Raw genomic sequence first — 67,119 nt, forward strand, 5'->3', positions numbered from 1 at the left:
TTGAATATCTGACGAGGTACGTTAACGGAATCTCTCGAATCTCTGCCGCTCACGTCTAAAGCACATGTATAGTGATGGGATCATTTTTCCTCCGTCGAATAGGCGCTTGTTCGCAGCCGGCCACTGGGATGATGAGCCGGTGTTTGTAGCGCCCATGATGTCGCTACGTGGAAGAGGACTCGAGCTGAGTCACTCGCGACTTCCGTGAATGTCCCTAACGATACGACCCGTCGTTAGCTGAGCATACTACAATACTTTCGAAACCATTCACCACAACGCTGCTGCGTTCCGTGACCCCATACGACATTACACACTCAACGCCTTGCATTACTCAGAGGGAATTAGACAAACGTGACACTCCGCGGACTCGGTCCGAGAGCCCCGGCAGCTCTGTCAGCGATCGTCGGCATGGCCTCGATAGAGCAACAAGCCCACGGTCGGCCCAGCATGAGGCTTTCGACACCGATAGCAATATTCGTAGCGATCAACGAAATGAGAACCCTTACGCGTGACACATCAAGGAGGCCGATCAATCCAGGAGTACCTGTGGTACGTTTAGGCTATGCGGCAATCCGACAGTATCAGATTTCACGACGGCCGAGTCTCGTGTGACGCTGTCATCGATTGTCTAACGACCCCCGTTACCGCCTCCCTCATCTGTAAGCTCTCTGCACGAAATATGTACATGAGGACTTCCATCACCGAGCGTGGGGACGAGGAAACATGTCTGCTGCGATGTAGGTCATGTAGGGAGCGATGCCGAAAATTGAGTGTCGGGAGTCGTTCCAAATCTTCACAGGGAACAATGGTCGAGGCCCATCACGAAGGGAAAGACAATCGTGTTCGATATATAAGGGATATTTCGCGTGTGACGCATTCGTTTTCTGGGTATCATTCTCGATCGTTGCCGGTCGTTCCGCTTCCTCGTGGAGCGAAACCGAAATTCGAATTATTGAGTAGGTTGTACCCTGCTGCTGGACCTTGTTCAACGACTGCCGTAGAGACTATACCTGCTATGTAGCTCCCTTTCGGATGGCTACTGGCGAGGGAGGACCCATCGTGAGTAAGTCGAGTTATCGATCGATCGCCTGTTCGTTGGAACGGACAAGAGAACGAGCTAACGATCGATGACTTGATTCTGTCGCGCGGGATCTCGCAAGCGACTGAAGAGAAATACAGCTATCCCTCCGTATTGCAGGCCGTAGCAGCAGCAGACGACCGCGAATGATGCCACCCGCTCGGAACGGACGACAGGACTTCCACAAAAGACGAGAAGCCAATAACTCTGATCCGTGCGGTGCGGCGATGCGGAGCGGCGCGGTAATACGAACGTGGACGATAACACGTCCTATAACGCGTTGTTTGTTGCTCCTTTGTTTCCTCATGCGCATGACCGACCTCCGCTCAATATGATAGCAGGTAATTTCGTTGATTCTCCGCTGTCTCTGTCCCCATTCGCCCATTCGTCCATCGCCATCGACTCGATCGGAGGATCCAATAAGCAAACCTGTGACATGCCCGAGCGGAACAGCTGCCGAAATTGAGAAGTTCCCCGTGGTAGAGCTTGCATCAGAATCTCATCCAATCAATGAGAATCCGGCGATCGGTCGTCGGCGGTCAATCAGTGTCTCGCGGTCAATGCGCTCCGAGACCTCGAGGACGAAGGCGCATCTTGTGGAACAATGGCGGAATCGGCTGGAGCACGTATGATCAGACCTCCGACGGCAGATGCGGCCGGCGGAAACGAAACAAGAGTCGAACAGCCGGCAAGACAACGAAGGACTTGGCGAGACATTGGAGGATCCTCGTCGAGTTTCTGAATCATCGGATTTCGCTATCCGCCTCGTAAACTTCTTCTCCCGCCCTCATCCCGACCATATTCTTCCGTTCGGAGACCAAGCGGTGCAATGGAAGGAGCGAGGAATGTGTCAAGGAACCTTACGAGAGAATTCGAAGATGGCTCCGGCTCCGGAGGCTTCTTCGAGCACGAGGATCTCGGGGAAAAATACTAGTGTACACGTAATGGCCTCCGAGAAAAGTGGAGAAGGTACCAGCATACAACGCTGGGCCCGCTAACAGTAGTGCGGGGAAGAGTCAGCAGACCGCGGTCGAAGAAAGTGCCCATTCCTTCAGACCGCTTATTCCTATGAGCTGAGACTCGCCGGTGGTTGAGCGGTCAGACGCGGAGTTGAGCGGGCGGGCGGGCAGGCAAGCCTTGCCCACCACTCGATGGTCAACGAGTCTTTGCACGCCATAACTCACTCGCCCGTTCGAATGGCTGGCGAGTTTGATGGCACGTTGTTTGTATAGTGATGGAAGCAGACGAGGCAGAGGAATAAAAGGGGAGGAGGTAAGGCGAATCCAGTCGGGGCGAACGCTCAGGTCGTTCGTTTCTCGAGGCGCGCAGATAAAAATAACCAAGTTCAATTTGCACGTCGCTCGTCGTTGCACTTCGAATCAAGAAGTGCAACTCGCACGTCTGCCAGGCACGATTTCAAACGCCGTTCGGCCCGCGATTCATCCTGCCAACTCAGCTACTTCTCAGCATATCCCCCGCAGCGGGCGCCTCCTCCACCAGCGCCTCTGTCCCGGCCGTTGATTGATTCAAGCAAAAACGTTCTTATCCATAAAGAATGAAGCGGTGCTACATCATTGAATATGAGTCTCCAGAAATAACATCTCCCGCCGACAGCTACCTATGCTTCTCCCTCATAATCAGTCGAAGGGATAAAAGTTCCACAAGATCGCGGTCATTACTCAAGGTCTCGAGTTCACGTCGACAGGGTCTCGTTCGACAGGAACGAACGGAGACGGCGAAGTTGATCCTGGAATTGGAATTATTCCTACGACGTCGTTCCTCCGTGGCCCCGTTTTCGAATATAAGCTCCACGATACGGCCAACGTCAGCAGATTCGCGACGTAGACGAGTACGAAATGAAAAGCGCTTCGGGGGTACGAACGACGACTTCTCTCCTCTATCGTTGAAAGTGCTGCTGCGTAAGCCAGACAAGTCCGTTCTTCCGTCGGCTCCTCGGCGCTCAGGAGTGCTCGCTGCCGAGTGGAGCTCGCTAGCTCCTCCTCTCTCTTAGTGGGGGTCTGATGGCGACGATGGCCCTTGAAACCAGTTGGTTTCTAGCAGGCGACGGCGGGCGGCGGCGCTGAGCGAGCCGCTGATTCGACGGGAGGAAAATAAAACAGTCTGCGTCCGAATAGTTGGACTCTTTTGCTCAAGAGAAAAGGCATGACACAGCCAACTGGGAGAACTGCGTTTGTAAGTTGGTCCGCTCACTGGCCGATCCTAGTTGGTAAGAGGGAGCGAGCGAATGGTCGAGACCTCACTCCACTCAGCCGAGAGGGGTAAACCAAGGAAAAGCACACATTACCTCCAGCTGGCGACACGGGTGGAACCGCTGGCTTGCGATGGAGCAATGTCGTCTTTCCTCCACTTTGCTCGCTCGCTCGGTTCCGTCCCAGTGGTGTTTTTTTTGGCGGTGGCGACACTCTGTTCCGGGTCCAGTCGCCGACTGTGCTTCCGTCGCACCAAATCGAAGAGTCTGCTTGTTGAAGATCGCTTCCGAAAAGTGAACACGCCCTCATGCGTTATCTTTCGCGAATGTTATTCTGGGGCTCTGCGTCTAAGGAGCTGATCGCGCACTCGGCTGGTCGGAACACGCTCTGCAAAGGTACGCCAGCTTTTCGGATCGGAAAGCTCCGAAATTTTCCACCAGATTACCATTTCCCTCTGGATTTTCGCTCGCTTTCCGCTCTCGTGCATGGCGTTCGGCAGCGGTGCGGGAGGAAAGGGAATGCGATCGCAAATGTCGAGAGTAATCGAGTGTTTTGGATTGAACCATAGATGTTGACCTTTCAAACGCGATTCGAAGTTTCACTCTCGATCGCTCGTATCGGACAGCGTCTCAATTTCCTCTTCCGACTGTGCCCAGCTTGCGGAGCCTGGCGCGCTTCGATTCATAGACCAGAAGGAGGGGGCATTGAAGAGCAAACACTTCGGCGGCTGTATTTATCCTTTCTGGAACTTAATCTCCGAACTGGAGCCACCGGTGAACTCGTTCGCAAAGACCTTTAATTGCCTGACCATGATCAGTCTCCTAGATCGGTGAGCGAGACAACCACTGACCTCATGGAGCTCACGCTCAAGGGGACGGAAGCTTCTGACCCCCGGGAGAGGAGGACCTTTTTCATCGAAAAATCGCAACCCACGCTTTTCCGTCAGTCGATGAAAGTTTCCTGTGAAACTTCGAGTTGAGTCGTGGTGAGTTCGAACCGCGGAATGCCCCGCGTCGGGCAAACCGTCAAAATATTGAGCAAATTGAATTCGGAGGGCTCGGGCGGCCGGGCAATTCTTGATTTGCGGCGACTCGAGCGAGCTAGCTTTCATTCGCATGGAGAGAATTCGAATACGGCTCCACGTTCCTCCCTCTCGCGTTTTGTGCGCCATCAATATTCTCCAAGGGGGCCGGGCGAGTTGCCGACCCGTTTTGTCCGTTGAGTCGGGATCCACTATGCTGAAAGCCCATTTTCGCTTTCCCGCCGCCTGTTGATGTATGATTGACTATAAATTACCGCCAATAAGCGAAATTGAATCCGCGAACAAGTGGAATGAGTCGAGGAGGGGGAGAGGGGCGTAATCGATGTAGGCCGAGGGGGAACCATGGAAGCCAAGGAAGAGCATCGAGTTGTCTATTCAACGAACCTCATGAGAATGAGAACTTACGACCAGGTTGGAGGTCTCGGTCGCGCATTGACTTCATTTCTACGACTGCTCTTGCTCTCGCCGGAATAGGCTTTGCTGTGCAGACTTCATCCCTCGGCGATCAAAGATTCAGACGGATCTAGCCGAGTTTCATGGTCGATATCCGAGGACTCGTTGGATTCACTCAAGTTGTTCGCTCGAGCTCATCGACAGCGCAGCGGTGCGAGGACTCGATCCCGGAGGAAGTTCGCACCGAGCGAAAAAACGAACTCCGGAAATTAATGGTTCAGCTCGAGGAGTCAGCAGAAGCGCACCATGTTGTTCCTGGACGCTCTTAGCCCTTATTGAGGGAATTTGTCCTGACAATTGTCCCCTCTCACCACCTCGATAGCGCAATACTCCTTAATGCCGACGCGAGCTCCAGAACACACGCTTCTTCGAGAGAGCCAACCCCGGTCGGCATCAGGGTCGTTGAAGGAAGCGACTAGGGTGGAATGAGGGGCAAGACAAACGAGCGAAGGACCGTCTGAGCGGACGAGCGGCCGAGCGACCGACTGGAGAAGCCGGAGCCGTACAATTTTTATGGCCGGCATGATGATTCTAAAACTTAAACCTAATTTAGTGAATTTCAGCCCTGAGAGGCATAACGCATGGCCTCATGGCGGCGTTCCTCATCAGCTGAGCGACGCAACCAGCCAGGCAAGCAAACGCGTGAGCGCCCAGAGAGAATATGTTGTCCCTCCGAAACTCCTCGGACAATCCCCCTCTCTGCACTCGTCATGTCCATATTGCGCTCGCTGTGTATGGGCCTCGGGGCATGTGAGCCATTAGCGAACGAATAAGCACACGGCCATCCGTGCCGCCGACCCACGCGGACAGCTCCGACAAAACCCACCGGCCGACCGGGGACCAGACACAACGTCATTTCCTAGAAGCCCCCTCTGTAATTTTCTCGATATCACGATCTGTTTGACGCTTCTCCTTCTCCGGAACGGATTCCCTCGAGCTCGCTCCAGACTCCGGGAGCTCAACGCGCTCCGATGTCGTCGCAAAAGGCAACTGGCGGCCGTAGAGTTCGACGCGACGCCCACTTTCCCGATGGAACTTTTAAGCTGGCTTCCCGTCATGGCCTTTCCTCCCAAGCAGCTCACCGGCTTTTCGGCTCCGACTTCAGCTGCGGCTCTCCCGCTTCCCTCTGGGTTCTCCCCTCCTGTTTTGGAATGATGGCGGGGGGGGGGAAACTTCCACCGTCTGGATTCAGAAGGCAGAAGAGAAGGAATGGTTGCATTTCTTATTGATGAGAAGATGATTGACGAGAATCGGGAGCATGAGTTGTCCGGAGGAGCCTTTCTCGACCCTGGGGACACTCGCGATTCGTGATCCCATCAGGTGGATGTGGATCGCGTCGAGCTTTCCAATCCAATTGATAGTTCAGGACCCGCAGCTCAAGAGGGAAACTCGTTGGAAGAGTTGACGGCAGGAAAGTTTGACTTCTCCTCGACTGAAGACGGGCCGGGATCAGACACACGAGCGACCGAGCGACCGACCGACAGGGGGGAAGCCGAGAACCTCTGCGGGTTAATGAACGCATGAGCTCGGAAGCCGAGCTACGCGCGACCGGGATGCTTTCGATTCGCCGATTTCGTTCGATGTCGCACACATTTAAATAATCCATCCCCGGCTCCCCCGACCCGCTCGCGTCTCCGCCGGCAGCGGGCGCACTTTGAATACCGGAAGCGAAACGACCGAAATAGCGCGGCGGGTGTTTGTTCGACTTCGACAAGAGGGGCAGGGGGGAAAAGATGAGCAATCGAACTTTCAACTCTGTCCGATAAGTTAAGCAGCTCCCCTCAGCTTCATTCGAGCAATCCGAAATCGTGCCAATTGTTCGAAGAAGTATTCATTATTTATTTCCTTCTCGATCATGAGTCGATTGATTACCAGGTTGCCTTGTTTTCATCGCGTCTCGAGAAGAAGAGGAAAAAGCGGACTGCGCAGTTGTCTACGTGTTTGGATAGGTGGTCCGATTCTTGGACCGAGGCTCTTTGGGCCGAAGACTGATTCGAGCTAGGTAGGGCAAGCGGTCGGTACGGGACGAACTGAACCGATGTGGACAACTCCGATCGAACTCCGATGGATGAACCGGGCGCACAGAGCTGCGAGCGGACAACTAATCAGCATCAAAAGTATCACCGACGATAACATCGGAAAAAGAGAGCTTCGATCTCACGCTCCCGTTCGTTTGCTCCCGGAGGGGACCCGACCGGCAACAATGTATTGTCCTCGTTTCGTCTACCACTAAAATAAACACGGTTTCTTAACGAACAGATCGTACCGGTCACTTGAGACAGTTTTCGTCTCCCTGTTCCCCGAAGCTCTCGCGCGCGGATGGTGAGAATGTACCTACCGAGACGGCGGAAGCGTACTGGACGAATATACGACGCCGACGTTAGCTTCTCTTGTGCCTTGGGTTTCCTTCAAGCGTACTATTCTCGTTGTTTACTCGATCTCAGCGCATGGTGGACAGGCAAATCGCCTCCTACTGCTCGCTTCCTGGTCCGGTGTTGTCCTCATTCTCTGTAGCTGCTATTCGGCCCGAAGTTCTCTCAGGGTCCACAGAGACAGAGACCTCGCTCAGCGCACCGCCTGACGTCAGGTCGCTTCCGTCGCATAGCTGCACGAATAGGCCTTGTCTACGGGGGAACTCGGTCTGCACAACGCATTTTGTGCGTAATTTCGCGCAGCCCCGGGGCTCTATGACTATGGCAGTCATAATAACGATAATATTCGTGAAAACAGGACGCCACTGTATTCAGGTCAGAGCTTGTGATCGTAATCTCGGGGAGAGACCAAGGTCGTACGGCGAGCTAAGAGAGAATACCGAGTAATTCCTCGAGGAAATGATCACTCTCGGCAGCCCGTTAGCTGTAGATATCTCGCAGCACATCCGAATGACCCGAATTGATATTGGCCTGGATCGGTGCTAAATTTGACCGAGAGGAGAATCCTTGAAGCTCTGTGCGAATGTCCGTCATCGGTAATCGAATCAGGCCATGCATGAGGGAGGTCGGAGGGTTCTACTGTACGGGAGCCCTCCATGAGAGGGGCTCTTCCTCAGAGAGTCGCGCTCTCTACATTGTGGAGGTATAAGAGCAACATGTGTGCATAATAGTCGCAGTGACCACCTGGATGCCACCGACCACAGTTGTCCTCGTCGCTGCCGGAATGGAAACATGCCATGCACGCTATTGCGACAAGCTTAACCGTCCGAAAAGTGCACAGAGAAGAGCGACGTCTGAGATCACAATATACGCTGGTGGATCAGAGATCGCCTCTCCGTCTAGAAGCTCTCGATCCTCGAGTCTGAGAAGGTCTTGTGGATACGAAATGACGTCCATGAAGCTCTTATGCTCCGGGGCAGAGTACAGAGCATTCCTGTGTGAGCATGAACGAACGTCAGTTACTTCTTCGGAGTGTCCGGTCGTTTCCTGCCGTGCTCTGCCCGTCGCCGTGTTGAACTCGGCGAATGTCAACACCTCAACTACGGGGCAGGTCAGGAGTAACTCGAAGAAGGACGTCTTGGCCGGATCACGTCTGACGGTGGCCTTCCACTTCTTGCCGAGCTCGAATCTCGCAAATATCTCACAGAATCCTCTTCCAAATGCAGGCTCCGGTCACAGCCGATTCCCCGTCGAACGATTCCATGAGGGAACTTATTGTGCATGTGGGTGGACTCCCGAGCGAAATCCTGCGGATATCCCATTGAACTCACTTGTTAGGTTGTATTTCGACGAGCGTATGCGGTGTCGCTTAACGTTGGACGATCCACGACGACCGCCGTTCCTGGAACTCACGGAACAAGTGGATGTTTCACAGCTGAAACCGAAGTTCAGGGAGTCTATCACTAAGAGGATCCTCGGGTCGAAGTATACTCCTTCGAGGAGACACAACGCCCTGGGTGGGCCACAATGTTTATAGTTGCTTTGAGTGAATCCCGTATCCTATAGAGATGTCGTACACTTCACCCTCGACGAACTGGGCACAAGTGAGTTCTGCCATCGATTGTACTCCGAGCTGTGGACGCAAAATGGCCTCCGACTGTGGCGCCCCCGGGGCCCACAACAAGAGGCGCCCTCTCGTGGGTGACTGGGCCGACGTGGACTCCGAGCCGCGAGCCTCAAATGATCGTCTAGTCCAGAGGTTCCCAATAACGGGTCCCCCATGGACCAGATTGCGGGACATTACCCCGTCGTGGATCGCCATCAAGGAGAACCCGACTGAGGAAGCCTAAGAAGCTATTTCCTCTGACTTAATGGACACTTAATTCATTTTCAACCCCGGTTAACAAACAGAAGACTCAGCAATGACTCGTGAGGGACGTGAGCTCACGTTCTGTTGTTCGAGATGATTTCATCGAAGTCGATTTCCATCTTATTCAACTTCAATCTCAGCAAATTTGACCACTCCGAAATCCTTGGACCACCGAAAACTGGATCATGGACCACGGCTGGTCCATGGACCACCGTTTGGGAAATCGTGGTCTAGTCCATGACTCTGGATGATGAGCACATACAATTTATTCTCGATCTCTATTCCTCTCAAGGTATTCCTCCGGAGTAGAAGATGACTTTCTAGGGGAGGGGAGCGGAAAGCCTTTCTGCAGCTTTCCTCCGACCGTGAGCTCAATAAATCATCCTTTTATTCCGCGTTGTTGACTGTGGACTCAGCTCGAGCGCATTTCGATCATCTTCCAGTGGCTCATTCTCTCTGCTCTCGAAGAATCTATCGATCCTCCACTCTCTCGAGTAGGGCTCGCTCCGAACTGGTTTTATTTTTGACATTCCAGGAGAGTCGACACGATATATCTGCGAATGAAGTCGACAGCTAACGATTATCTCCGCCCGCATCCGTATGGATATGATCTTAAGATGCCTCCAAGAACCCTTCAAGCCTGGCTTTCACCCCGATACGCTCTCCGACTCTCGCACATAAGGGTCACGAAATTACAAAGCCACCGCGTTCACAGCGAGATGAAAAAGATGATGAAGGAGCAGTCGCAGTCGTGAAAGATCCGACATCATCTCGATGACATTGAGACGCAAAACACAATTATTGAGCAAAGCCCCCCAAAGTGCTCGAGAGCCGGGAGGGTGTTCACCTTGTCCTCCAGCTCAAGATCAGCTCCGGATGCGCCGTGGTCCCTACTCCACCTGTAGTCTCTGGTTATGTATGCGAGCCCAGAAGCGAAGCAAGAAAGGGTTGGTCGAAATTTACTCAGTAGTCTCCATTTGGAATCGAGTCACGCATGACGAGAAGCTCGCAAGCCTCCTCAGGTCTTGATGCTCCCGAGGAGTTTCGCTTCTTAGCATACAACTCCCTTAAAGCATCCAGGCGGCTCGGCGAAATAGATGGGTCGTGCGGAATCGCTCCCCTATGCGAATGCGAGCCCCCGTGCACACGAGAACCTCTCATCTCAGAATCCCCGGAGGAATATTCCTGAGTTGTTCGAGCGATCGGTCATCGAATCCGAGCTGACCGTGCTCCATACACGGAAAAGGCTCAAACCTACGGTGACCTTCTGAGTGATGAATTCCAGACCATTTATTAACGACCACTCATCTTGGAACCCAATGTCAGTACGGATTTTGCAGTTTTGAGCGGATTTTCCTCTTTCCGGCCCAGAAAACTATCGATTTTCTTCTTTTTCTCGTAAGCCTTCTTGCCCACCTCGATTGTTTTCGTAACTGAAAAGGTTGGGGGCACGAGATTGAAAATTCGCCCGTATACGCCCCCATTGTAGGGGTATTGAAGTGGCAAGTCTGGTGGAAATCCGTAGCCCGCTCCGTACGTGGGAATATTTCAGACGAACTCACTGTTGTTGCCGCCGACTGTTTCATGGAAGTTTTTGGCCATCTTGGCGACTTTCTTCGCTTCTTCAAAATTTTTGGCCAGATCGTCCTTACCCTCTTCGCTGGTGACAACCATGAAGCCAAGAACTACTAAGGTCAGAACCACTTTGAAAGACATTTTCGAAAGCGCCGTCTTTCGGTCGGAGCAACTCTGAAATATTCAAAGATGGACACAGCTCTATCGCGGCTACCCAAAAAAGAACATTTCAACCCCAGATCAAGAACTCAGCAGCGATGCGTATCCGAACAGAGAGATCGCTTGCAACTAACACAAATGAAGTAGAAGGTGTGTAAACTCACCCTTGGTCAGTAAGTTGAAGAATACGAAACACAGCTTATCCTTACAACGAGTGCGACTGACAGAGCCGTACAAGACAGAGACGCTTGAATAAGTTTCCCGGGCATTTGCGAGACTCACGCGACGATCGCAGCATGCAAATGGTGTTTGCCGAAAGCAAGCTTGACGCCGCAAATCGTTCCGTGTCCTCTCCTCTGTTGGGCTCGGAGGAGCCAAACTATTGATCCAACAATACCTCAGGCTTTCAGAGATTATGAATAAATTAGGATTTCAAGGTCAACTCGAGAACAGAGCGAGGGTCGAGGAGAGAGCTGTTGAGTCGGACCGTCAATCATTGAGAGTCTCTCACTATAATTATTAGTTTTCTAATTCGCTACGATTAGCTGCGCATGATGCGGCCCAATCAGCGCTCCTCCCCCGTTGACAGAATCTAGACCCCCGTACTGGGGCAAGGGAGGGTGAAGCGGAGAAGAGGATGGATCAAATTCGCCACCGAACATTTCCAGGCTCCGGGCTCGAGACCAAGAAGAGCTGAGTTCTTGCGGCGATCACGGCGCGGCTTTGTACGAACGGGATGCAACAGCTCCTCGAGAGCACGAAGCAAAACGCCGGAACGACGGCAGATAATGCTCCGTATCGTTTGTTCGTTTGCTCTTCGGTCGAAGAAGGTCGTCCTCAAATTGCCCTCCCGGGTGCACTCCGGGATGTGACAAGGAATTCCCCCTCCTTCTCGAACGGATCTTACTTTTCGTTTTTTGCTATAAATACTCCCGTCCTCTCTGCTTTATGCGTCCTGACATTCCAACTCCGACGGAGGCGCTTGTAGCGTAACGCCAAAAGTTAATGATGCCCTTCCTGAATCCCCGGAATCGGACGGTTCGCTTCAGGAGAAGCTCCCTCCTTGTTGACAGGACGAATGAGGAGAAGGCGACTGAGCGAGAACGACTAGCGAGCTCAATCGATGGCGTTGAGCGACTTCGGGTTGAATTGTTCGATAATGGCTCTTTCTTGAAAACGCCCGCTAGACGATGGATGAGGAACTTCTTTGAAGAGTGCGAAGTTTCGCGACAACGGAATACTCCCCGTCGAAGCGGAGCTGAAGTAGCCCATCGACCCTGCATTCAAAGGGTCGCGATTGCTCTTACCTAGGCTCGATGTAGCTAGTCGGGAGCCGCTATCGCCAAGCTCTGCGAGCGCAAGGAAGGCGCTCGTGAGAAAACGCGAAAGGCTGATCCGAGACTCCATCCGCCCCGTGGGAGGCAAGATTCCCCCGACGAGTTCGAGCGACGTCCATATCCTCCTATTCTTCGCCTCATTCGGAGGCCCGAGTCCCATAACGGGTTTAAGTAGAAAAATGAAGCTCATTCGTTTCTCTACTTCCGAAATCTTCGCACAGATCTCTCGGTTGAGCTTGTTCCTTATCGCTACTCGATAGATGGAGACTCGGGAATATAAACGATCGGAAACCCGATCCTCGTCGACCTTCACGCCGATCGCGGACTCCTCCGTGCGGCTCTCATCCGGGAATTTCTTGAATCACAGCGATCACCTCGTCAAAAATCGAAAATTCTCATCGATCAAAATGTGCTCCTCTCTTCCTGACTGGAGAGTATTCTACACAGCTTCAGACTCTGCCCAATACAGATGCTGGCGTCGCATGCGCAGCGACGCCGCGGACCTTCGAGATTACGGAATAAATGATGGCTCGAGAGCAAACTTTCCATCCCAAGGGTTTAAACTCGATAGCCCATTTGTCCCGTACCGGAGACAGGCAGGCACGCAGCGTCCGGGTCGAAAAAAATAAGCGAACTGGGTTCGTGTCCGCCTTGAAAATCCAAATTGATGTTCCTTCGGACTGAGCTCACTGTATACTGGGTGCGGAGACTGTACAGGACGGACGTACAGATGTATGGACGGTAGCTCGGCCTGCCGGTCGGTCGGCCCGCTGACCGGCTGGCTGGATGGATAGATGGATAGAGTGATGTATAGATGAACGTATGAGATCCCCAAGATTTATGGCGACCGCCTGCTCTTCTCTGTGGATCTCACTCATCCTTCTCTCTCCGCAAAACGGGAGAACAGGCCTGACAGTGCTAGTGACATGGAGCTCGAGTGCTCCGAGAAGGTTCCACTGCCTAGAGCGGAGAGAAGATCGGAGCACCTACCGCATCCCGAGCCGTGGAAGTTGTGTGTTAATGAATATAGACCTAGACGCATCATTGTTGCGGCTCGGTATCGAAATGTGAGGGGCAGGGACACGCATCTGATGCGGAGAGCGCTGGCACTCTCTCGTTTAGCCCTCGTTTGACCGCTCCGAGAAATCCGTTCCCACTGATCGTCATCCGAGTTTGGCCATCCTATTCCACAGGCTTCCGTCGATCATCATCAGATAGCTGTGAAACGAGAAAGCATCTTTAAGGCTGCTAATGGAGTTTCGCGGCCTAATTTGGCCAATAACAAGTTTATGACTCCGACGCGACTTATAGAATAAGATTGGACCTCCAGTGCAAGGCAACGGACTCAGCTATAAATAGATCGGAAATTAGCTCGGGAATCGGCGGGCAATGGCGCGCCACCTGTTCCTCCTGGGTGCGCTAACAAGGCTATGCTAGTCTTCGTGGCGGGATTCTGGTAGCCTTGACGAAAAACCGGAGCTCCGTAGAACAGCGTCCCCGTGATGGGCTCTGTGCCTCGGAAATCGAACGCGGAGAATGCGTGTTCAGACGATGGAGATCTGGATGTATTAATTATGTTTGAGGAGCTCATCTGCATTGCCGTAGGCTCTTGCGCAGGCGGTAGATCTCTGAAGCGATTCCGGTTGCCCGTCGGCTCTCTGGCTGCGATTTCTCGCGGAGTTTGCGCGGAGTCGCGAATCGAATCCGCATCCTCGGGGGCAGTCGAGCTTCTAGAGGAGAATACTGCTCGATACCGGACAGTTCGGCTAATGTTCGATACATTCTTCCGTTGCTCCTTAAGAGGGAGGAACGCCATCGAGAGGAGTGTTGTATCAGAGGGAATCGGTAGCTAATTAGATAAAGATATTCCCATCTCTGGAATGGACGAATTGCGCAGGGCTCGTCAGAAAACGACGAGAATTGTGGCTCCCGCGAATTCCGCGATCGCCGCGGAAAATATCCGGCGTCAGCGATAAGGCATCATGGCTTTTGACTTGGCAGCCGCCCAATCGGCTATCTCTTATTCCCTCTCCACGCACCACAAAGTAACGGCCATGTAGGTCGAGCTTAAATGCGGCGGACACTGCTGGATTTAACTCTTCTTTGGGAACCTTGCGAAGGCATGACATCGCAAAGAAGACTCATGATGAGCTGGGGCCATTTCTAGCCGGTACCATGATATCAGAAGTTCCTCACTCCGGATCTCAGTTCGCATGTCGCAAACGGGACGACGTTGGATTTCACTCTTCTCGAATTGTCTGGAAAGCCCCGACGAGAATGAGTATGAACAGGTGGAGCTGTTGCACAGTTCCCCCGAGGACACAATAGAGAAGATCTGATTTTCGAGAACTTCGCCGTCGCGTCGTCCGTATCCGTCCATGAGATTCGCTTCTGCAGATAATCTCTCCTTCAAAGGTGAGCCGCCGCATAATGTTCCATAACGTCATTGCATAAAGGGTCGCTCACCTGGCAGGTCACAGATTGTCTAACCGAGACTCCTCATCCGCATTGGATGCAGGCTGTTTTATGTATCGTGATGATGATAGGGTCCCTGGAGATATGTAAGATTCCGAACGATTAGTCATGTAGTAAGAAAAGGTTTAGGATTCCCTCGCCCCATTGCGTTACTTGAAACGCAAAGTGGCCTTCGCAGAGTATGGCGCAGTCCGAGTACGACCGGAAGACAGAGGCACGTCCTGTAAAGTATGGTCTCTGGGCTATCAAGACCAAGGGGAAGAGCAGGGGGCAGCGGCTTGGAGCAATCGCGAGCGGAGTCCGGACCATTAGGGGTTCCGTAAGATATATTCCGTAAGAGAATCCATTCACGGCTCCAGGAAGGGACTCTGTAAATTCACACCGTCGTTTCGCACGCAAGTACCCCGTGCCCCTGACATTGCCTTGTGTTCTGTATAGAGGATGGCCGGAGACTGCAAATGTCTCCCGATCGTTTCTCACACATGTATCCCGCCTGTAACGGGATCTTGCTATGTGGAAGTAGTGTAGAAAGGTCAACCTTGCTGGGTAGCGATTATGATCGAAAACCACCTCCTTATTTACTGCAACACACCCACGGATTGACTCATCCCATTCGTTAGATAGTTGCTTTGAGAATCCGGAACAATTCACGGCGACGAAATTCAAGGAATTTCGAGGAGCCCGCCGCGGTAAACGGCCACCATCGAGCTGCTCATACCGCCTATGGCGCCGTGAACAAGCAGAGGCTCCTCACGGACATCCGCCGGGTTCTCTATTGGAATACGTTAGGAAGTCTGCTCACTGTCTCCAGGGAGCCGTTCCACTATTTTCCAGAAGAGAAGCGGGACATGTGCGGGAATTTTCAATTCTGCCTGTCTTCGAGCGGAGGTCTTCCTCACCAGCGTCCGAACACAAATCAGCTGCGACCGCTTGTGGCAGATGTTCTGAATAAATACTCGAAGTGCGTTCCTCCGCGGTCCCACGGACGCCTGCTCCTCATATAGAGTTCCAGAGGAACGTCATTTGCGCGTTCGGCAGTCCTAGGGAGCTCGCAGCGAGCCAGAAACACTCCTTAGTTAGTTGAATTTCTGATTCGCGCTTGTTGAAAGAGTCAACAAACCAGCGTATTGATATTGTTGACCGTAGCTGAGCGGCCTCTCCGGAATGGTGTCGTCGCTCGGTCGCTGATTCATCTGGCCGAGAACCCGGAGTTTCCGATTTTTGTGGGAAAAGTCGCGAGTCCACTCAACAACCGGAAAGCTCGATCAGTGACCGTGGAGTCTCTTGTGGTGCCTGTTGTAGGATCGTCTCTGCGTTCCCCAAGTTGGGTCAGGTAGGTGGATCACCGGCTGAGGAAGATTAAGCAGCCTCCAGCTGAGCAAAATCAAATTTCTTCCGGAACACGTTTCGATTGCGAGACTCGCTTTCCGACGTTCCCTTCTTCGCCGCATATATGAAACAGCGACGTGATTCAACGCAAGATCGAGGAGGAGGGGGAGATGCTCGTGAAATCCGCGTTGTTCGAGGTTGAGCATCGATCGATGCTGATCTTGGCATGATTTAGTCATTGAATCACTTCGAGCGATCGGACGGGTCTTCTGATCCCGATCCGTTCCGATCTCAATTCCATGACCACGAGATCTTAGAGGGCCTAAGCCTCGCTCCATGCGTTGCGTCCGTGACTGTCAGCTGTTCGTCGGCGGACTTCTCTCGCCTCGGTCGAAAAATTTCGCTTTCGAAGAATATTTGGGGTCAGGAGGGGGGAAGGGGAGTTCCGGAGGCCAAGTCGACGCGCAAAAAATTTGCGCACGCCTTCCCTCTTCCTCCCCCATCAGGCTCGCTTTAAAGTTGTTTCTTTGATTACCGTAGACGAAGTGGTCTCGAAGTGATCACTGCTACACATCATTCTTCTTTTCTTCGCGTTTCGTGAAACAGTCGGAGGTAGCGGAGAAACGACCTTAAGAACAAGTCCAAGTAGTCCATCCGATAAAAGTCGTCTTCGTTCTCTTTGCAGTACTTTAAAATGAGTGAGACCTCTCCGCCGGAGGACAACGCAGAAACGGTGAGGTTCACGAGCTGCTCCTAGAATCGCTCAGAGCAGGCTGAGAGTCCCCCGAGACGATGGAGAACATCTCGAGGAAAATTCTACTGAGCTCAAATAATCTCCTGAGTCTTCAGTCGAGATCCCTCTAGTGATTCACGGGCTTACCCTGATTCTTTCAGAGCCCGGCCGCCGTACCCGCTGTTCCCGACGAAGGCTACGCTTTTCTGAATGAAGAAGCTGTACAGCACATGGTTGCCCGGGCGAAGGCAACCGGCAGTTTCTCGGAACTCATTCGGACGCTAGGTGAGACCTGTCTCCAATCAGAGTGCTCACCAGACTAACTAAGAAGGAATGTTAAACTCCTTCTCACTCATTTTCCATTACAGGGAAAATTTTCTCAGATTATTGTGCGCTGAAGCAATCCTTCCAGCGAGAACGCGCGCCGAGACCACCTATCCGGGATGGAGCACCTAAAGAAGAAACGCGGGCTCAGACAGAGGAGGACAAAGACATTGATTCTTCCGAGTCCAGAAGGTCAGCTGAGCATTTCTTACAGTTTGATGGTACCTTATCGCTGAGTCATTAGCAGAAGAGGATCATCGTTCCATTAGACGTGTGCAGAGCTTCGCCATTTTTTTGTGCCCTTGTGACAGTACTGACGTCGATCTCTCCGACCACAGGGAATCACTCGGATCGGTCGATTCTGAGTTGGATGACGGAATCATAGATTTGACCCCTGACATCGACGCCCTTCGGCGAAGTTACACCATCTTGTTCGAGCTCGAAGAGCAAGGTGCGTCGAGAAGTTGGGGAGGCTCTCTCCCAACACAAATGCTCGTATTCGGAGTCGAGACCCTCGAGTGTTTCTTGTATTCACATTGATCTCTTTCCCTCAGATGGCAGTAAGCCAGCCGTACGACCAGTGGTAAACACCGTGCCATCATTGTGCAGAGGTCTGGAGATGGATTTCGTTTCTAGTCGACTGAACATTAACGATCCGGGTCTGATAAACGTCATTGTATTCGTCATGGAGCTCCCCATGCTCGAAATTCCGGACCTCTCGGATGTTCTGCCTTCTTTGTGCAATCTGATTGTGAGTGTGAGGCTGTTCTCGAGCCTAACGAGGCAAAACATCAAGTCGAAAACTGGTCGTCGTCTTCAAATATTCATGCGCTCGGCAGAGGAGGACGCTTTTGCGACTCTAGACGCCGGGTGGGCCGAGAATTCTTCCGATGATAAAGTCTGTCAATTTCCGCAGACGAAATTCCCCATGTCGGCTCAAGCGAGATTTTCGCGGATTATGGCGGTCTTACTCAGAGACAATCCGGTGAGTGGTCTCCCCGAATTCTGCTCCACGAGAACGCTTCGAGAACGATGACTTCATTCAGTGCACCTGGGTAAAGCTCGATTTCGCCTCCTCTAGGCCCGCCTCCAACAGTACGTATACACTGTGCAACAGCTCATCACGACGAGACTACTCAGCGGGGTATTCCGATTGGGCTACATTGTAAATGAGGACAGTCTGGTCAGTGAAATTCCGAATCCTTCCAATACTTGAGCGTACCGATCCGGGCCCTTGCGGACAGATTGATTTACGAGGGTCTTTCGTGGAGATCAATTCCTAGAGTCATCGTGCTCTTCCCTAGGTTTGCGACGCAACACGATTTCTGAGGATTCTCTTCGCTGTTGATATCCTCGCTGGTGACATGGAGCCTCGGCTTGTATATTTTGTGGAAAATGAGGAAGATGAATCTGACGTTGTGCCGGACTTCGTGCTGAACAACGATGACGACGAGCCCCGGCTGCCACCGGGCTACAGCAAGCTCGACCCGTTGTTTGTGGAGCTCGGCATCGATACCCTCGACTGCAGGAAGCCGCTCATCGAACTCGACGAGTTCTACAACGAGCTTCTATCGGACCAATTGCTGATTGAGCATGACTACAGCAACTACCGGGAAGGTCTGTCATCGCGACGTCAATCCGACTAAATATCTCCGTGTGGAGCCGCACCATGCGAGGCTTCAGATTGACAGGTCGAATTTCTGAACCTCATCTTCCTCAGGGAATCCGAGCGAGAAGTTCTCCTTCCTGTTCTGTCCCTTCATTCTGACACCGTCAGCCCGTATTCAAGCTCTGAACTTGGATAATCGAATAAAAATGTCGAATCATAGGACACGCAGCTACCTCTCGTCCCTAATGCACGGTGAACTACTTAACCCCGTAAGTTTATTATAATGCCGCAGTTTATGCGGGTATTCGGAGCGGGAAGGCGGTCCCGGGTCGACGGAAAGTGAGCAGGCCACCGCAGGAAAGAAATTCTCATGCGGGACTTTTTCTCTGACCAGGTGCTGAAACTCCGCGTTCGGCGGGAGCATATTGTCGAAGACGCCCTTGTAAACCTCGAATGGGTTGCTCTTGAAAACCCAACCGATCTCAAGAAGCAGCTCGTCGTAGAATTCGACGGAGAACAAGGTGGGTCCCGTTCTCGAATTCAAGGCCTTGAGACCTTCCTCTCGCTGTTGACATGTAGGGACAATGAGTTCATCATGCATGGCATCCTGTCGTTACAGGTGTCGATGAAGGCGGAGTGTCGAAGGAGTTTTTCCAGCTGATAGTGGAACAGTTGTTCAACATTGATTATGGGATGTTCACGGTGGATGAAGAAACTCAGAGTTATTGGTTCAATCAGAACTCATTTGAGAACGACGCACAGTTTTCATTGATCGGTAAGCGGGCTCCGGCCGCGAGGAGCTTCACTTTAAAGACTATCAGTATAGCTCTCTGAAGTACCCATATTCAACGAATTTCACGTCATCGATTTTCTCTCTCCCCGTACTCACGAATTCAAACGGCTTCCCTCCGCAGGTATCATTTTGGGGCTGGCCATCTACAATAATGTCATCCTGGACATTCGTTTCCCTATGGTTGTTTACCGCAAGTTGTTCGGAGTGAGAGGCACCTACAGGGATCTATTAGACTACCGGCCCACCCTCGCTAGGGGATTGCACCAGCTTCTCATGTACAGTGGTAAGGTCGATCTAGCCAGCGCTCCCGATGTGCGCAGCCTGATCCTGTGTCGATAGTGATAAGAGATTCAGAAACCAAACTTTCCCCACTCTGATGGCTGGGTGGAGAGCTCTTGCTGATGCATTGGTGTTCCTCTCCAGAACCTGACATATGTGATGTTTTCGATCAAACTTTCCGAGTCAACTACATAGACGTCTTCGGAAATTATCTGAGCCATGATCTCAAAGCAGAAGGAGATGGTATTCGCGTCGATCACACCAACAAGGTCAGCTCATCATCGAAGTATATTCGAGTCGAAAATTGGCGGTATCGCTCCACGGTGGGGAGTGCTCGCGGGCCTTGCCTCTCTTGAGACGTCTTGTGTTCGCAGGTCGAATTCGTGGAGCTATACGCGGATTATTTATTGAATAAGTCGGTAGAACGACAATTCAATGCCTTCAAAAAAGGATTCGATATGGTCACCAAGGACAGCAAGCTCACCAAATGGTTCAGTCCGGAAGAGGTAATTGGTGAATATAACGAATCATCATCTTCCCATCTGGATTCCGCGCTCAATCTCTACTCCGAATCCTTCATTCGACGGCTAATTGAACTTTCCCATCCCATTCAAGTTGGAGCTTCTGGTATGTGGGCAAGAAGATTTCGATTCAAAGGGGCTGCAACAGAGCTGTGAATACGATGGGTATTCCGCTGATTGCGAGGTTTGTGTGATTCTCTGAGGATTCCTCTCCCGAAGAGCTCGATGGATTTCTTCATACGTTCTTTATTATTCATGATCGAGCTTGAGAGCCAGCCTCGGCTTCAACGATGTTTCTTTATCTTCTAGGTGATCAAATGGTTTTGGGAAGTTGTCCATGAAATGAGTGACGAGGAGAAGAAGCAGTTCCTGCAGTTCACCACTGGAAGTGACCGGTACGCTTCCGGAGCGAGAGAATATTCCATATAACGAATACAGTGGAGCAAGAATATGGAGCAAGAAGAGTATAATAGTAGTGATAGAACAATACACCTGGATCAAGAATTTACATATCGATTACGATTTTCCAGAGTTCCGGTGGGTGGGCTCGCGAAGCTGCGGATGATCATTACGAGACACGGACCGGACTCAGATCGGCTCCCGTCCTCGCATACTTGCTTCAACGTGCTCCTGCTGCCCGAGTACTCGTCTAGGGAGAAACTCAAGGAGAGATTGCTCAAAGCGATCTCTTATTCTAAGGGATTCGGCTTGATGTAAGCGAGAAACTTTGCGTGTGGGCTGATAGGAGTCACTAGGAGTCAATCCGACAGGAACGGGGTCGAATGTGTAGAGTCAAGTCCTATTCGATCGAACCGCAGTCAGACCTGCGACGGAGACTTTTGTACTTACGACTGGTGATGATTGGAGGGATAGAGGAAGATGAAACACCGAATCCAGGGACAATATCCTCTCAGGAGACCTTTCTACGAGCCGGCGCTTGAGCTCGGTACCACAACGGGATTTCATAAATAAATCTTGTATGTCTTGGAGGAGATTTTACCTCCAATATCCGCGAGACGCCAATATTATTCCGCGTTGGACTCCGATCATTTCTGCTTGCTAAGGGGCTCCTGAGGCCATATAAACTGCAAATTCGGCGATTCAACAGTCTCGCCGGGAAAAATTACGAAGGAGTGTGAACTGGGATCATTTTCCAGGAGTCGGGGTGGCTGCTGAATCCACACAGATCGGCATGGGATGGGACATCAGAATGATTTGCGAAAGCCGCATGACCGAGTAAATATTTGAATAAGTCAGGTCTATTGGGGGGAAACCTGCATCTTATTTGTTCCTCAAAAACTGTCAATTTTCCAAAATTCGTTCCTTCCTTGACGAAATTCGCAACAAAACGGATACTTTTCACCTCTTCCGTTATCGGAGGCGTTTGCGATTACCCCAAAAAGTGAGAGGCTTATGCACATCATCAAGGCCTCGTTTATTGCATGTTCTGGCATTTGCGCGTCCATGAAATCGCATCAGCGTCCGATGCTCTAGCAAAGGTCGACTTCCGGAGACTTCTCCCTACAACTCTGTGCTTGCCTGGCTCAAGCTACAACATGGGCAACTCTGTGTGCTGAAGCATCCGCGGGAAGCTTTCGAGGGCTGTATGGCACCAAATGATCACACCGAGCGGTACCGAATGCGCTACTGCGGTACTTCGATCGGTTCAGTAGCACTCGCTCATCTACAAACATAGGAAGGAAATGTTCCCTGAACGCGGTACATCCAGGGAAGAATTCGCTCGAGTATCAATCTCGGAGCTCGGGACCGTGTCGTTTTCGAGGATCCTCTATTTTGACCTGCGATTTGTCACGGATACGAGGTGTGCAGCAACCATTTCATTCTCACTCGCTCACTTAGGCATCCACATTCGGCTGCGCCATCAACGGACTGGAGAGATTGCCGCTTTACAAGAAGCGAATTCCAGATTCCACGCAGTGTAATCTCGGAGCGCGCACCCTGAGTGGCTTGGTCTAGAGAAACTTTCACCCTGCTCTTTGCATCAGAGAGCGTCGAATTAGTGGACTCCGTTTCATGCCCCTGAGCGTACTCAACGAGGAGGTATTGCTTTCGATCATCACCATTGTTTTGCATAACAGAAATATACCCCATATACAACCCTGTTCCGAATCCAACACCTTGAACCCCTCAAGTCTAGCTAGGATGGTTTCGGTTGCAATATTTGCATGAAGAGGTTGAGGTCGGCTGAGACTCGTCCCGTGCCCCGATGAATGGACATGCGATTCCGGCAAAACCTCACCAATTCACCGGCAAGGTCGCCGCATGTCCATTGTCTTTCAAGAGCTTTGGCCGCTACGTCGGTGAGCTGGAAGTCAGTTCAGATTTCATTCTATTTTCCGCTAAGGAAGAAGAGAGCCGAAGACTCCGGAGGAGTTATGCGGAAAAATTCCCTCAAGCTTTCCCCTTACGTGTTGTAATCGCGACTCTCCATGAGTGTAGATTACTAGGTGAGGCACGCTAGCACTCGAAGCCGCGAGCCACAAAGTCAGGGCTTCCAGTTGAGCGTCATGATCTGATTCAGTTCCTGGAGCCCACAGCGTGCAAGCTACCGGGAGTGTACTGCCTTCGGCGAGAGAAGGCGAGATCTAGAAGAACGAAGCGTCCTGAATCCCCCATACGAGTTCTGTACACGGTTTCCCTAACTTGGAAAAGAGAGTCCAACCCAAAACAATGCATATGAGCACAACGAGACGCAAACTCTCGATCGAGAGCTGCCGCTTGCGGAAAAAAATCATGTTCTCCACAATGGTACAAGACCATTCGCGCGTTGGCTACGTAGAACCCCGTCATGGGCAGCTAAGTTCTTCGGGAAGAACCCCGACAGATTGGGCTAACCTTCTGATTCAGCTCATTCCTTTGTAGCTCCTGAATATTTGAGGAGTCTCGACTATCCGCCAATGACGCCGGTCGATTCTCTTTCCTGGCCTGAGGGTTAGGTAAATCATGTTTCAGAGGGTTGCTTGAGGTCAGCGCATCCCCACCGTGTCACAATTCGGAGTTCCCCCGAACTTACGACTCTCTTGATGTAGTCGAAGTCTTCTTTGGTCAGTGCGTGGCGTACGATACCGTCTTCCGCGCTGGGACTCCTCCTCCTCCGTAAGCGGAACTTCGCCTGTACGAAAATGGGTTTTGATTTTTCATTAACTGTCCTTCCACTCTCGCTCATGAGATCCCCGGTCTCGCACTCACTTTGAAGGGAACAGGTAGATTGGGATTGACGCCGTCGAAGGAATACGCTTTGGGAATCCAACGACCCTCGACGGCAATGGAAAACACCGTATTGAGTTTTTCACTCAAGGACTGGAAAGTCAGAGACGTTCTTGGGAAATCGGATCGATTGAAAGCAGGAAGAATCGACTACCTCGATGCAGAACGATTCTCTCGAACCAAGGTATCTCTGAGGTGAGCGTCCAGCTTACATGGGAAATCGTCGTTGGAATTTTCAACACCGAGGGACTTCTTCTCTTTTGACTGCAGGTCAGCGTAGGCTCGGAATTGGCTCTTCTGAACAATGAGGATAAAGGTCGAAGTGGACTGATGAGCTCAGGATCCTCGACGATATCCTCCATATCGCTCCCGGAGCTTGCGTCACTGAAGACATTAGGGACAAAGCGTGAAACCTTCCGAGATCCGAGCAACAACTTTCCGTGGACGGGGACAGATGAATATTCATGCTCACCTCGAGTTGCGTGGCTCAAAAGATCGTTGGAAAGAACGTGATTTCGAGCTCCTCAAGGTCTGCTTCTGCAGACGTTTCTTAAAGCGATTGTAATTTGGCTCGGCGCTGAGGTATTGACCCCGCGAGTCTCTGTAGAGTCGTCCAGCACTTGACGCAACATCCGATTCGCTTAAACGTGAAGATCGCTCTAAAACGAAGCCTGCGCTGCCCGTGGAATCTTCTCGTTGGAAGTGTCGCGTGATGGGTCCAACTTCGAAAGAGGACTGCTTGCTCAACTCCGAGTCAAATGTGCGACTCGATCTAGACCGAGCCGATCTCCAGTGCGTTCGTCTAAAGAGGTGTGACGTTTTCGACAGCGAGGGTGGATCCTCCTCGTCGTCAGGAGACTCTTCCGCGGTGAAATAATCATCTTCAGCTGAAACTTGCCAACTACATCGTTTTGAAAGTGACCTGTGGGGAAGAAAGAGGTCACGATAGCAAGATGTTGAACTTCTCGATCATGTAGGAAGAGCTCAGGTCTCACGTTTTGAAGGAGGATCCTCTCGATGTCTTCGATAGAACACGAATCATCTCATCGGGCCGTTTTGAAGGCCGGAAAGGCAAGTTGGCCTGATCCCCGGAATCCGTGCGGAATGAGCCTCTAGAATCCTCTGATTGAAGACTGGTGGCGAATGGCGTCATTATCGATGGGGATTCGAGGTCGAGAGACATTCTAAGCCATGTCTGACTGACCGATTTCAAGGGTCGCGACTCACCTTGGAATGCGTCTGGGAGAGGAAACTGGGGGCGTAGACAGTATCTGTGTTCGCGCAATGATGTTGAGATTCGGAGGCCGCTTGTCCTGATACCCTAGAAGAGGAATTATATTCGTCTTACAGACAGTCTTGAGCTCCTCCGAGGGACCTTCGGGAACAAGAAGCTTTCATTCGAGTCACCTGGCTTCGGGGGATGAACCTCGAGGGGCCTCGGAAGAATTAGAGGTTGGCCGAGAGGCCGGCTCAATAATGTCTCGGAATCTTCCACACCCTGGAACGATATCAACATGGGGTTACTGGGAGCTCTGTCGCGATCAGCTTGGGTAGCGATTTGAGCGCCACCATAACGCGGAATGAGCTCACTCGGAGAAGGAGAAGCTACGACTTGACCGAAAAGAATTGCCACTGCGGTTTCAGTAATCTCGCCGTACCGTACTTCCGCGAGAGCCTTTGGTTGAAGTGCTAACGGCTCTCTTGCGAGGTCTAGGCGATGGATGTTTCGGCGAATTCAGTAGTTGTTGAGTTTGGAGCAGGGTTTCCGTGATCAAATGTCGAGCGACTGGTCTCTGTAGCACCTAGCAGCGAATAGCAGCGACGATGAGCGAGAGAAACAATCCAGCTAGAAGCAGGCAAGATATCGAAAGCCGTATCCATACCTCCTTCGACTCTGGATCGATTTCGTCCTCGTCTGCGTCTCTCAGGACGTTCTCTACGGAGCTCGCGTTTTGTTCGATTGACGGCCGTGTCTGATTCGATGCGATTTCTCGCCTGCGGGAAAAGGAAGATCTCGAGATCCATCGAAGGAGCCTCCACTGGAATCTTTGTCTGGCAATCTTATCGTCCCGTGTTGCAGTTACTCACAGCGGAGAGCTAGCGGAGTTTTCTCGCACAGATCTCTCAGCTTGCCTCGGGTCCGAGTCTCGACGACTATGTACATCGTGCTCTGATCGTTTCGTGCTTGATCTCCTACTGAAGTCTTCATTGATGTTCCTCTTCGCCGCCTGCGGGAGAGGTGAACCTTGCGCTCAGTATCGAAGGCACTGTTTCTCTGTGAGTTCGAGCCAATCAATCATGTGAAACGTCTACGAACCTGAGAGAATGCGTTAAGGCACTTATTAAGATTGAACAAGAGCGAGTCATCCAGGTACTGACGGTACAGAAACTCTTTACCGAACGACATTTTATCCAGCAACCCGAGCTGGCAATCACCGGCTGACTGGAACGGAGGGTGGTCGAGGGTATATCGAGAATACAGTCGTGATCGAGGAAATACGAGTCGGTCGAAGCTGAGTCACGTTCGTTGAGCGAATTCGCTCCATGGAGGTTCTCTTACATTGAGTTGGTATTCTTCGGTCGAAAGGAATCCCGAGTCAACGGGCGTCCGACCCAGAGGTTTGTACACCTTCAACGGCCTAATACCCTCCACGACGAGAACTTCATTGCTTTTGGGAACCTCTACGAACAACTGCAGAACGGACAACTCGGGCAACCCCAAGAGAAAATGATTCTCTGGAATGCGGAAATTCATGCTGGGGTTAAGGGACAGATTCAGATTGCGCAGAATGAAGGGCGAAAAAAGACGCCTCGGTGAGACTGACGGATGCGCGTTTCTCACCTGCACAGTTGGTCGTCTTCAGCACGCCCAGATCAGCGTTTATTGGAAGCACTCTATAGAGGTGAAGTTCAGCGTCTTCAAGGCGTGCGACGTGCCGTACGGTGAGGGGACACAGCTGGTGGGGTGAACATACCCATTCCGTCAACGGCGGTTCCCGCAGGAGAATTCTGAGAAACATTCAGCGGAGATGAGTGTGGAGTCCCACCACTCACTTAGTGAGCGATTGTCTATTCGTTTGCCGAAGCTGCGACGAACCTTCTCTTGACGCGGAGAACGCCGTCCATTTGGCATCGCACCTCCTTGAAGTATCGCAAGAGATTTGTCAAGCCTTGCTTGTGCTGATCCCTGCGGATTTCGAGATAAGGTTCATCCGTCAGCATTCCGCATCTTAGGTCAAAGGAATGAAGAGGAACGAGCGTGTGGCTAGATGGAGAAGAGAAAGATGAAACGACTCACAGAGTGAGAAATCGATAGGAAGAGCTCCGGTTGAAGTCCTGGAGTGTAGGATGGCTTTTGAAGGTGCGCATTGGAAACGTCGATAGAAACGAGTGTGCCATCAGGGATGCAACAAATTCACGGGACAATTCCCAGTCCCCCTCTGCGAAAGGTAGATTAGTTGTCGAGCTGTAAAATTCCTGCTCCTCGAATTGAACACACGAGGCATACATGGCCAGACCGGGTCCATCCGGCGAAGCGGCAGGGACGTGACTTTCTACTCCTGAACGCGCAGCGTATTACCTTCAGCTTGAAGTGAGTAAACGAAGGCCTTCGGTCGGAGTTCATTAATTTTCCTGGCCAGGTCCACAATCGTGGGCACTATCACATTGAGAAGGTCGGAGGACTCGTCGTAATCTTCGAGGAAGCTTTCGCACAAGTCGAATCGCATCTCATCTTCCAGTGGCCTCTCGTCCTGGTCGATGGCGGCGCTGTAATTTTTTTTCCTTTCGTCACTGATTCTTGGCCCTTTCATCCCGACGCGAAATCGCTCATGATCCCGATTTGGTGAACCGAGTGAAGACCACTCGCGGACATTGGGACCCAGCAGCCAATCTTTGAGGGGCTTCTCCGGGGAGGGGTCGTGCCCGAGCAGGGTTTCCTCGGAGAAATTGTATCCGAGTGGAGCAGACGGCAGCCCGAATGCAATGATCGGGAACCCTTAAGCCGCTGCCAGGCTCCCTGGCAGGCTACCGGCATATTTTCGAAATGAGGAGCCGAGGAATGAAATCGGAATTTCCCTCCAGGTAATATTTTTCTCACGCACGAAGAGCAACAATAGACGGACTGACCACTCCACCATCCTGTCGATCAGACTGGCAGTGTATCCGCGATTGAATCTCACATGGAAAGGGAACTTGAAATAGGCAATTCGATGATTCCGTATCCCGCGACACAAACCTGCATATCCGATAGATGTTCCTGAGGACATCCACGACTTGGGAGGCATCACGTGACTTGCGCAGAAGAGAGATTTGACTCAGAACTTCTGGCCAGAAGGGCAGCTCGCTCGGCAGCAATACGTACGCCATGGGAAATCTCTGCGGGAGACGACAGAGAAATTCTACCAGGCAGTTGACGGGTGGTGCTGCCGCAAGGGAGAGGACAAGAGGACACTTCGGTGACGGGCATCACCAGAGGCTCATTCTGGAAGCGTAATATAATCTCATTAAGAGAGTGACCGAGGGTTCGGATCCGGAAGGTCGAGAGCTTTCTTGGGGGAGAGCGGGCAACGTCGAGGCACCGCATGGGAGCAAACTTGAGGATGAGAAACAGCCCCGTTCTCAGTGATCAATTTTCGAAACGGGATAATATCTCCGAGGACTTCAGGAGAGTTTCGCTGCGAAACGCGAGAAGAGACCTCCGAGTTAGGGACTCAAGAAGTGAGGCCCGGAAATCGTCGATATGGCTCCTTAATTTATGGCTCTGCGCTCATCATATTTGGCTCCTGAGCCGGAGTCTCCATTCCGGGAAGTCTCCTTTCGATCACGTATATGAGTTCTAAGCTTCTCCGGATCCGCCGCTTGGGCTTCGAGCGCCATATCGCCCGAGCTCCGTCCTCCCTGGCTTCCACCCGGGGCTCTCGGCCACATACCGATTTTTTCGGCAACTCTCACAGGCAATTCATTCCGGAAAACCATGCTCACCTAAAAAGTGGGTTTCCACCGACGAGATGTTCGGACTGTCTGATTTGGATAACCTGAGCTCGATGAGGTTTGTTCGAACATCGTCGCACCTCGCTTGTACAACAGAGTAAAATAAGAACAAAAAGAGGAGAAATCGCGCACCACAGGCTGCGAATCCGGTTGTTTTTCCGTTAGTCTTCGAGAGGAAAACACGGACTACGAGCCTTATCCGAGCAGCAGACGAATCACCCTTCCCTCAGCTGGTCGGAACTCTACGAGAGCACTGCAGCCACTCGCAAGCGGGCCGGGTGAGAGCGCTTTCCCTACGCCCGGGAGAAGGGATCGCTCTGAGCTATGCGATCACTCTGTTCACAACACCAAGGCACGGCATTCAGAGCGAAGCAGGTAGAAAACTCAAGAATGACGGTCCCCATCCTATGTCAAGAAATCGTTTTTCTTGAATAGGAAATGTCTCTTGTCATCGGAACCGATGACTTATGACCACGGCTGGGGACTTTCCGCGGATAGCGATTTTCCCCTGAATTTTCGCGGGATGTTTTGGCTGTCTCGGATAGGCCGTGAATTTTCGCGAATTTGGCGGCGATTGCCCCCGAAAAATTCCCAGCCCAGATCATCATCTGTGACTCGATTCCTCATACAGATTGGGACAGATTCCGAAGGGCAGATCCCATATACCTCGATTCTCTGTTGTCGGCCACGCTAGACCCTGCCAAGCGACAGACGCAAGAAATTCGTAGAAGCGAGAGAGCAAAACGACGAAAAGTCCTGGAAAATCATGAATTCCTGTCGTGGGAGGGCCATTCGGTTTCTCTATCGTTGAATTCGAGATAAGATCATGTATCATTATTCACTCACGAAAATTATTGTCACCTCGCTCAAAAAGGGACCGCTGTGCCGGAAGACAGCTTTGGATGCAACAACGAGAAATTCGGAGATCGAAGATCTCCCACGTCTTCTCAGAATCATGCTGCGCCGACTGTCCGACTAGAGATGAATACATCCTGTCGCTGATCTTCGTTTGAGTTTCAGATGATTTATAGTGCCAACTTTTCAAACACTCCCATTCCTGTTGCTGAGATCTCGAGACGTTTAATAACGAGCTCACGCTTCCCTGCATCTCCTCGAGCGAGGGAACATCTTTTCGAAATACTACGGTACCGGCATCATCGTTTCCCAAGCCTTGATGCCATGAACCCATACTCAGATTCCTCGCTCAGTTCACTTCTGTAGTCGTGTTTCGGGTCGTCATTAGCGTATCCGCTGGATTGATGTGAAGAATCGTGGGGTTGTCGGACGAATGTCACTCAATCCGATGATATCTGAACCTTGAATCCAGTTTCCTTGGTTCATGACGCAGACCTCTCCTAAGCATGGACTGGGGGATATCGCCATCTTGAGGGAAGCCTCTCCAAGTCGATGAGGACAGCTTCTAGTGCAAACCTTCCGACTAGAATAGAACCCGGTCGCTTCAAGAGATCCGCCGCATCGATACATAGGCCTTGAAAGAATGAAGAAGACACATCTCGGATTATTGTGCATAGTAACTCTCTTCGCCTCCGTCGTATCCCAGAAGTCTTCGAAGAAGAAGAAGGATAACGCCAAACGAACCTGTCCCGACGGAACAACTGATTGCCTCCCTGACATTGTGGTAAGCAATGGTGTTCGAAGAGGAAGCTCAGAAAATAGTTCCCTGGAATTTCTTGGCTTCCGCACCATTCATTCGCTGACTCTCCCCCTTGCCGAGTATTAAGTTCTATTTCTCTCAGAAGCAGTACAAAAAAGTAGACGAGGCAACGCTCAACCGATTCGTGAAGAACGCAAAGCAAGTCGTCAACGAAACTTTCAGTCCAGCGAAGGAGTGCCCCCCAGCTGACGAATACGTAAGATATCAATCGGTCTTCCCTCACTCGAACGACTATTCGACGAAACAGGGTGCTGTCGATAACGGTCTCTACATGAGGCACCGTCGCGTCGCGTAGGCATGGCATGGTCAAGCTTTTCTGCTTATTCCAGCGCTTATCGAAGTTCGTGGATACGACGATGGATTGTTTCGACAATGGATTCTCGGATAAGTCTGCTACGGTGCTCGACCAATACCTCGATTATCTGAAGAAATTGAGGGAGTGCAAGAAAAAGAATCCATGCGCTCTGAAAAGCTGTGTCAGTTTTTCGAAATTTGAATCGATGAACCCCACAAGCTTCGTCAAGGAGGTAGGTCGATCCCGATTCGGAATACGCATAGGAGCATTGGAGACTGGCTGAGAACAGAGCTTGAGTCTGAATATTCATATTTCCAGGGAGATAAGACGCTCGATCAATGCTTCAGGAGAGAATGGTCAGAGAGAGAAGATTCGACTCCATTCCCCGAGGTCTCAAAAAAGAAAGGGAATGCTTCATCTAATGCTAATTCAACGGCCCAGCGGTCTTTTTTCTCGAACTTCGGCGTCGTGCTCACGCCTAGGAACGAAACACAGCACAGCACATCGACACCATTGAGTAGAAAGAACTCGACGACCACTCTGAGTCCTCGGAGGGAGACCACTGCCTCCAAGACCAAGGGAGCACAAGATGGAAAACGAGATGAGAGGCAAAACAGAATTCAAATGTCCACCAAGAGCACCATCGACGGCGATGACTCCACGGCAGATAGACTTGAAGATGACCGACGGAAGGAGAATGAAGGGAGAAACAAGAGCGGTAGGGGAGATGAGCGCTCAAAGGACGACAGGGAGAAAAACCGAGACCAGGACAGGGCTTCGGAAGGTAGGCAGGATCGGGCGAGAGAGACGCCCGCGGGACCGGATGAAGACAGAAAGGATGGTCCGGGTAGGCGGCGGAATGCGGATAGGGACGGAGACCAAGGCACGAATCGAGATAGAGACAGGGACGGAAACACAAATCGCAGAGACGATGGTGGGCAACGCGGAGAGGATATCCGAGAGGATGAGACCGGAGTCGTGAGTCAGAACTCATCCAATGACTACGACAGGGAGAACAATGGTGGAGACCGTCAGAGGGATTCCAAAAGGAATGAGTTTGACGGTCCAGCTGATGAGAGCCTCGGGGAAAACGACCAAAAGGGTCGGTACCGGGATAGACTGAGGGAAGACGACCGGATCAGGGACGAAAATTGGAGAGGAGATGGCGATCGGATGAGGGGAGGTGATAGAATGAACGACAAAGACCGGGGAAGCGATCCGGACCGAAACAGAGATTCGGGACACGGCGACGAGGATAACGGCTCGAAGAGTGGACGAGACCGGGCGAGAAATTCTGGCAGAGAACCGAACGAGAGCAGCTACGGTGGAGAGTCTCCTAGGGAACGTCACAATATGCCGAACGAAGAATTCAACGAGAAGTTCAAGAACATCAGGATCCCTGGGAACGGGAAGTATCGAATCGAAGAGCAATTTATCAACTTGAGCATCGGATTCCTGGCACTCGTGCCTAATGTTACAGATCACGACGTCACTGATAGGCAGGCTGAATCGAATATTGGTGTTAAGATAGATCTTCTCTCTGATCCTTTCGCTACGCAAACACCGGACTCGGTGAGAGTGGAAATTAACGAGTTGCCTCGGTATGTTTCTCGAGAAGATAGCTATGAGCCCAGGGACGGGGATCGGAGGCGGCCTAACGATGAAGGTGATCGTGCTAGGGAGGGGAATCGAACCGATGGAAATCGAGCCCGCGAGGAAGAGCTCGTTCAACGCGATAAAGATCCTCCGAGTGATCATCGCTCTCAAGATGTGGATACGTCCCGCACTAGCAACAAGTCTCGGGATAGAGAAGACAGAGGAAGGTCTGAAGTCGAGGGCGGTCGGGGAGGTATCGGGAATAGAGGCAAAGAGGAATCCCCGGATAGGGCCAAAGATGAATACCAGGACAGGGAAGATAGATCCCGGGTCGATGACGACAGGGATAGACCACGCTCGAATGAACCGGTTGGAAGTCTCCGCTATCCGGGGGAAGAGAGAGTCGCACCAGAGGGATCCGACAACTGGAGACGAGATCAGAAAAGGAACGATGGAGGCGGACCGAGGGCGAATGAGAGAGTCGATAGAACGACAGAAGAATCCGTTGTCGGTGACGATGATGCAGAGAAAGGAAATGATGATTTCAAGCGGAACGGGGGTGCTGATAGGGCAAGGCGAAAACCAGATCAACCCGAAGACGATGGACGAGATGACGAGACCGAGGAAGCGGAGCCCGAGAAAAAGACGAGAAAGTCCGGGACAACTGTCGAGCCTATAAGCACAAGCGATCGCTCCTATTTACGCATGCCCTCTTGGAGGATATTCGGCACTGATAAAACGACAACAGAGGAGGAGTTTCAGTAGTCGGGGCGCCAAGCGGTCACGCTGCGGATCAGATTCCCCATCCCATCACTCTCAGGGAGAGTTTTGGACGTCGAAGGACAAGGACCACATTACTTCTCTGAATATTGGTGCTATTTTCTTTTTACATTCCATGTACAGATCACCCTTAGATGATAAATTACAGATTCAATAGAGTTCCACGCTGTTTCTTCTTCTTCTCCTTCTCGGTGTCCTGCGCAATTGGGGCAAAACAAGAAGTTGATTTCGGCAAATCCCCTCGCGGAGCAATAAACGTTTGAGAAGGTCCAAACTTACCGCCTCATTAATCCGTTTCAGCATGCCTTTCCGTTTGAATTGTTTCTCGATTATTCGAGCGTTCGAAGCGTACGAGTCCGCGATTTCTCTCTGAAAATCGGAGAGTCACCGATGAGCTAGAGTTCGAGCCATCTCATAAGAATTAGGAATGGGCAATCCTCTGCTTTTAGCATTTTTTCGACAGCCTGAAAATTTGTGCTCCTCCTCTGTGAAAAGTTGTTCATGCGAGCGCAGGTTGAATACCGTTGAATGGCGCGAATATACTGACCTCTTCGATTTCATCCTCTTCGTCCTCGATCGTACTGACGGTGACAGAGCTGAACTTCCCCATATTCTTCGTATGTTTCGTGACAAGAATCCTCTTCCGTTCCACATTGAGTTGACTTTGCTCATTGACAACGGCCGACGCGTCTTTGTTTGCAGTGCGCGTCAAGACACCCTTCAAGAGACCGAGAAAAAATCGTATTGCGCTCACTCTGGAGCTGAAGGATCTTCACATTTGTGCAGGCTCTTTGCCTCGACTGATCAAAATCATTTCCGCGAGCGTCGAACCTTGAAGATGAAGATGTTGCTTGAATTGTCATGATAGTACAGCAGCGGCAGTCCACACTTGCTGCATTTTTTCCGGTGCTGCTTCTCTATCCCTTCATCCCTGGAACGGTCGGATAACAGTCACAGCGGAAATTCCAGTGGATAACGAACCCTCGGGCGACTCGGAAACGGAGAGATCATTGGACGTTGAAACAAAGGCAGTAATCAGAGGACTCTCACGGACGAACCACTCCCGCAGCAGGGGGAGAGTACTTACCATTTGAGGTGAACGGTCTCATCGGGATCACAGCTGACTTTATGGACGTGCTTAGAAGCGTCGATCACTCTCGATCCGTCCCGGGGTCTCAGTGGCAGTTTTTCCAAAGAGCAATCTGTGAGGAAAACACGGAATGGGACGCCCGACCTGCAGTGTCGTTGTCTAAGGTCAGCTGGTCAGCGAAACCACTTCAATAGACTGAATCATGCACTCACCGAGAATCACAGCAATCGTTCCACACCGACAGTAGAATACATTCAGGGGTTTTTCGATGTATTCCTCTTGATCTTTCGAATCTGTGCACACGATGGACTTCGAAACGATTTTCGGCATTCTGAGCCTACGATAGGATATGACTACTGAAAGCTCAGACTGTGGTCTATTGAATCATAGAGTTGAATTTCGAATAAGAGTACAAGAGTTGTTTTCGTTTGATATATCCCGTCGGCCGCCGGACGGGTAAGCGCAGACCTATCAGCTCGGCTGATTCTCGCACCCGTCTCCCCCTCAAGATCCGAACGCGCTCTTCCTTCAGATCTCCGAAAATAAGAATTCGACGGACAGACAAGCCATCATCGGAGCTCCATATCAATCGATAGAGAATAGAGATTCGATGTGACCGTCGCTGAGGCTCTCTGTCCTGATGTTTACGGGCGGAGCAGACGATAAGGTAAATTCCGACGGTGCGGACACCGAGAACACAAGTTGACCTTCTGCGTGCAGTGGTGTCCTGTGAGTTTTCTTCTCCTTTACAACCATTTTTCCCCCATTCCCGCTCAAATTCCTGCTCGGAGGGCTGAGGAAAAAGCCTCCCGACGTATCCATGTCTTAGCTTGCAATTTCCCATCATTGCCACGACCGTAGTTTCGGAACTTACCTAGCTGATGTCATTGGACTCCCAAAGCTCGACACTTAGTGTGAATCAAGCCTCTCAAAGCACAGAACAGAAGGCTGGAACGAGGGCACAGGAAAAAATAAGGTGTCGCCGGGTTTCAGCGAATTTTCGGCAAGCATGGCTCGTCGCGTAACCCAATCCGCCGTCAACTGGGCGAAATTCGCTGAATTGGTTCCCAAGGATCAAACTTCTCATTTCGCGGCTCTCCGCAACAAGAGCGACAACTACGTCCGAATCGTCCATGAGCTTCCCGAGGGTCTTCCCGCCATCGACTTCTCTATGTACAAGAGCAAACTGGGCAACCCCAAGCTCGCCGAGGAGTTCGAGCAGAAGTACAAGGCTGTCAAGGTGAGAAGGAGTAGAGCTGCGCGAGGCGCACGCAGATACCGGAGCGAGAGAATTCATCCGGCTAGGAGGTTTCGAGGATTGGAGGCATTCAACGTTCTATCTGTGGTATTCTTCAGATTCCCTACCCGGAGGACAAACACACCCCGACGATCCAAGCGCAGGGAGAGGAAGCGAAGAAGAGCATCGCCGAATGGATCAGAGATTCCAATATGCGAATCAAAGCATTGGAGGAGGAAAAAGGTAACGGGGGTTTCTGGTGTTTCTTCGTCTTGTTTTATGCTCGTTCTCCGACGAGGCGTGATAGCGAATCAACCAACTTCGATCTCTATTTCCAGCTCGGCTCGCGTCTATGGTACCTCTCGAGCATATGACCATGGAGGACTTCCAGGAACAGTTCCCGCACCTTGCCTGGAATCCTGACAAACCGACGTTCTGGCCCCACGACCAAGAATCTCAGCGTTTGATTCAGGAGGGTCTCGAGCTGGCTGCTTCTGGCAAAGAGGACGAGGATCATTAGAATCTTGGATGGCGAAATTTAGAATTCATAGGAAAACCGGAGGAATAAAGAACCGGAGATGAGAGTTCGCTGTAGACTATTGGTTCCTTGGAGTGGGTCTTGGTCGAAGCCTCGCTCTCACCGATATAGGAGAGGTCACTCGATGAGACGGACGCTTACGAAGTAGCGCAGACTATCGAGGCTCGTGGGGTCCTCCGGAGCGTCCTACCGCCGCCGTCGGCCGGCAGAATATATGGGAGGTATGGATCTTATCTTTTAGGACTTCCTGTTGGATTCCGCTTCTAAGCGTCCATCGAGGGCGTTCCTCTTGGTACTCTCCGATGTCCGTAGCTCCTCAAAGAAGCTTTGCGAATCGCGATGCGTATGTTCAGCGGTCCCTGAGGTTCTACACTCGATCGACATGGCATAGATTGTCGGGAGACAGAGAGAGAGTCCTCTCCGAGCTAGCAAACGATCTTCGTCACAGTTAAGAAACTCGACTCTTCCGCTCGAACTTTCCAGAATTCGCAGCCAGAGGCCCGATCCGATGTCCCCCTCGAATTCTTCCCATATTTTTTAGACGCTTCCCTCTCTTATCTACGATACCGTGGACATTCGAGATAAGTCTTGATCCAATAAGTTGAAACTTCCTGTGGCTTTGGGTGTTCCAACCCTTCTTCGGGCCAGTTTTATGCTCCAAAAAGCTCCTGTCCCGGGGCGAACCCCCTGCCCTCCGGTGCGCTACAGAGAGCTCTCAGAAGACAGAAAACGATGCGATTTGTCTCGTTGTCAGAGAGATTGGATCGTGTTTGAGTCGAGTTTTCACTCCTTATGTACACAAAACGCGGATAAGCGTAACAGTTCAGTAGGTGCTAGTCATCATCATCGGAGACGATGCCTATCCGCTTCCCGATGTTCCGGACGGTCTTCTTGACTTCTTCTTGAACCAGGTTGAAACTCATGGCTATCAAAGCCATCCCGAACAGTAGATAGATAGCACAAGATGCGAGCCTCGAGGTCTGGGTTTCCTTCTCGTTTATAGTTTGTCCAGGGACCACATCACCGAAGCCTGCAAGAATAGATCCCATCAGTTTAGACGGGAAGGAGTAGAGCCGCGGCCCTCCCCCGAACTCCGATAAGCCCGGGCTCTAATATCGAGGAGGAAATCATCTTGATTATCAATGATGAATGAACTTGCCGATCGTGGTCAATGTGACAAAGCAGAAATAAGAGCCTTCAAGATAATCCCAGTCTTCATAGTATTTGAACAGCCACGCTCCTCCCAGAATGTAAACGATCACTATGCCGCAACACATCCATAAGGGAACAGCGTCTTCCTCTCTCCGGTTGTACTCGTCGTTCGAGGACTCCGACTCTGTTGGGAAAGATTCGCTTCTAGCTCCGACACTCCAGGTCAAATATATTCCGTGTTCCGGCAAGAACCCCATCGCAAGTACTCACCGCTTTCGTATCCGAAATCGAAAACTAGAGGTTCGCTGCGCGAAGCCTGAGGTTGAACAGTGTTAGCAGCTCCAACGGTCGACGTCAACGTCATATCATCATCTTTGATGTAACGATTTACGATAATCTGTGAGCTCCACAAATCGTTCCGCGACATTGGGGCTGGCTTCGTTCGGGGAAGGCTCGCAGCTCGACGATGGGGTTGACCTAAAATCAATTGCGCAGTTCAGCATATGAAGCGAATCAATGATGAAGAGACTGAATGCTAATCGATTCGTGGTGTCAGACTCCATCGTATGCCGCAATACGCGAGAAAATGTGAAGAAGCCCGCGGGAGGGAAACTTATTCTTAAGAAGGTACCGTAATGACGTGCTGCGAGTGTTGGCGTTGCCGGGAGACTGCTGGCTTGGAGAGCACCCAAACTCATATTTCTGGAGTAGACTCTCCGCGATCGGGATCGAGTTTTGCGGGGCCGCCGGTCTTTGTGCACCATCGCACAGCAGAGATATCTGTCGATCGGGGGTGAGGTGATGAACAATGAAAATACCGGTAGTGCTGAGACATATTCAGATCAGGATAGTTTCTACTCGTCAATAAGCAGAAGCGTCAGTTGCTGTGCCGCAATCCGGAGCGATCCCCGGGGGAGCTTTCCTCATTCAACATCAAACATACTTGTAGAAAAACTTGAATGAATGAGCCATCGTGTCGCCGAGGTTCGACAAACACAGCAGCATCAACGGGATCCCTGCGATGGCGTAGAAAATCGTGACGACCCTGCCCTGCGGTGTTTTCGGAGCGACGTTTCCATAACCTGGAAGTCGAGCTCTTTCGAATTGATTCATGACCACGAAGACCTGTCGAACATCCTATGTCCCTCCGGCGAGAATTCCCCCGGCCGAAATGAAGTCCCAGACTCGATTCGGGATGTCGTCAGGCTCTATCTCTCACCGATGGTCGTGATGACGATGATTGAGTATAGCAAGGATCCCGTGAAACTCCACTGTGGGGGCTCACCGTGATCGTTGCCATCGTAACCCTCCTTTCGAACCGCCCGAACGACCTGATCTTCGAATTTCTTCAGAACTTGGAGTGCCTCCGACTTCCATTGTTTGTGTTCCAAGACACGAGAGCTGGAAGTGCAACCAGTTGGGGCAGACAGTTTCAACGACAACTCGAAGTTTTGCTTATCCGCCTGGCCAACTAACCTGTTCGTGATTTTCCAGAGATCCACACTAACATTGTCCCTTCTGTACATGACTTCCAAGCGTTTCGCTTCCTCATTCGGCGCTTCGAGGTATTCAAAGAGAAAAGCTCCGAGAACACAGTAGAATACAACTAGAGTTACCAGACCAAAATGTGACATCAACGACGCGGTACACGAGCGGCAGCATTGGCCCAGACGCTGGAATTTAGTAGGCTCTTCGTAATACACATTGCTGTAGTAGGGATTGCTCCTCGGGATTCGCGAAGACATGTCAAGTCTCCCGGAATGGACTTCAGGCTGGTCTCGATACTCTGTAGGCCATGATGATTCAAGCAGAGAACTTTCTGCCAGCCGCAGCTCAACTGATCAGAGTCTGGAAGCGGAGGGAGAGTGGGTCACGAGATTGAGGAGGTACCCGCATCACTGGTAAGAGCGTTTTGCAGAACACAGTTCAAACCCTACGCTGCGTGGCCACTCGACTAGTGGACGAGCCGCGATCGATTGGTCTACCAAACAAACACTAGAGAACTCGATTTCCTGCTGACTGTACATGGGATAATCAAGTCCTTTCTGAGCATCTTATGATATGGCCCCTCGTCGTGAATACTATTAGGAATCTCCCAATTCTCAAGATGTTCGAGAAGAAGCCGTCGGCGTTCGGACAGCGGTGGGGAGCCGATGAGGTACTGGAGGAGGTCGAAGATTCCTCCTAGAAAACTCGTTGAACGGCCTCGAGTCTTCGAAATGAATATTCAGGGAACGATTATGATCATGACCTCCGCAATTCAAGTCTTGTCAGTCGCCGGACGGCTGGAACATTTTCGGGGATATCCGGGCATTCTCGATATATTGGGGTGATCGTTGTGCACTTTAGCGAGTTCGAAGTCGAAACGCCCGGAGGTCACACGAAGTTTCAAACGTGCTCGATACGATGTGACAGCTGTCATCACGGCGGATGTTCGTTGAGGTCTTGCCGTTATGTTCTTTGATACCATTGCGATGAGAGATTCGTGGGAGAGGGTGCGGATTTCTGTTGTCTCTCACAAAGGTTGCTCTTTGGTCGTCTCGAGAGCACAATGGTCGCTCGACGATTGCGCACGTTTCTCTCGGAGGCGTTACATTGTTTCGCTTTGTTCATTTACCACACTATCAAGTTTCTTTGGCACAAGGGCAAACGCGATGGCCGGAACCGGTTACCAGCGATCCGAGATCGCATACTCACCTACTCCGGAACCCAGATCGCTGCACTCATTCGAGAGAAGAGGGTGAGTTAGGATGCGAGATCTTCGATCCCCAGAATCCGAATTATGGTCGAGCCTGAAACTCATCGAATTCCGCCACGAGATCCGTTTCTCTTCGAGAAGGAAGGTGGTATCCTGAGCGAATCCCCGTTCGCTATCGAACTTATCCTTGTCAAACCCCACGTAGGAAGACGATAGTCGCTGTCTTTCAAAGGATTCTCTTAGGTCTGGCAAAATGTCAGGTTTTCTAGATTGAGCTATTTTCAGCTACTCTATCAGTAGTCACTTCAGGAAAGATCCACCAATGCTTATGATATGGAATGGGTTGTAATGATTCCAAGCCGCGCCTTTCTTGAATTCTCGATTTCCACCTCAGCATTCCCGCCTGTGGCAAATCGATGCCCCTGTTCCACGCGACCGGCAAGGTCCACTCGATAGGCGATCGAAGTCGATCCGGCCGGTAAAATAGTCGATCGTCAAAGATGCAATCTTTCATCGTGTGTAGACGATAGTACGGTTGATCACGGCATAAAGTTGGACGGCTCCTTAAAATTATAGGACTGGGTTCAAGGACCCCTGCATTCTCTTCGGAAATTCGATTTGGAGGGTAGCGGACTCCATTTTTTCGGCAGGGAACGATTGATTCACTGATAATTCCAGATCACCTCGGAAGAAGTCGTCAAAGTCTTTATCGCCAGGATTCGTGAAGTGAATCCGATAATAAATGCCGTCGTTAGCGAGAGATTCGAGCTCGCTTTGGAGGAAGCTCGACGTGCCGACGAGCTCGTCCGCACATCCACCCCGTCACAGATCGCCAAGGAGAAACCTCTTCTCGGGGTTCCGATCACCACGAAGGAATCGAACTCTGTTGAAGGTTAGGAGCCCATGTGGCAACAGACCTAACCTGTGAGAAGAGGCCATCCGAAAAGAGATTGGGTTCCTCATCATTGAGTATCGCGTTATCCTGCTCTGAAAGCAAAATCAATTTCTCAGGGCAATGTGGAGACGTGGGCTCGATGATACACAAGGGAGAAAAATGCCCTCAAGATGCCGTTTGCATCCGGATGCTCCGCTCTGCGGGAGGGATCCCACTTTGCGCGACGAACGTGCCGGAGCTGGCTTTCTGGTTCGAAACGTCCAACCACACCCATGGACGAACAAACAACCCTTACGATGTGAATAGGACTTGCGGAGGATCGAGTGGTGATTCATTTTGTTTTTTAGCCTCGATACCATCATGAGCATTGATGCCTTGATCCTTCAGACGGCTTCCCATAATGAATTATTGCTGTTACTATTTTCTTCATCATCAGGCGGTGAGGGTGCTCTCGTCGCGGCCGCTGGTTCGGTTATCGGAATAGGAACCGACGTGTGCGGTTCTATTCGTATCCCTTCCGCTTGGTGTGGTCTGTTCGGCCACAAACCGTCACCGGAAGTCGTGGACATCCAAGGCATACGCCCCGATCCGGGTCATAAAGTGGGCCAATACGTATGCATCGGCCCCATGGTCCGCTACGCTGAAGATCTCAGTACTGTTCTCAAACATCTGTCGAAGAACCCCTCGAAGCTGCAGCTAGACATTCCGGTTCGTGGACATCGAGAGAAAAGATGGAAGAGGATCAATGTTGCCCTTTGACGAGCTCGCTGCCTTTCTTGCTTCGGGTGCGAATCGACCCTTGTCGAACAAAACCGAGAATTTCCTTGCAGGTAGACATTTCGAAGCTGAACGTTTTTTATGCCGATGAGGAGGGCGCGGCGTATATTTCTTCTGTGAGATCCGACATGCGTTATTCCGTTCGGAGAGTTGTCTCGTACCTCGCTGCGACGCATGGTTGCGACATACAAGAGATGAGCACGGAACTCTTCCGCGATGGGTTCAGCTTCTTCATGGCCTCACTCGAACGTGACGGCGTAGCGCCGATGAGATTCATGTTCAAGCTACCCCCGAAAGGAATAAACCCGAAGAGAGAACTGTCCCTGAAGGCCGCAGGGCTTTCGTACCACACTCTAGCGGCTATAAGAATGTCCTGGATTGACAAGAGATACCGCAAGAAACGCTACGAACAGAGACGTAGGGACGATCTCAGCAGACTCGATGATCTGGAGACCTATCTGAATTCTATGCTCGGCGACAACGGTGTCTTGATTTTCCCCGGAATGCTCAGCGCTGCTCCCTTCCACCATGCGGTAAGTCTCGCTCGCATCCGATTCTTTCCTCGAAGTGCGTCGTAACATAACGTATTTGCGAGCCGGAGATCACGGTACACGATTCTCTTTTCTGTCAGAGCCAAATCCATCCGAGAGGCTTCTTGGGGCTTACGGCGCCATTCAGCGTAATGAAGATGCCAGTGACGATCTGTCCCATCGGTTTGAACGACGAGGGTATTCCGCTCTCAGTCGCGATTGTCGCAAGAAGGTCAGTGAATCTCTCTGCATCGATCTGCACTTTGCATCGATCATTCTATGGGTGGCCGCTCGATGTCTTGGCTAACTTCTACCATTCATCCGTCCTAGGAGCCACGACCGGCTCACAATAGCGGTCGCTCAAGCTCTGGAAAAGGGTTTTGGAGGGTGGCGACCACCGTGTCCAATCGATATACTCGACGACGAAGATGAAGCCATGTGAGCGAGACGGATCTCCGAAATGCTCTTCAGGCAGACCAGCGCCTCCCGTGATCAAAGCGGAGCGACCTCTTCGTTCTTGGTGGTTTTCCGCATATGTTACGCTACTTTGGGCGCATTAAAGAAAACGGAGGCGAAAACATTTCTCTTGTCCTGATATCCTTCGTCAATCCTAGCTAGTACACACCCATATGGCTCGAAATTTGATCCTTCGGTCAGGTGAAACCATACAAGTTTGCCGAATTTGAGGCATACCGAGCAGAGACTGGGAGCGACCAACACCGAATAATTGAATTTTTGAGCGGAATCGGATGGGCTGGGAGCGATTGCCGCGGGGATGGAGGGGGAGGGTGGGTTGAATTTCTAACGATGGTCTGACACTTTCCTGAGCAAGTCCGAATCTGTAGGACGCGCATATGTAAATTGTGGTTCGGAGACCATCTAGAGCCCTCCGGATCATCCGCATTCGCCCGAACGGAAGCAATTGAAGTCATAGAGTGTCTGTCCCCTGCCGACTACCCCGAATTGGTTCCCAAATCCTACCAGACCTCTTTCGATCCGCCGAACATGCAGTGTCAGCTGAGGAAGCGGCGCAGACTCGAGCCATGCTATATTTTACCTCATGCCGCTGTTTCTAGTGCTCTCGCATCGATTCCTTCTTCGTCTTCGCTCTCCCCTGGCGATACTTGAGCTCGATCGGGGTATGCGGGGTAATATTTGGAATTCTGGCGTCTCTCCTAACTCGGGTTCCTTTTTCCCCTCATTACAAAGTCTTGAGGGTGCACGGCCTCAAGAGATATTGACAGAAGGTCCCGAGAATGCGCGGCTTGATCCCCATACGACAAGCTCCTCGACGCCCGCATTCTGACTGAAGCGGAGGGAGCTAGAAGGAGGGCTACGAATTCCATTCACGCGTCGTGCTCCCTCGTCGGAGTGAATACAAGGTTGGAAGACTAAATACAAGTAATATCAGTTAATTTCATTGATTGAATGATGAGGATAAGATTACTCGAGGTCGAGGTTGATTTTCGGATATCGACTCGAGTATGCCCCCCCCTCACCGCCCTGCTCCTCGTCCCGAAACCCGGGAAACGGGGAGAGAAATACTTTCGTCCCCAGCGTATCTCGCCATGTTCCGCTCAGTAGGAAAAATACCTGGGCGTCCTTGCACACCGAGTCCGATCAGCAGAGATCACGATCATCATCGGTCTCTGTCGTCTACCCGTGCCTTACGATGGTGGACGTACAGACACCCCTGTCTCACTCCGGGACGATACCTCTCAGAGCGACCCTATCGTTGGCGTACCTCTGCGTACCGAGAGCGCGTTCCTCGTCTTACGCGCGGTTTTCCTGCGAGTGAGCGAAGCACAACAGGCACGGCCAGTGTCGTCTAAGAGCTGCCCGTGCTCCTCAGCGGTGGTGGTGCTGGTGCTGCCAAAAGTAGCCGCCGGCGCCGCCGGGGAGAAGTAAGAGTTGCAGCAGCCGCCGATGATCGCCAGCCGCAGCAGCGGCAGCAGCGACAGCAACAGAAGAGAAGTGGCAGCAACAGAGCTTGGCGGCTTGCTGTTCTTCATCAACAACAAAAACAACGACAAGAAGGACGTTTTTCCCATCTTAACAACAACAGCAGTCATGGAGCAAGGGTCCTGACGAGATTGACAGATGCGGTGACGGCGGTAACAAAAAACGTAATCTCGCTCAGTCGAGTGTGCGACCCGAGTGTGCGAAGTGTGTGACCGACTACCGTGCAACAGAATTCTCTGAAGTGATGTGATCTCGACAGCCACCGATCGACGAGGACCACCAGAGAGGACAAAGATATCGGAGGATTTATTTGTGTTCGACGATAGTTCGCAAGGCAGTCGGAAGTATTCCGCCCGGAAAGCTGCCTCACGGGAGGATACGGTGTGCCGCGTTCCCGGAACGAGTGACAAGATGCAGCTCTCGGTGGATGAGTTCGTTGCGGAAACTCTCGACGACTATAACAGTCCAACCACCTCGCAGTTTGTCAACCGTATCAATGACTGCCGACAGACGGTCGCGAACCTCGAAGAGGTAAGGAACCCCCAGCATGCGGCTCCAGTTTGACAGTTCTGAAGCGTGTCCCCGCGTCCAGCGTAGTCCGTGTCGCTAGAGTGTTGTCGGTCGAATGCAGCACGCAGAGGAGAGTCTAGTTCGATGAGCGGCCCGAAACCGAGGTGAAACGAGCGTCGTCTCGAACTGAGCGAACTATCGCCCTATATATCCAAGAGGTAGTACAATGAGTCGAACCGGGACGAGTCAGCCCTCGGGTGCTAGCTCGCTGTAGTTTTGTACGCACTCTGCTTTGTTTCGCTGCTGGCGGACCCTGGGCTTCCGGCTGAAGCCTTCCAATCGTCGATTCCGGTCACTTGATTATGAATCTTTTTAGTGGATGCGCTCTGCCGGCATCGATCGAATCCGACGCTTCGCTATTTCTAGACGTACTGCCGAAACAGCGTCGAGCACTGGGGAGGGAGGAGCAATTATTCGATGCGAAATGCGAGTTCAACGAATTACGAAATGACTGAACTCTCGAGTCGTGGGGACATCCGAACGTCGTGATCCGTTCACTACTCGAATAGGAGCAGGAAGTTTGGGTGGAGATCCTCGAATGACAGTGAGAGCGAGATTCTTCTGGGAGTTTTGTCTCTTTGCCGACGAAGACCGCAAAGCCATGTTTCTAGACGGGTGGAAGACTGCCCGACCGTCTCAAACGGCAGCTCGTCCGCAACAGGCAGAACAGACGCGGCTGGCGCTCCAAATGACTCCTTGGAGCAATTGTTATGCGTGCGAACAATTTCGTGACTAGTAAATAAACCTCTTTGTCAAATTGTAATAGTGAGCCATTTCCAGATTCCGTTCCGCAATTCCGAAGCACTTATAGGAACGGGCGACCGAGAAGAGTGCGTGTTTCTCGCCGCGCATGCAAATCTAACTCACAGAACCGAAATCATTCCCGATCCACTGTGAAGCCCGCGTAGTAAATTCAGGAATTCCAGACGTGATCTCGAGGGCACGATGACGGTGTCGGCTGGCATTGAAACTGTGATGATCCTGAAGTGGATTAGCCGCTTGTGTCCTCGGGTGTTTTTAAAGGCGGCGGCGGCGACGGCAGCAACGGCGGCGGAGCGGTGCTGGCGGAGCGCGTCAACCATTAATCCAGTCACAATATCGATGTATTCCCTTCGTGGCGTCGACGGCAGGCTTTTACTTACTACCAGCAAGTCGTAAGGCTGGAATCGAGTGTTTGTGAGTGTCCTGCAGGAGCACCAATGCCCAGCGGTGGGGCCGGCGGCGCCGCAGAGACCCGAAGGGAACTATAGGACCTTTCAAGTGACGCGTCGATCCACTCAAGTGTACGAAGGTCTTTATGGAGTCGACTATTCGGGAGCTGGCATGCCAAGTATGCTACTCGGATGTGTCGGGCGAGGTGAGACCGGATGCTCAATTAGAGACCTTGCCCAAGCTCTTTCCGGAAATGATCGACTCCTCTCACGGAACCACGAGAGGAGACGGGGGTCTCCGACCTTGTTAATTCACATCCCTTTTTCATCAGTTAATTCATGCCCTTTTTGAGAGTAGCTGAGCGGAGCTGTCACTTTCGTTGCCAGCCCGTCTGTTTGTTTTCCCTGATCCTCTCAAGGACTCGAAATGCGACGCCTTTCCGATCCGAGCCTGGTTCTGACAGTTCCAGCAGCGGTCGGATTACTCGAAGATTCCATTTAGTGTCTCGCTGGCCATTGTAATCAGTAAACACGGATACATGCTCCAGAAGTTTGAGCCCGTCGGTTGCGTAGCATTCGATCCGGACTCGCCGGTCTGCGGGCAATTCTATCGGTGCTCGTTGTTCTATGCTAAGTCGAGCTTCGGAGGGCGTCTCGATGTTGTATTTAGAGCTCCTTCCGATATCGCGGCGTAGGTAGGTGTGAAATTTTCCCAAGAGAAAGTCAGCGCTCCGCTCGACTCATGGCTAGCCTCTCGTTTGTGGAAACCGAGTTACCTACCAAGCTACGGACTGCTATTGCCGCGTCGGCATTCATCGCCTTTACTTGAGACATACTTCTCGATCAGAACGCAGTAATCCGTGATTCGCGTAGAGAAAGTTCCGGTCGTCGACTCGGACTGGATTTGCGCTGTCATGTTGCACTTCAGAAGCTTCGGACGTCGTTCCGATCGCAAGAGGCGGTCCGAACCAGTCAGACCTCCAGGACGGTGCCCTGGTCTCGTCGTGAGTTCCAGGCAGCGATGCTGAGGGAGCTAGAACTCCATCCGCATACGAGACAGAATACCTTGTCTGCCCAAATAAATAATACAGTCTTTCTCGTTCCAGTCGTTGGACTTCGACAGAGATGGTCTCTCCAAACTCAAGAAAGCCATCAAAGCGGTTTACAATTCAGGTAAGTTCGGAGGCATTTCCGATAAAAGCGATGAGCCCTGAGGACAGCCCCAGCTGTCAGACGGCAGAGAATATTGATTTTCTGCGTCCGGTGGAGACCATTGACCAATATCGATGTGGAAAATCTCTCGAATCCTCATATTGGTAAGCCGGGAGAAAAGTCGATGGTCAGACTGTTGTGGTTTTTCCAGGTACAACCCACGTGGATAATGATCTCTACCTTTCGAAGGCTCTCGAGAAGTTGGGTAGTCATGCCATGAGCCGTGAAGGCGAGCCGGAAATCGGCGCTGCTTTCATCAAGTTCTCGATTGTGGCCCGGGAAGTTTCTTCACTCATGAAGACGCTCATGCAAAACCTTCACAATATCATCATGTTCCCGGTCGACAATCTGCTCAAAGGAGATCTTCGGGGCGTAAAAGGTACGCCATCCATTACAGGCTCTTCCGACGTTGGCGTCATTACCCACTGTCGTCGAATGAGTCACTTTTTGGTATGAGTTCGACCACGAAAGCGTTGCGCAAGCGGACCAAGGCTCGTTTGTGAGCGAAACTCGATTGAGTCATGAGAACTCCCTGAACGAGATGAAAAACCGCAAGAATCGACTCATTTTCCGCGTGAGCGGATTTCATTTGTCGCTTTCGGTCGAATCGTGGGATCGTCGATGTAATTTCTTTAGCCCAAGCGTGATCTCCGGCTCTCTGGTCAAGCCCAATTATGCGGGAAAACCCAATATGATACGATGCGGACACGATAGTTTCTGAAGCTCGCTCCCCTTTAAGGTGATCTGAAGCGACCGGTCGACAAGGCGTTTGCCGATTACGATCGAAAAGTGACCAAAATCGAAAAAGAGAAGAAGGCTATTGCAAAAGAAGCTGGTGAGTTTTTTCCCTCTACCGTCCTATGAGACTTACTGTCGACTCAGAATCTCCAGGAAATCAGATTCCATTTGCGGGACGTGGGATTATGGCTGACGCTATCTATTATTTTCTTCCTAGGAATGATCCGAACTGAGATCACCGGAGCAGACCTTGCCGAGGAGATGGAGAAAGAGCGCCGTTGCTTCCAATTGCAAATGTGCGAATATCTCCTCCGTGTCAACGAAGTGAAAACACGAAAAGGCGTCGAACTGCTCCAGCATCTCGTGGAATTCTATCACGCTCAGAATTCGTTTTTCCAGGACGGTATCAAAACCATCGGTAGGTTCAGAGTTCGAGACAAGGTCTCTCTCTCTGAGTGCGGTCTTGAGCTGACCCAATCGTCGCAATTTCCCGGATGTGATTTTGGTACCAGCTAGTGGATAGAGATTCATAGCTTCGACGTCCGCAGGGCATTTCCAGCAGTATGTGAATGAGTTGTCCCAGAAACTTCAGACCATGAAGGCCAAGCAAGACGACGAACGAAAGAAGCTTCTGGAGCTCAAGAACACACTCAAGAACTGCACGCCGTCTCAATTGAGTCTCGACGCTTCGCTGAACTCCCACGGCTCCGGCGGAACTCTCGGTGGGGCCGCTACGGGTCAAGACAGTAATTCCAACAACACGACGCAGAGCGGCTATTCTCTCCATCAGCTCCAAGTCAGTTCTGATCCTTGCGGGAAAGCCAAACCGAATATTCACCGTGCCGATAATCAACTTCATAATACTGGGTCTGTCCTGATATACTCCGAAGGTCGTCGACTAACTGTGGATTTTATGGATCACTCCCAGGGGAATCAACACTACGGAACAACGAAAAGCGGGTATCTGTCGAAGAAGAGCGATGGAAAAATGCGTCGAGTCTGGCAGAAACGGCGATGCGAAATTGTAGACGGCTACCTCTGCATATATCACTCGGACGAAACCAAACCTCCCACGAAGCTCAACCTACTTACATGCCAACTGAAACTGCCCAATGATGAGAGGCGATGTTTCGATCTCGTTTCATGTAAGTTCCTGCTGTCATTCCGCTCGGCAGCCGGCTTAGCCGGGGAAAACGCGCCGACTCTCTTCGAATCCAAGTACTAGAGAGCGCGGGATTATCCATCGATTTTGATTCGCTTACAGATAACCGGACCTATCACTTCCAAGCCGAAGATGACGCTGACCTCGAGGCTTGGAAAGCCGTTTTGCTCAATTGTAAAGAAGGTGCTCTGCGTAAGGCGTTCAGCGATTCGGCCGGTGGGGCCGAACTACGCGAGCAATTAATCCGTCAGGTGCAGAGTCTGCCCGGCAACGATCGCTGCGTCGATTGCAGCTCCAATAAAGACGTCACCTGGCTTTCAATCAACTTCGGCATTATCACTTGCATCGAATGCAGCGGCGTTCACAGGTGAGTCCGCGCATGTTTACTGTTGGAAGATGACTGGAAATACCGGAGCTGACAAGAGCAGAATCGAAACGACTTGATTCGAAATTCGGCAGGGAGCTGGGAGTCCACATATCTCGAATACAATCGCTGACTCTGGACAACTTGGGCACATCCCAACTTCTGCTGGCCCGAGTCATGGGAAACAACGCTTTCAACGAGATCATGGAAGCCACCCTGGGGAATGTCAATCGTCCCACGCAAGCTTCGAACATGGAAGAACGCTCGGAGTACATCCGCGCGAAATACATGGACAAGAAATTCGTCTTGAGGACCTGCTCAACAATGCTCGATATTCTACAGGTGATGGAGCACCCTAGATAACGCGCATGAATCTCTGTCGATTATGCTTATAAGATCGGTCACTTGTCGATCGCTTATCATTATTATCGATCTGTTGAAATCGTCACCGAAAGAGATCGCTTATGCAGTCTATCTCTAATTTGATATACCGGGTCATTCCAGGACACTGAACAGGCCATCCAAACTAGGTCTATTTACCAATTACTCCAAACATGTGTCGAGGGCGCGGATTACACGTTACCACTCCCCGGCTATCAGAGCACCGGCGATACAGCTCTACACGTCGCAGTTCGTCAGGTAGGATTCTCATACTCCTCTGGGAAATTCCGATTAGCGAGCACGTGGTGAATCCAACTCCGGGAGATCAGGATAAGACAACGAACTGAGACGCAGTTCAGTAGCCTGTATGATCCTTTCAAATAGCTGATGCCTGACAGGTGAGACGGAAGAGCAGCGTGAGGTTGCGCGGGCTGAAAGGCGTGAAATCGGTCGTATTGCCGGGTTACGTAAGTGCGGGCGACTCCGTTTGATGAAGAGATCTTCCGGTGTTATCTTGAGACTCAACTGGCGGACGAGACAAGATAAATTTCGAAGTGGTCCGCTAACTCTCTGATGGGCGCGCGGTTTTGATCCCAATCCCAGAATAGTCAAACGACAAAGGGATCCTGGTCGGGCAACATAGTCGTCTCCGGCCACAATGATCCCCAAGCTTGCGGTAGAACATCATGGAATTCGAGTGATTCGATTGTTGCCCGGCTCGAATAATCCCGGACTAAGAGAGACGCGTGTCGCCCGAAACCTCGTTTCTAGCCCCAGCTCGAGATTAAAGAACCGCTCCATCGTGAAACTGCTTACACTAATCTGCATAATGAGGTCGAATCTCCGTTGGGCGTGGCAGCATGATTTTTTTTTCTGATTTGGGTTTCATACATTCCAGGAGGACGGCACGTCTTTGCATCTCGTGGACTTCTTAGTGCAGAACGGCAACTGTATCGACGTGACGAACAAAGACGGTTGTACACCCTTGCATACAGCGGTGCTCCACAGGCAAACTGAATGCATAAAGCTCTTGTTGAAAAGCGGGGCTAAGCTCACCGGACGGAACAGCGAGGGGAAAACACCTGCGGATATCGCGAAGGAGAAAGGATACGAGAAATGTTTGGAGCTCATTGGTGAGTTGTGCTTTTGTTTGAAGATTGATGCCCCAGTCCGATCGAAGTCGTTGCTCTCATAAGGAAACCTTATTGTATTCTCCTAATACTGACGAGATCTCCCGTTTATCTATAAGAGAAAACGTGAGTTAATTGTGAGGGTAAAAGACTCGACCGGAAGAACCATGCAGAGACCTCGATGCTCTCCTCATTCAAACCGATGGCAAGCGGTTCCGAGAAGATGAGGGAGCTCTGATGATCGTCCATACTGCAATTTATGGATTCATTTGTTGTTGTTTTTTTCATAGATCACGCGGCCGAAAACAAGAAATCCTTGTTCGAGAACGTCAACCTCGATTTCGGCAGTTTACAACCCCCAACGCACGCGGACGACGGGTCAACGGACTTTTCCGACGACGACTACGCAGAAGAAAAGGTTCGGACTCCGAAAAATCTGTACTTAGTTGCATATATCCGTGGAGGCTACCGGAATGTAGGTACGAGCCACGAGCTAATACGAAATTCCCGATCGCAGCTATCAGATTGGCGAGCTCGAGGATCAAGGCCCGCGTCCGTAATATCGACCGATCTGATGCGAGCTGAATCCCCGATGAGCAGGAAGAAAGCCCCTCCAACAGGCGGTATAACTCCTGGCTCAGTGAAGAAACGAACAGCTCCCAATCCTCCGCTTCAGCTGTATTCCACGCCAAATCACAATCGCACCCCGTCTGACCCGATGTTCACGCCCGGCCAATTACCGTCGTCGACACCTGCTTCCAGCACCACTTCAGCCAGTTCCTCAATTCAAGGCTCAGTACCACATAAACGCAACCTCTCAATGGACGTAGGTGGATCAGGAGGCCCCAGTTTGTTAGACGAAATCACCTCGACCCTTGGACGGAGCTCAGTACAAAGGCCGAAGTGCCCACCGCCTCCTAAGCCTCCTGTGAACGGTGAGTCGATCGAGGGGAAGTCGCTGAAATTCGGCTCGAGGCTGACGAGAGACCTCGCGGGCGGGAAACAATGCCCTCCATCTCTCCTGATGTATTCCTTCTGCATTTTTAGGTGCGAAGCCGGAATCCGCGGTCACCTATAAGAGATGCAGAGCGCTCTATAACTGCAGCGCAGATGCCGATGACGAGTTGTCCTTCAAGGAAGGCGACATAATTCTGATAACTAAAGAAAAACCGAAGATCAAGATTGGATGGAAGGCATGCTCCAATCCGGGGATGGAAAGCGGGCTTTGTTCCCTGTTTCGTTTGTAGATATGATCGACTGAGATTGAAACTTTAGATGAAGAGAAACATCGTGTACAGGGAAGAAGGCTTCCTCTACCTAGACAACAAAAAAAAGACGAGGGCCAGGTTGAGCATGTCTGAGATAGTTGAACCACGTAACGAAAATACTACCGAGGGCTAGCTTACTTATAGTGTTACGGATCTTTTATCTAGTCTTAGTCCATGCATACGCAGCGGCGTAGACGGTAATCCAGACGGATTTGAAAGCGTCCCTGGAACCTCGTAGGACGCGCGCTTGCGAGTACGTGTGTGTGATGATTGATAATTCATTCCTGTTGGACGAGGTATATCCTATGACCACGTTCAAAACATTTCTCCATTGATTGGATCCGTTAAATAAGTCACTCATTTCTGAAGATCACCATTCGAGAAGAACAACTCTGTGGTGGGGACCGATTTTTTCCCGTCTCCGCACATGGCTCAGCCTCTGTTGACGAGCTTTTCAAAGCAGCGACCTACAGTGGCGTTTTGTGTTAAGGTTGATAGACTTAAAGGTTGAGAGACGCGAGCGTCGCCTTCAGCTTTATAACGCCGTTTCAATCGTAGATCCGTTTTGTTGTTCCTGGCATTCCCTCAGTCGAGAACCTGGGTCTTCGAAGAACGCGACACTTCTTTTTATTCGTCAGTGAGCTATTGATGAGTGAACTCATACTTTCCATTACCAAACGATGCTGCAAACGACGCCTAGGGAAATCATCCAGAAACGCCACGGAGATTCCGATTCCCTCACCTCAAGGTAGCTACGGGTAGTAGTAGTATGTAGTAAGCTCACTAGTTGTACATAAATGAGTCCTTCTGGGATCTCATGACAGATTCAGACACCACTGAGAAGACCCGAGCAGAGCGGCTAGCTGAATCCCGACATACGTGTAAGTGTAAATAATAAATTTAATTTTAAAATTGTACGCTTATCGGGACTCTTCCTTGATAAATTCAGACCTATCGATCGAGTGCTGCGCATGTTGCCTTGATCCCCGCCCGGGAATAGAATTCGTACAGAGCTGCGGGGGGTATGCCACATATGGTGAAAAGAGCTCTCGGAGTCCCACGGTCTGCGGTCGCTAAGCAACCGTCGAAACAATCCATTGACGAAATAATTCAGGAAACGGCTCCCACCAGCCCGTGGTCTGCGAAACGCGACATGGTGCGGGTTTTCGGAGTCGGTCCCGGAACATTCCTGCTCGCCTTCCTGTGGACGTTGTCTACCATAGTAGCTTTTTTTTCGCAAAATCCCGTGGGAATTAGTAAGTAGCATGGACAGCATCACGGATCTGCTCCCCTCAAGCTAATTCGAAGCTAGCTCGCAGCTCTCAATCATTAAGCACCGGTCGATTCTTATGTATCGACTTCTCTGTAGTGATAATACTCCGAAATCGAGCTCTGTTGCGATTTACAGCGTGCCTGGTCTCTCGTGCTATCTGCTCACGCTTGCGACAACGAGTATCCTTCTGTCATTGAGAACTACTGGGGACGGAACGTCAATTCTGGCGCCGGATCAAGACCTGGGATACGACAGACTCTTTGTTCCTCGCATATTTGTATTGCTCTTCGTCATCGTAAGTTCTTCCTGTATCGAATTCCTTATGCAAAGAGGGGATATTCGAGACCTGAATACTTGGCGTCATCAGATCCGACCACGACGCATCCAATCAGCGCCTGACCGATTCTCTGCCGACTCGACTAAGAAATGACTTCTTTAGCTTTCAGTCATCGTGGGAACGGTCGGCTTACACATCACATGGTGGATGCTGCCGCTTAATGCAGCACCCTTCCGAGAAAGGCTCGAGCTGAAAGAGCGTATCAGTAGAGAGAAGGATTCTGTCCCCGCTGTCAAGAAAGACAATTTCGTGAGTCGCCAGCAGGAAATCAACAAACTCCGCCGTCGATTCTGAAAAATACTCCCAACTAAGGTCTTCGAGCTTCCCGATTTGTATTCCGGAGGGGTATGGTAGGCTGCCGCAGATTCGAACCTCGCTCGGATGTCAAAAGCCTCAGCGAACCGGAAAACGCTGACATCGATCATCGCTGTTGATGCAAGTTTCCCAATGAAAATAAAATCGTACCATAGAACCACGAGCAGCCCTTTCCCCTCTAACTAAGCACAAGGAGCATCTAAGGACAGTGCCCCGGATGCGACAATCACAAGACCGAATCTCGGGTTCCCTGAGAGGCAAACACGGAAGGAGGACACAACTCTCAATGGCGAAAAAAACAGGACTGAATGCTTATATTCCTCTATCCACTCGAGAACGAACATTTTTGAGAACAAAACGAACGAACGCAAAGAGGTCCGCTGACGTGCGGGGACGTTCCCGTCATTTGACACAATGGAAGCACACACTTTTGGACTAGATTCGAACACACAACGAGATCAGAACAACGAGTATAGCGGCAGAGCACAATCTGCGGAACCCCGGAACCCCCGAGCATCCTGAGGGACGGAAGCCTCGCAGGCTACGTGACGATGAGGACGAAGACAGCAAAACGGAGCAGAAGACAGAAGCATAGACGGAGTAACTTGACACACGAACAAAGTCATGGTCGGCGTCACGAATTTCGAGCTCAGGTGGGTCTAGGTGCAGGACAACTCTCTGGCAGACCTCGATCCTAGTGGTAATGACGTCTTCCTGATCTGTGGTGGCCCATATGATGATGGTGACCCCCGTTATGGTGTTCACCTCCTCTATGGTGTCCTCCGCCATGGTGTCTGTGTTGACCATGATGGCGGTGGTGTTCGTGTCCGCTGGAGCCGTGACCCCCGTGATGATTCCTGTGATGACCACCTCCGTGTCGATGGTAGTCGTCTCCGTGACGGTAGCGACCGTGGTGCTGTCTGTGATGCGCTCCGTGTCTCGAACCCCCGCCATGTCTGTCATGGTGCCTATGATGGTCGTGATATCTTCTCCTGTGATCGCCATCGTGGTAGTCGTCGTAGTACCTACTGTGGTGGGCTGAGTCCTCTTTGTGATAGACGTTCCTATGTCCGTGATTTCTGTGGCCGCGATTATTGTAGTGGTTGTGGCCCGAATGACCTCCTTCTCTACCTCGTTCTCCATGGTGGTGGCCGTAGCGATGTCTTCCACCCTCGTGGCCGTGATGGTAGTTCCCTCGGTGGTTGTTGTGGTATCGCCGATGTCTGTGACCACCGTGACGCCCACCATGTCTCCCATAACGGTCATGATGGTTCCTGTAGTCTCTCCCACCGTGACGATGATGTCCCCCGTATCGACCGTGATGTCTATGTCCGCCGTAGTAGCGTCGATGGCCGCGATGTCCGTGACCACCGTACTGACCGTGTCCGTGGTGCCCACCTCCATGATATCGGCTCTCGGCCACCTCCAGGTCAGGAGCTTTAGCATTGACCAAGACACCCGCTGGGACGACACCGCTGACACGGTTGCTTCCCGAAGGCACGCTCACATTGCGAGTTTCCGTCAGTTCCTGGACCTTTGACTGCTGTGTGGGCTCTCCATGGGTCGACCTAAGGCAGGCCAGGAACTGCAGCACAAAATCATCGAGTTAAGCGACACCCATCGGCTTCGATCTTCGGCGACCTGGTCTGGTCCGTGCGAGCTATAGAGCGGCGGAAAGCTTCGCGCGGAGCGAAAGGCTCCCCGCCGGGGAATTTCTGGCTGTGGAGCGTGACCGACAAGAAGAAGACGATCTGTTTTTGGGAGTATTTAAAAACATCCTCATGTGTCTTACGCTTAGCTGGAGGGCTGCGTTCGTGTTTCGGAGAGTCTTGAGATAGAGCACAACTCACCTAGATCCGTACGCTGATATTCGATCGATTGAATCGATCATAAAAAGTCCACAAAAAATTGCCAGAGAGAGCTTTGGGGTGGAAAATCATTGCTCGCGACTTGATGACCTTTCATTACGCTTGCAGTGCATAGCGGTGCGCTGCGTACGGGGGTATGTTGTTAAGCTGATCGGCGCTGCATCAGGTGCGCGAAGCGACTCCCGGTGCGTACTCGGCGATCTCTAGACAAACTTCTTACCCCTAAGACTGCGACAAGGGCCCTCTTGCGCATGGCGCCGCACCGTGTGCTGTCCACTCGTGCCCGTCAAGGGATTATATACTTTCCTCACCAAAATTTTTGGAGGGTCTCACTTTCACCCGCTCAGGCCGTCACGCTTGATCGAGGTGCCTCTATGGTTGCATCCCGCCAGTCCGTCGCGGTAAAATTAGATACACCACGCTGAAGTGAAAACGGCACACAAGCGTGCGACAAAAATCTCACAGAAGGTGGTGTTACATAGACGGGCAGGCGAGCTCGGAAACTAGACAGACAATCGGCACAGTAGAAAGTCTCGGTGACTTCATTGTGAAATTCAAGTTCTCATTGTCTCCTACTATATCAGAACACAGCGTTCGGACGGCAGACTATGTTGTCTGACGAGAGGAGTCCTTTCTCCATACCAGAACAGGCCTGCATTCTTCTTTGACTTTCTCCATGTTCTCGTGAGTCCTCTTGCATAAGTAATCGAAAGTCCTTGATTGTCAAGTTATCCGTCGGAATATCTGGGAGTACTTCCATGATAACCCGACCGCGGTCGAAACTCTTCTTTCTCGTTTAGTAGAACGGCGAGTCGTCCGATACCACGATCGGGAGAATCGGCAATTGACAAGACGGAGGATGTCAAGATTAGATGAGTCCCGACACAATCTTTCGAGCTGAGTACCGATTTCCGGAGCGAAGGGAGAATCTTCCGGGAGGATCGCACGAACTGACCGTCGCCGAGATCGCCATGTGGAAAGCGCCTTTCTTGAACTGCAATAGAGTTTCCTTGCTGTGATTCCGTGAGCCCTCCGGAAAAACGGTGACCGATGTCTCCGAGGCTTTCAGGTGGTCGAGATCTCTCTGCAGTCGTTTTTCTGCGTCGTCAGTCGAGCTCCTGTTGGTGTATATGGCCCCACAGAGTCCTACCAGCCAGCCGAAAATCAGAGTAGAGTGTTTCGCTTCTTGCTTGATTAAGGGCACACACGGGTGGAATCAAAGGTACTTCAGTAGGATGCCTGCTATCACATGGAGAAAGAGAGCGTTGCTCAGAATATTCGTCAGGACATTCTATCGACCGGGTCCCCCACCTAGGCCATCCAGGTGGCATTGGTGATTGAAAACTATGACGTGAGGCTTGTTTCGAATGTTTCGAACGACGGTGACCTCTAGTTGCTCATCCTTTTCCCGTACAAACGACCCTCTTCCCAATCATCGTGAGGACCAGATGGTCGGAGCAATACATTACCGGATGTGTCTAGGATCTGGGCGCAGGATAGCTTTGGTAGAACACTCACCGACGCGACTAAGACGGCTATCAGGAAAACTTTCACACTCACGAAAAACTTGGACGAATATCTTGCTCCTAATGTACAGAGCAGAGCAAAGCGTTCCGAGACATATCTTAGCCAAGGCAACCGCATTTGCGAGCGAATCTGACGGGAATCCCACTCACATCAGTCAGAATCCGCCAGGGAGCCTCGGAACCGAATCTCAGGGGGATTTCCCGGCGAAATGTCCGAATATGGCCGCTCGGGGGATCGTCTCCTAGCGATGGGCTTGCTCTGCATTATTCGGGCTCCCCTGTCTGATTTAGCCATTGTTCGGAGGGAGGAGTTTGAGTGAAGAGCATTGTAAAAGAAACTAAACCATGCTCAGCGCAACTATACGACGGAGTCTGTGGAGCCCATGCTGTCAGCTTGATTCTCAATCGAGAAAACTCATCTTGATTCAGTACCGAGTGGAATTTTTACCTACAAGGATATCAGAGTAGGTATGTGCCAACTTCTCGGCTACCACGGGTCAAACTCTTCTGAGGCCCCTCGAGTGCATGAGGATATCGAATGAGGATTAATGGAAATATTCTGTGGCAAACCGAGCTACCAACGCGATGATGACGCGATAGACTCCCGCGTGCATTCCAATATAGTGGAATCCGAGTTATATTTCAGCAAGGACTTCATGTGCATTTTCTTCCCGTCGGAGCGGTTTTCACATATTGTTCGATCATCAGGTTGCGAGTTTTTTCGCAGAGCTCGGCGACGTCGGCACTCGTTAAGCCCTCGGTGCTGATTTCAGGCAGAACCGTGACGGAAGCCTTGCCCGAGTCGAATCGCTGCCCGTCTCTGTCGTAAAAGTTCGAGTAGTCCGAGAACACAACTGGCAGGATCGGAATCTGGGGGAACGGTGAGAGAGCGTTAAGGGAGTCTTGACTCAGTGACCCAGCCGTGATTGCAGCCTGATGCCGGGGAATCGCGAGTTCAAACTCTTCCCTCCGGGTTCCACGTGAGAATCAGTGGGCGTCATACCTGCGCTTGAACCGCCATGTGGAATGCTCCTTTTTTGAAAGGCAGCAGTTTCTCTTCGGTGTGATTTCTCGTCCCCTCAGGGAAAATCCACATCGATTTTTTCATTTTTTTTGCTTCTTCTAAACCACGCTCCAAAGCTTTTCGGCCTCTTTCCGAGCCTCGATCGATGAACACCGATCCCGATAGGTAGCCGTAGAGCCCGAAAGGGAGAGCATACTTCAATGCAGACTTCATCGTAGGGACAACCGGATGGAATACGTCCCAAGCCATCATCATGCCTGTAATAGAGAATCACGAATAATCCCTGACCTCCCAGGAAAGTGTCACTGGCTGAGCTCGACGGTCTGAGGATCCAATGCCGATGATCAGAAAAGGGATCTCGAGAGAACCTCATATTTTTTGGGGGAACCAAATCATCAATGACCTCACCAAGGACATCGATAGATGATTGATGGTTCGCCACGATGATGTAGGCTTTGTCCTTGACATTGTCTCTACCATTGAGTTTCCAATCGATTCGGAAGATGATGTTCGACAAGTTGATCAACCGGGCGCCATATCTGAAGGAATTCCCACAGTTAAGCCTTCAGACAGGCAAATCGCTGCGGTACATATGGACATGGATGAGTATTGTACCTATTGGAGATAGGCAACAATCCTAAGCTCCGCAGTAGACATATAACGCTCGCAAGATGCATAGCTACGTACAAGAAGTTCCTCGGGTCTTTTGGGCACATGAGAGCCATCGGCAACATAACGAGTGAAACGAGCTGCATTATAATGAAGTACGAAACCATTTTGGCCCAATAACGAGTCCTTTGTGACACTGTGACGGCGAGAGCCAGAACCGATAGCCCGAATATGAGTTCATACAGGGCCATCTTCAGCTTGGGAGTATCTGCGTGAGTAGAAGACCAGCACGAGCTTGCGAATTTGAATTAATCTCCCGAAATCGAGATGAAAACTCGTGTGTCAGGGCATCCACTTGCTCACCTTCGAATATAGAGGTGGCCTGGTCCTGGCGGCTCCTACCACGCTTGTCACTCTTTCCGAGCCATTGTTTGTCATACCACGTGTAAGCGTGACGGTGTGCACAAGTCACCGACATACGCCCTTAAGCCTCTCTAGGCTCTCCCATGGAGTCAATTTCGCTACTGGGTCAAGGTCAATACTTCTCCGAAAAGTCCGATATTCGATGTATGGTATGAGATTAATCCGCTAAACGCCGTGCTACTGGAAGAATGATGCCCATTGGAGTAAGTGAAAGAAAGAGAAATATACACAAATGCTTCCAAGGAGCTGGTGGAGAGAGTCAAGGTAGAGAAGATTAGAATAATCTACGGGGAGGAGCTGCCGATATCGCCTCCGCATGACCTCAACAGGTTCCTCGGCGCCGCGCAGCGAGTCTCAGCGATAAATGTTCGTCTCGCTGACGTACCGCGCGGAGAAGACAACGGTGAAAGATGAGATCATCTCAAGGCCCGATTTCATCCGACGAAGTAAACTCCGCGTCTTTGAGCTCATCCTGGATGAGCAATTCCGAGGCGATTGTCACCAGTCGAAACTAGTTTCATTCATCCATTATCTCCTTTTATCATCAGGAGAGGGAAAGGGGGGGGGGCAAAATTTACATGTGATAACGAGTTCCTGAGTTGGCGGGAAACACTCCCGGCGAAAATGTTGACTGCATTATTCGTTGCGATGATCTTCGAGGAGTGAGAGACTCCCGACTTCCGTTGATTGCCATCAATTCGGTAGAAAAATCCAGCAGTGTTGCCCCTGACGAGTTTCGAAGTATCAGAACTGCTCCGGGGAACCCCATGTCCTCAGTGAGGAGCGGTGACCGGACTTCCGAACAATAGAGTAATCTTGACACAACGAACGCGATGCTTCCGCTGCATATTGCGAGGTTCAGGAAAATTACAATCTCTGCGGCAGCCCCTTGAAGGCGGAGCGTTTCACGATTTGAGTCGACATCGGTTAAATTTTGAATGCTCGGGATATTTCTAATTCCTACAGATATGCACAGGATACAGTGGACTCCGCTCAACAGGATCGCATCGGCCGTCTTGTCCCGATGAAGCGGCTAGATCATAGCGACGGCATCTGAACATGGAGATGGGAACCTATGCGAACACAAAGCGACTCGGCGTATCCAGATGAAGAAATCCCATGTTCCGATACAGAGACATGCATTTACGGAGATGTATCGGACACAGACATTATCCTTTGTTGTAGGTAAACGATATCTCCATTTGTTTCCATTATCCTCCTCGCATTCGGCTCCCAAGCTCATATAGCCTAATGACAATTCTTCTTCGCCGTCACCACAGAAGCGGCGGGAGATGGTACCAGGTTGGGGCTATCGCATCTTCGTGCAAGCAATAGCGCTCGAGCCCGCGCCGTTGAAATTTCATCGCCTGAAGCGCTGGGGTATTCTCGGAGCCCTGATCCTCCATTCTTCAGCACGGAGAAAATTACGGATCTATAAGCAAAACCACATTTTGAGCTTTGATCCTGCTTTACAAAATCGCTCAGGACGTCACCGGATGCTTGAGGCTCCGCTCCACCATTCGATCGGGGTTCGGGTACTGTCCTCTATTCAACCGGATATATCGAATGTGTCCTGAGTGCGATCACAGGATCGATCTCTCTCCGCAGATATGCCGTCTCTCAAGCTGGATGACCAATCAGGAAAGAAGTATCAGGGAGGGTCGAGGGGAAGGATCTTGCTCTCTACTTTTCATTGGAGATGTTGACGATAATGATGTTTGCCCGGATCTATATATATTTACCACGTTGGCGTCGCTGATAATACCCCCCGCCGATTAGGGCCGTAAAATTCCCCGAAGTGCTTACACCATTCTCCCCCTGATTGTGCCTACTGAAGCCGACGTTCAAGGCCGAAGCTTGCGATCAGATTCATCCATGCTAGATCCAGACATTGATCCCTCATGGATACGCATGTATCCATGTATCTCTGGATGCGGACCTCCCCAAGTTCTGCTACTCCAGGATCGCCATAGAATTATATTCCCCGACAAGGCATCTCTACATCGCGAGCGGACGAGATAGTCCCTCCGCAACTCCCAGCCGTTCCGCTCCCCTGATTCCTGGTACCTGGAGCTCTGGCAGAACAATGGTCATGTCTACGATATTCTTCGGCTTCATTTCAGTGAGTCTCAGTCAGTGAAAACACGTGCTAGATTGAGGAGGTATTCCCTAGCTATTCCTGAGATTCTCAATTTTCTCATGGACCAGCTCCGGATGTCGCGACTTATCTTGTTCTCCTGGCGAAAAGACCCTCAGCAAGGGTCCAGATTCGAAACGCTCTTGCATGTCCCAAGTACTGCGCTCGCTTACTCGGGGGCGAGCTGCGTATCGGAAGATCGCCTCCATCGCTGTGTTCAGATAGATGATTCGAGCTCCCCGAAAGCTCCCCCGCGCATTTCTTATTCCGCGGAGCGTGTTCATTCCTGACGAGCGGCGGGGCGAAGCAGGGATTCAATGGTTGCCAAGGCTCGCAGGGAATGTTTTCTTCTCACCGCTGTGACATGAGCTCCGATTCGACTTCATACTGGAGGTTCTTCCGAGTGTCAATCGTTCGGAGCCTCGGGGAATCGCTCGCATCGCGGTCCGTCTCGGGGACAACGCGATTATTAGTTTACAAGCGGTATAGATCTCTGCCGAGGAGACTGCGTTAAGTTCCCAACCGGATTGGGAACCCTCCCTAACCGATTTTCAATCGCCTCCGCGCAGTCGCCACTCTCACTTCAATCACAGTCCAGCTTCTATCCTAACTTGATGTTGATTCCTGCTAAGCTAGTGCTATTCCTCTCTAAGCTGGTGCGGAAGCCGGGAAAGGCCGATTACGAGCGTGGATCATTGGAGTGAAAAAAAATTTAGGGCAGGTTTGGCTATGAGCCAAACCCATGTTTGCGTAGAACTACGTCGATTCGTTCGAAGGGACGAAATCACTATGAGCGAACAATGGCTGGAGTTCTTCGAAGAATTTCTAGGTCGGCGTGCTAGCGGAAAAAACAGAGACTTTTGAAGTCCCGAGACCTGGGAGATCCGCTTCGGTTCACTCCAGAAATCTGAGAAAGTTCCTCAACCGGGTCAAACTAATTTGTGATGCGGGTCAATTGTGTCGATTCGGGAGGTTCGTTATCCTGAAAGTTCGCTCTCCGAGGCGTTCGTTAACCGTGAGCCCACTGTAGTGGGCCGCTCTTTCCACTTTCTCGAACGACGGAGGTACGCCGACCGCTGCTACTGTAGAGTGGATATGTGGCCTCTTGGTCGCTTGATCCTTCCTTCCATGATCGGTCGTTCCTCGCGATGACCTTTCACGTAGAGCGTAGTCTATGTTTGACTCCTTTTAACTTTATGACTCAGAGACCGACCCGCCACTCGGTCCTGGTCTCTCTTACATTCGCTTCGCGGCCACTTGTCGAGGGGGATCTTCCTTTTTCACGTATGCGACCGATTCGATCAGCGATGGTGAGATGATACGACGATTCTCGATTACCGTAAATTCTCCAACAGCAGCCTCCTCCCGATAGAAGCCCCTCTCTAATAGAGCCCCCCCCCGCCGGGGCTTTTGAGAAAATAAAAGTCCCCCTCCAAAAGAAGCCTCTCTCCAATAGAGGCTCCCCTCCAATAGGAGCCCCTCTCTACTAGGAGACCTCGCATTGCCGAAGTCGGCTGAGAATATTAAGAGCCCCCCTCTAATAGTAGCCCCTCCCCAATAGAAGCCCCTCGCCGGAGGTATCTGAACAACTAGAAGCCCGGGTCACTATTGGAGGATTCACGGTTATGTGCCTTCCCCTTGCTGTGATACCAGTCCCACTGTCGCCACCGGCTACCTCGCGTCCTAATAGGTTCTTTTTTAGAGTTTCGGCGCGTTCTTGAAGTCGAGGCCTAGGAAGAAATCGCAAGCGTTCCCAAATGAAGAAGCGTTCCTTTTGCTCCCAAATTTTCACGAGAGTGTATTGCAGTGAGGCGAGCTCCATTACGATAGTTTTCCGAGAGAGGAATGGCATTTCGACGCAACAATAGTTTTTCCCCCTCTCCGTGACGATTTTTTCTCCGATCCGAGCCGTACGGCCTTGTTCTACGCCAGGAAGAAGAATTCACGGCATCCCGGAAAGGAGCGAGAACTTCACGGCTTTCGGCGCGACCGTGAATCCCATGATGAATTCCCAGCCCTACTAATCTCTTCATGGAGGCTGTATATTCCGCGCCCACATGTACAGTACCTATGTACACATATGCTAGGATACGCCCCAGGAAATAAAAGCCGGCATGCATCATATACGACGATGTTCTCATGTCTTCGGATCGCAACTCGGCTGAGGAGAATGAGTCAGACGGATGATGCGCGCCAGTTGATCTAGGCCGCCTTCACCGGTGCTGCCTGTTGTGATGCATTTCGATACTGATGAACTCCTGAATTTCAAGCACCTGTGAATAGAGAGGTTTCATGCGTCATGCTTCGATCTCACAAACCACGTCGAGAAGAATGAAGACGCAAACCGAGAGTAAGGAGTCGAGCCTCCGTTTGCGGGGACAACTTGAAATGAGGATGCATCGTTAGGATTTGGGAAAAAACAGGGGAGTCCGCGCATGGCAGCCCAGAAAAGAGAATTGGACCTACGACAGAGCTTCCATGTGGTGGAACCTTCGGGGAACCCTCAAGATGTTGTGTTCAGGCCTCGAAATCCGATTCAGAAAAAACTTCTGTTGGGTAGCCTTCTGCTGAGATTGGTCGGAAACTGGCGAATGGGATGCTTCAGTGATTTTATGGTGTACCCAGAGTCCGGAGTCTTGCACCTAGTCGCGCACCTAGAAAGAGTCGCTCCAATAAATTCACATGACGGTTCCTATGGAGGCGTGCACCCAAATAAATCTCTATGGAGATCTTCCATATGTGCGCCTGTGCTTCCGACGGAGTTCTCCCATCGGTGAATCGAAAACAAATATTTGGGGAGAACCCCCGAGCAGTAGGGGGCATCGATGGTCCGTTCTTAGCCAAGCCCCTGCCTATTCTATCGTTTCTTCACGGCTCCGCGTAGATTCCGGCACCTTGAGACTCGTCCGGCCGTGAAGATTGCGCGCCTTTCCATGTGCGATCGACTTGAGGCGACTTTCATCTGACAGCGGATCTCGGTTCTTGTGAACATCCTCGCGACGTCCTGGGCACGAAGTGTGGTTGAGTCTATAGTCAAGCATCCCCTCGGAGAATGTCGAAGGCCAAGAGCACTTCCTGCACATTGGTCGTCGTCTTTCGCAAACTACAGGGAGAGAGTCGGGAAGGTTGGCGAAATTTGATTTTGCGTCGGCGGGGAGATCTTTCTCTCTATCGTACGTGTTCGATGAGTCATCCGAGTCGTTATGGTCGTCGGAAGAGAGTAGACCAATTCGACTTCGTCACGTCCTAGCGGTCAATCCAAATAGCCAGAGAGTCTGTTCCGGGAAGAAGCCCCAATTAAAAATGAGAACTACGCTATCATTCACTCGGTGAAAAAGAGAGAATATGACTCACAGCTCACCTCTCTGCGAACGATCATGTAAATCGTTTTGCTTATCGTTGGTCTTCGGCATCAGCGCCCCGATGACGAGAGCTTTCAGTCTCGCCCAGAATGAGCGCCCCTGAGGTACCGCGCAATTCTAGACATCTTCAATTACAATAGATCGAAAGCTATTGGTCCGATGGTTCAATCAGAGTCTCGATGAGTGAGAGAGCAGGGCGGGGCTTATCGATGAGGTCGGCACCTTCTTCAAGGACGGGGTGAGTAACAGGAAGCTGCTATTTAAGTTCGAGTCTGGGTTTCCAGGACAGAAGCTTCCGAAGCTGTGAACTGACTTGATTCAGAAAACGACCTCAACTTCGACGTCTCTACAATGGATTCATCGAAGAAGGTTTTCTACGATTTGGACAACCTGGAGCAGGTCCTGGGCGAGGATGACGACTTCTTTCGAGATTTAGGCGGTGAGTTCTATGCGTGTGGTCTTCTGGGGGTTTTGCTTTTCCTTATCGCGATGGTTGTTCTTGAGGCGTGGTAGACAGATTTCCTCATCTCTGACGTATCGACTGCTTCAGTTCCAGATGACACACAGATGGCTCCTTCCCCGAGGGAGGTTGAGTTGCATGAGTCTCCCATCGCGCCATTGAAGGATCTTTTCAACGAAGGCTCATATATTTTTGAACAGGCACCCCCAGCTCAAGATCGAGACTGCGGCTCGAACCTGCAAACTCAAGGCCGTGAGAATCATCTGGCCGCTCCATTTGCTTCTTGGGCTCCTGCTGACGCGGGTTCATACCCGCATAACGGCCAAGCTCCTCAATACTCGGCCCCAAAGATCGATTCAGAGTACTTCGATGACGCTTTCTCAAGTTTCTGCATGGAATTTAACCCGTCAATGCAGGCTAACGAGGGCTCATCGAGGTCTCAATACGCTCCGTGGCACGGTGTCAACGCTGCTACGACCGATTCTTGGAGTGATGGCTCCTCGGATGCCTTTGGGAATCGCAGTTTGGACTATTCCGAAAATTTTGTCGCCGCGACTCCAACTGCTTCTTGGGTGGATTTCTCGGGTCAAGCACTCCCGCCGACGAGTGGTGCTCGCGATTTCCAAGATCTGACATCGAGCTCGGTTTCCATGTCAGGGGCTCAAACCTCGACCGACGTCCTGAACTCTATGGCACCGATGTCCGGTAGTGTCCTCAGGACGAATCAGGTTGCGCAGCAGAGTACCGGTTCCACCGATCAGGCTCTCCCGTGCAAGAGGTCTTTTACCATGACAGAGTCGTGGAACGGATACTCGGCCGCTCCGACTTTTGGCTCGAATGCAAGCTTCGCCCCACCCAATCAGTCATGGAACGATGGATCGACTGCCCAAGTCGCTGCTTCGGGACCTGCCTGGGCATCGTCAGGTAGCGATGGCTCCGTAGCTTCAACGAGAGCAGCATCCCCATCGATAGGATCTTCGGGTTCCGAGCGCTCAGCTAACTCTCCGAGCTCTCCGTCGAGGTGCCCGATTTGCGATGATCCGGCGAAGAAAAAGCACTACGGCGTCGTGTGCTGCGATGGGTGCAAAGGTTTCTTCAGAAGATCCATCCGTTATCAACGCGACTTCAAGTGCCCGCTCAGCAAGAACTGCAACCTGAAGAAGTCTGAAGCGGGGGGCAAATCTCTATGCCGCCACTGCCGTTTACGGAGGTGTCTGGAGGTGGGAATGAATCCAGGAGGTGAGTAATGCAAAGAACGTGCTATTCCGGAGGGCTGCGGTACGCGAAGCGAATCCTGATATTTACGACTATTGATCTAAAATCTCAAGCTCAAGTAACGGATCTCCTTTCTCCGCAGCTGTTCAACCAGAGAGAGACCCTATCGGTCCGCGCAAGAATAAGGAGAACCAACCGGCGAACGGTCGAGCGCCTCTGGGTCACAACGCAATCACCAGCTCCAGCATTCTGCCAAAGGTGGGTGTCACGCACTGTTTTTATTAGGTACAGATACAGAGCGAGGATCATTGGTCCTACGATCGGGGGAGTAAATCGTTCGCTGAAGTCCCCAGAGGAGAAATTCGGGGAGCGCTTTTGAGCTCTCATCGGTGAGGAACTAAAAGTCGAGGAGTTCCTCCGATGCGTCCGTCGGTAGCCAGGCGCGAGCGTCGTATAATAGTTTGTTGCCATAGCGGCGTGGATCATCATCCTCAATGTCGCGCGCCGTTGAGGGAATTCCTCACTGTTCAATACTCTAATGTTTTTCTCCCCCGTATTTTCAGAGCGCGATCGATGCTTCGGGCAGGACGGCCGCAACACTCGTCGATCTCTACTTGAGCGTGGATCAGTCGACCGAGCGGATCTCTGATTGGGCTAGAAACCTGCCCAATTTCCCAGCTCTCCGCGACGAGGACCGAAAGAAGCTGGCCGAGGATCATCGGGTCACGCATCTCCTGTTCGAGATCATTGCAAGGAGTCTTCCGCAATCTTCCGAGCCCCGCTTGCTCATGGGAGAGAGACTCTTCATAAGCGAAGATCAAGCGAGTCCCACGATGCAGTTGGGGCAGAAGATACACAAGGATCTCCTAGAGCCCATGAGGAAACTCCAGCTCGACGAGATGGAATTTGTTTTGCTCAAGAGCATTCTCTTCTGGGATACTTGTGAGTATTCTTAGGCATGTGGTTCTCTAATGTAGCGGATTCTCATAG

At 51.4% G+C, this 67,119-nt stretch overlaps 9 protein-coding genes across 9 annotated transcripts in view; 5 read left to right on the forward strand and 4 right to left on the reverse strand.

Annotated features, from left to right (window-relative positions):
- The first annotated feature begins 15,349 nt into the window (after positions 1-15,349).
- On the forward strand, positions 15,350-21,159 carry Ube3a (ubiquitin protein ligase E3A). Its single transcript, XM_003737576.2, has 18 exons — positions 15,350-15,904; positions 16,586-16,633; positions 16,795-16,918; positions 17,002-17,149; positions 17,296-17,408; positions 17,512-17,708; positions 17,874-17,942; positions 18,039-18,140; positions 18,262-18,574; positions 18,678-18,835; positions 18,961-19,087; positions 19,186-19,341; positions 19,481-19,642; positions 19,783-19,907; positions 20,013-20,144; positions 20,254-20,343; positions 20,469-20,554; positions 20,690-21,159. Exons 2-18 carry the CDS (start codon positions 16,595-16,597, stop codon positions 20,874-20,876), a joined length of 2,328 nt encoding a protein of 775 aa, XP_003737624.1. The 5' UTR covers positions 15,350-15,904; positions 16,586-16,594; the 3' UTR covers positions 20,877-21,159.
- A 1,074-nt stretch (positions 21,160-22,233) lies between these two features.
- Positions 22,234-28,424, reverse strand: LOC100909190 (uncharacterized). The gene is given in 21 exon segments (XM_029111473.1): positions 22,234-22,485; positions 22,589-22,765; positions 23,016-23,105; positions 23,194-23,292; positions 23,370-23,577; positions 23,628-23,771; positions 23,860-24,309; positions 24,383-24,520; positions 24,615-24,762; positions 24,795-24,885; positions 25,046-25,189; positions 25,271-25,382; positions 25,476-25,615; positions 25,705-25,830; positions 25,948-26,123; positions 26,230-26,396; positions 26,485-26,574; positions 26,686-26,827; positions 26,968-27,155; positions 27,625-27,870; positions 28,371-28,424. Coding segments are annotated over 20 exon segments (3,129 nt in total). The 5' UTR covers positions 27,756-27,870; positions 28,371-28,424; the 3' UTR covers positions 22,234-22,317.
- A 4,379-nt stretch (positions 28,425-32,803) lies between these two features.
- Positions 32,804-34,245, reverse strand: LOC100905701 (UPF0428 protein CXorf56 homolog). Its single transcript, XM_003737557.2, has 6 exons — positions 34,028-34,245; positions 33,813-33,927; positions 33,557-33,656; positions 33,273-33,443; positions 33,005-33,094; positions 32,804-32,921 (listed from the first exon to the last, which is right to left on the reverse strand). The coding sequence occupies exons 1-6, from the start codon at positions 34,143-34,145 to the stop codon at positions 32,868-32,870; spliced, it is 648 nt and encodes a 215-aa protein (XP_003737605.1). The 5' UTR covers positions 34,146-34,245; the 3' UTR covers positions 32,804-32,867.
- Positions 34,246-34,499: 254 nt separating this feature from the next.
- LOC100905846 (ATP synthase subunit d, mitochondrial) lies at positions 34,500-35,643 on the forward strand. The gene is made up of 4 exons (XM_003737558.2): positions 34,500-34,544; positions 34,809-35,055; positions 35,172-35,295; positions 35,391-35,643. Exons 2-4 carry the CDS (start codon positions 34,825-34,827, stop codon positions 35,570-35,572), a joined length of 537 nt encoding a protein of 178 aa, XP_003737606.1. The 5' UTR covers positions 34,500-34,544; positions 34,809-34,824; the 3' UTR covers positions 35,573-35,643.
- Positions 35,644-36,423: 780 nt separating this feature from the next.
- LOC100909332 (TWiK family of potassium channels protein 7) lies at positions 36,424-43,508 on the reverse strand. Its single transcript, XM_003737578.2, has 8 exons — positions 43,387-43,508; positions 38,219-38,590; positions 37,962-38,143; positions 37,686-37,824; positions 37,374-37,522; positions 37,013-37,219; positions 36,750-36,926; positions 36,424-36,620 (listed from the first exon to the last, which is right to left on the reverse strand). The coding sequence occupies exons 2-8, from the start codon at positions 38,485-38,487 to the stop codon at positions 36,424-36,426; spliced, it is 1,320 nt and encodes a 439-aa protein (XP_003737626.1). The 5' UTR covers positions 38,488-38,590; positions 43,387-43,508.
- On the forward strand, positions 39,291-42,220 carry LOC100905995 (fatty-acid amide hydrolase 2-A). Its single transcript, XM_003737559.1, has 7 exons — positions 39,291-39,482; positions 40,119-40,332; positions 40,452-40,661; positions 40,772-41,043; positions 41,166-41,645; positions 41,744-41,874; positions 41,973-42,220. Exons 1-7 carry the CDS (start codon positions 39,294-39,296, stop codon positions 42,082-42,084), a joined length of 1,608 nt encoding a protein of 535 aa, XP_003737607.1. The 5' UTR covers positions 39,291-39,293; the 3' UTR covers positions 42,085-42,220.
- Positions 43,509-44,015: 507 nt separating the features above from the next.
- Asap (ArfGAP domain of ASAP) lies at positions 44,016-51,754 on the forward strand. Its single transcript, XM_029111455.1, has 15 exons — positions 44,016-44,135; positions 46,432-46,498; positions 46,689-46,916; positions 47,277-47,372; positions 47,493-47,693; positions 47,824-48,071; positions 48,204-48,420; positions 48,540-48,804; positions 48,897-49,143; positions 49,306-49,440; positions 49,581-49,649; positions 50,081-50,315; positions 50,603-50,730; positions 50,830-51,247; positions 51,360-51,754. Exons 1-15 carry the CDS (start codon positions 44,016-44,018, stop codon positions 51,557-51,559), a joined length of 2,874 nt encoding a protein of 957 aa, XP_028967288.1. The 3' UTR covers positions 51,560-51,754.
- A 5,670-nt stretch (positions 51,755-57,424) lies between these two features.
- Positions 57,425-58,902, reverse strand: LOC100906142 (1-acyl-sn-glycerol-3-phosphate acyltransferase alpha). Its single transcript, XM_003737560.2, has 4 exons — positions 58,611-58,902; positions 58,332-58,462; positions 57,903-58,180; positions 57,425-57,769 (listed from the first exon to the last, which is right to left on the reverse strand). The coding sequence occupies exons 1-4, from the start codon at positions 58,781-58,783 to the stop codon at positions 57,554-57,556; spliced, it is 798 nt and encodes a 265-aa protein (XP_003737608.1). The 5' UTR covers positions 58,784-58,902; the 3' UTR covers positions 57,425-57,553.
- Positions 58,903-64,805: 5,903 nt separating this feature from the next.
- LOC108864248 (hepatocyte nuclear factor 4-gamma-like) overlaps positions 64,806-67,119 on the forward strand; it is a 2,588-nt gene continuing 274 nt past the window's right edge. The window contains exons 1-5 of the mRNA XM_018639483.1: positions 64,806-64,893; positions 65,011-65,692; positions 65,936-66,153; positions 66,272-66,387; positions 66,693-67,071. Coding sequence (XP_018494999.1) covers positions 64,806-64,893; positions 65,011-65,692; positions 65,936-66,153; positions 66,272-66,387; positions 66,693-67,071 — 1,483 coding nt within the window. The remainder of the gene's footprint in view (positions 64,894-65,010; positions 65,693-65,935; positions 66,154-66,271; positions 66,388-66,692; positions 67,072-67,119) is intronic.

The sequence above is a fragment of the Galendromus occidentalis genome, unplaced genomic scaffold, assembly GCF_000255335.2.
Source record: "Galendromus occidentalis unplaced genomic scaffold, Mocc_1.1 scf7180000075579, whole genome shotgun sequence".
Taxonomy (NCBI): Eukaryota; Metazoa; Arthropoda; class Arachnida; order Mesostigmata; family Phytoseiidae; genus Galendromus; species Galendromus occidentalis.

Excerpts from the sequence above, each read along its gene's own strand:
- LOC100905995 (XM_003737559.1), top strand. The coding sequence starts at position 39,294 with ATGGTCGCTCGACGATTGCGCACGTTTCTCTCGGAGGCGTTACATTGT. Across the intron at positions 39,483-40,118 it reads CACTCATTCGAGAGAAGAGG|ATCACCTCGGAAGAAGTCGT; the intron begins GTGAGTTAGGAT and ends TGATAATTCCAG. Across the intron at positions 40,662-40,771 it reads GACTTGCGGAGGATCGAGTG|GCGGTGAGGGTGCTCTCGTC; the intron begins GTGATTCATTTT and ends CTTCATCATCAG.
- Asap (XM_029111455.1), top strand. The coding sequence starts at position 44,016 with ATGCAGCTCTCGGTGGATGAGTTCGTTGCGGAAACTCTCGACGACTAT. Across the intron at positions 44,136-46,431 it reads CGGTCGCGAACCTCGAAGAG|TCGTTGGACTTCGACAGAGA; the intron begins GTAAGGAACCCC and ends TTCTCGTTCCAG. Across the intron at positions 48,072-48,203 it reads ATTCTCTCCATCAGCTCCAA|GGGAATCAACACTACGGAAC; the intron begins GTCAGTTCTGAT and ends GATCACTCCCAG.
- LOC100909332 (XM_003737578.2), bottom strand. The coding sequence starts at position 38,487 with ATGTCTTCGCGAATCCCGAGGAGCAATCCCTACTACAGCAATGTGTAT. Across the intron at positions 37,825-37,961 it reads CATCGTCATCACGACCATCG|GTTATGGAAACGTCGCTCCG; the intron begins GTGAGAGATAGA and ends CTCGACTTCCAG. Across the intron at positions 37,523-37,685 it reads TCATTCAAGTTTTTCTACAA|ATATCTCTGCTGTGCGATGG; the intron begins GTATGTTTGATG and ends CCCGATCGACAG.
- Ube3a (XM_003737576.2), top strand. The coding sequence starts at position 16,595 with ATGAGTGAGACCTCTCCGCCGGAGGACAACGCAGAAACG. Across the intron at positions 17,943-18,038 it reads TCTTACTCAGAGACAATCCG|GCCCGCCTCCAACAGTACGT; the intron begins GTGAGTGGTCTC and ends CGCCTCCTCTAG. Across the intron at positions 20,555-20,689 it reads TTCACCACTGGAAGTGACCG|AGTTCCGGTGGGTGGGCTCG; the intron begins GTACGCTTCCGG and ends ACGATTTTCCAG.
- LOC100906142 (XM_003737560.2), bottom strand. The coding sequence starts at position 58,783 with ATGGCCCTGTATGAACTCATATTCGGGCTATCGGTTCTGGCTCTCGCC. Across the intron at positions 58,463-58,610 it reads AAAGACCCGAGGAACTTCTT|ATATGGCGCCCGGTTGATCA; the intron begins GTACGTAGCTAT and ends GAATTCCTTCAG. Across the intron at positions 57,770-57,902 it reads ACATGGCGGTTCAAGCGCAG|ATTCCGATCCTGCCAGTTGT; the intron begins GTATGACGCCCA and ends CCGTTCCCCCAG.
- LOC100905701 (XM_003737557.2), bottom strand. The coding sequence starts at position 34,145 with ATGCCGAAAATCGTTTCGAAGTCCATCGTGTGCACAGATTCGAAAGAT. Across the intron at positions 33,657-33,812 it reads GAGACCGTTCACCTCAAATG|GGATGAAGGGATAGAGAAGC; the intron begins GTAAGTACTCTC and ends CGACCGTTCCAG. Across the intron at positions 32,922-33,004 it reads TGAAACGGATTAATGAGGCG|GACACCGAGAAGGAGAAGAA; the intron begins GTAAGTTTGGAC and ends CCAATTGCGCAG.
- LOC100905846 (XM_003737558.2), top strand. The coding sequence starts at position 34,825 with ATGGCTCGTCGCGTAACCCAATCCGCCGTCAACTGGGCGAAATTCGCT. Across the intron at positions 35,056-35,171 it reads AGAAGTACAAGGCTGTCAAG|ATTCCCTACCCGGAGGACAA; the intron begins GTGAGAAGGAGT and ends GGTATTCTTCAG. Across the intron at positions 35,296-35,390 it reads AGCATTGGAGGAGGAAAAAG|CTCGGCTCGCGTCTATGGTA; the intron begins GTAACGGGGGTT and ends CTCTATTTCCAG.